General features: G+C 38.4%; 1 protein-coding gene and 1 long non-coding RNA gene across 2 annotated transcripts; one reads left to right on the plus strand and one right to left on the minus strand.

Annotated features, from left to right (window-relative positions):
• Positions 1–19015: 19015 nt before the first annotated feature.
• Positions 19016–25823, plus strand: LOC110915593 (3-hydroxy-3-methylglutaryl coenzyme A reductase 2-B). The gene is made up of 4 exons (XM_022160319.2): positions 19016–20127; positions 21029–21210; positions 21297–21643; positions 25233–25823. Exons 1-4 carry the CDS (start codon positions 19118–19120, stop codon positions 25479–25481), a joined length of 1788 nt encoding a protein of 595 aa, XP_022016011.1. The 5' UTR covers positions 19016–19117; the 3' UTR covers positions 25482–25823.
• A 1730-nt stretch (positions 25824–27553) lies between these two features.
• On the minus strand, positions 27554–41175 carry LOC110918280. Its single transcript, XR_002581200.2, has 3 exons — positions 41023–41175; positions 29089–29175; positions 27554–27708 (listed from the first exon to the last, which is right to left on the minus strand). It is a non-coding gene; the product is annotated as an uncharacterized LOC110918280 (long non-coding RNA).
• Positions 41176–72089: the final 30914 nt, after the last annotated feature.

Below are 72089 nucleotides of genomic sequence, written 5' to 3' on the forward strand. Positions count from 1 at the left end.
TCCCCATATACCCAAAACCGAACGATCCAAACTTGATCCATGTACCGAAAAATGTGTCTTTGTTGGTTATGCGGTGAATCAGAAAGGATACCGATGTTATAACCCATCACGACGTTGTGTGATTACCACTGTCCATTGCGACTTTCTTGAAACAGAATATTACTATCAGTCCCATCTCAGTGGTCAGGGGGAGATAGAGCATGAAGACTCACTGAGCTGGTTGAAGTGGATACCATCTGCAAGCGAAGATGAGTCATCTCATACATCCACACATACTAAGCCTGTCGAAAGTCTCACCCAAGAATCATCTAGACTGGTGTTCGAGGTAAGTGACTCTCAAAACCTTGGAAATGTGCCTGAATCTGATCCAGATACCACTAACAACCAGGAAAGTCCCGAGACAATGGAACGGATGGAAATTGCTGAGCAAAACAACGTAGTCCAAGGAGAAGTCGAATCTAATGAACAACATGATGGAGGCTCTGGAACAACACCGGGAGCATACGTTTTACCTCCTAGAGCCAATAGAGGGGTTCCTCGAAAACGGTACTCCCCAGAAAGGGAAACCAGAAATTCAAGGTATCCTACAGCCAATATGGTTGACGGGAATTTATCTAACAGTGCGAAAGCATTTGTTACCTCATTATAGTCCGAACAAATACCGAGTTCTGTAAAGGAAGCCCATGGTAAGAAGAACCAGAAGCAAGCAATGGAAACGAAGATGTGTGCTCTTATTAAAAATAACACGTGGGAGAAGTGCGTTCTTGTCACACCCTAATCGATGGCGGAAACATCGGGATGAGTTGAGCAAATTGCTCAAAGCTTCATAACACTATGTGACAATATAAATTAAATCCCAATTTCATTTCAATACTAAATCGTCATACAAGATTCAAATAAAAAGACAATAATTGTTTCAAAACAAACATAACATCAAAATGATAGATTAAACTAGGTGTGTATCTAAGTCCACCTAAATTGCATTTCTTCTCAACATCATCTCATCAATCAACTTGCAACATGTATTAAAATATATCAACAAAAAGTTGGCGAGTATACAAGTTTTGTTACATAGCATAATATAGAATAAAATCGTTTAAAGTCTCAGATCCAACATGAATCATACTATGCAAGTTTACTAGCATGCTGAAACGGTGTACAATATGTTCAATCCCAAGAATCCAATGCGTTAATATAGCCTATCCCAAAGAATAACAGGAGGTTAACATGTTTAACTTAACAATACCCCAAGTTTCGTGGGCGGTGCGTTAATCCTATAGCGCTATAATTGTTAAGGTAGGCTTGTACAAAGTTAATGAGTATATCGACACGAATAGTTTACATAGCATACGAGATTAACAAGCATCATATAGTTTCATGTTCAAACGAGGATAGAGTGTGATTAAAATAGTTTCAAGTGTTTGTGTGTCTTACATAGAATACATGTTGCACCCAAAAGTGTTTAAAAGTAAAATGGGTTCGAGTATACTCACAGTTTTGCAAGCTTCCTACTTGATATCCCGCAAGTGTTTGGTTGATTAGTTTGGAGCACCTTGTCCTTCTACACGAAGAAACATAGGTGTGTGAGTATGGAGAGTTTAACGGAAGATTTAAGTTTCGGAGTTTAAAACACATGAAAGTATATATATGGAAAATAATCATCTAGCATACATGACACTTGTTCTTGACACTATGAAACTCGAAAGAGTTTAAATGTTTTCATGGGACAATAGCCCATTAGAATCGTGACAAGTATTATGGTTCTTAGATGATGCAACCTAATATCTTGACAAAGGATCATTAGTTCATCATCAAGAGTTTGGTTATTTGAATATATTATATAAGTTATATAGATATTAATATGTCATATAAGTCAAGCATGAGGTAGAGGTATGAATCCCCCATTTAGGAACCTCTTGTGTAATTCATACAAATCATGCACGAGGTAGGAAGAACAAGTCTTCCATTTAGGTACCTCTTGGGTGTTCACCACTACACTTGATGTTATAAACAATCAAGGAGGGTCATGAACATATAAATAAAGGATGAATAAGTACAACTATTCTAAGGAAATTATCAAGTAATGTGTGGATTTTCAAGTAGCATAGCCCAAGCTAGTCCTATAATCACAAAACATCAAGCTTGAAGCTTGTTCATTACTTATGGGTCAAACCCTAACCAAAACAGAAAGTTTATGAGGTTTTAACCTTTGATTTTAAGTGTCACAACATTGTTTTTAAGCCCAACTAACCATTCAATTGATTATAAGCATAAGGACATAGGAATGTGTATGAGATAACTCAAGTTTAAGTAAGATTGACAAAGTTTGAATCAAAACAGAAAGTTTTAGTCCACTTTGGAGCCTTTTTGGTGATGTTCCAGACCTTCGTTTTCCATGGAAAACCTGTTGAATAATCCCTTAGGTTGTTCTAAGTGATTGAGAAAAAGAATCAATGAAAAAGAATAAGAAATGAGCGAGTTATGCTCACATAAGTGTCTTGATATGATTCTGATTAACAGCAGATTTGAGGGAGATTTGAGAGTGTTTTGTGAGTGTTGTAAAGTGAAAAATGTGGGGAAGAGGCTTGGGTTTTATAGGGAAGTGTTTGTGTAGGGTTTGGTGAGCATTAAAGACACTAAACACAAGTTCAAACTCAAAATAAACATCAAAAGTCCGCCAAAAACACGTCTGATCAAGTCTGTCTCGGCCAGACGGCCTCGCGGCCCGCGAAGACCCTCTCTGGGCGGATCGCGGCCTGTGAGAGCCCCGGGTTCGGCAAAAGTTTGATATTTGTCCAATTTAGTCCCTAGACTTGCATAACTTGTTGTTTTAAGTTGTATTTTGGATGTTTTAAGCACAAAAAAACATAATCAAAAGTATGTTATGTAACCTAATCATAAAGCACATATAAAACAAGTATAAACATGAATATTTGTCAAGATTTAAGTGTCGAAATAGTGTAAATTGAGCATATAAATCACAAGTTTGCAAGTTTGACGCATTTTGCACAATTTGTGAACAAAGTATCATATTTTGAATGCATGAACATGTATGAAGTGTATATAACATAAATGTAACGAAAACATGAATTTCATTATGATTCAAGTCTCGGATTTCACATCGATTACAACGAAAGAATGATTACAAGAATACAAGACTTCCAAAAATAGAATTAGAAGCAACGGTTCTACATATGGAAAGTATAAAAAACGCAGGGCGTTACAGTTCTTCCTAAAGGAAAGAAAACTGTTGGATGTCGGTGGGTGTATTCAATCAAATATAAACCAGATGGTTCCATTGGAAGATACAAAGCTCGGCTCGTAGCCAAGGGTTACACTCAGAAGTATGGGATCGATTACTCTGAGACATTCTCTCCAGTTGCAAAAATGGACACCGTCAGAGTCCTCTTCTCTGTGGCAGCCAATAAGGAGTGGCCACTCCACCAGTTTGATGTTAAAAATGCATTTCTCCATGGAGACCTAACGGAAGAGGTCTACATGGAAGCACCTCCAGGTTTTTCAGGGAGTTTTAAAGAAAGGGAAGTATGTCGGTTGAAAAAGTCATTATAAGGGCTAAAACAATCTCCTCGGGCATGGTTTGGAAAGTTCACTTTGGCCATGAAAGAATACGGGTATCCCCAAAGTAATGCTGATCATACTCTGTTCCTCAAGAGAAGAAATGACCTTGTAACTTGCTTGATCATATATGTAGACGACATGATTATTACCGGAAATGTGATCGGATTGTCGCGCTCCGGTCAAAGATAAGATTTATAAGCCCTATTTACCCTTAACAAATAGCTAGTGGTAGCAAGGGGTCGAACCACGAAGAGTATGTGGTTTGTGTGTGGATTCGATTGAATTATCAAAAGTGTCACAATATATGAAGCTTGCTAGAATAATTTTTGTGTTTTCGTTTAATTGAGAGATATGATTAACAATTACTAATTAATGATTGCAAGAAAAATGGTTACTAGAACAATAATAATAAAAAGGAATCACGCCCGGTTTCGGTAATTGTTAACCTAGGATTTCTACAAGTTTTAGTTTCAACTCAAATGCATTCGATTAACGGATTTAGTGTGCCGTGACTTAGGTGCTACTAGCTATCAATGTCCCGAAGAACGGACAAAAAGACACTTTGTAATCAACACAAGTAAATCCTAACAACGACAATGTACAATTACATATCACCATTTCGCAAAGTCATAACTTTTAACATCGTTCGACAATTCACGAATTCGTAACAAATGTAATACTATTGTCAAAAGTTTCAAAAACCAAACACAAATTGTCACTAAGTTGAAACAAGAACAATTCGAAACCTTAGAATTAACAACTACCTACGCCGGGGTGAAACCGAGATGATTAGCCGCTCATGGTTGATGAAGCTTGATCACCGAAAGTTTGGAACATGATTGATGTCATCTTTAAGCTTGTAGGATAAAGGAATGGTGGATGATTAGGGTTTATGGAATGATTGATGATGGTGAAGTGGTGAATGGATGGAGAATTAGGGTTGTAGAGGAATTGGGGATTGTGAAGAAATTGATGGTGATGATCTTGAATAGGATGATGTGTTGATGAAAAAGATCGAATGGTAGGTGAAAGATATCTCAATTAGGCTCCAAGATGAAGTTTTCAAACTCGAAATATTGTGTAACTCACGAAATCAATGACCAAGGGCCAATAAAATTCGAACTTAGCCTTCAAGTTAACAAAATTCGCGCATCAGGATTTGACAAGCCGTCGCCGACGGCCCTCAACCCGTCGGCGACGGGCTTTGGTTTTGTTGACTCCGTCCGACGCGTTATTTAACTGGATACGGGTTTTTGGTGCCGACGATTGTTTTTGGAAGGTGTCGCCGACGGCCTGGGCCCCGTTGGCGACGGGCTCTCATTTGCGAGATTTCTGTTTTTCGCTCCCAGCACTCTCGGTTGACCCGTAACGCGTCCCGATGCTCCGGTTTTCGACCCGGTGACTCGTAAAGCTCCCGAATTGCTCCTTAAACTTCATTAAACCTGCAAAAACACAAATCTAATTAAAATTAGGCTATTCAAGATTAAAACTTATGTAAAAACATAAAGTTACACAATAATGAACATCAGTTTTCAACCACGTATCACATCCCCACACTTGTCTTTTGCTTGCCCTCAAGCAAATCTGTTTTTCACTTTCACGTGGGTCGAACAACGAACACACATCCCATTCCCGAGACAAAGGTTAAGGTCTATTGTCATACAAAAGTTCCCATTCTTTACAATTTCTGCATATTTACCGGTAAAGTGAATAATCACATATAATAATAGTTATCCAAGATTAACCCGCCGTAAAACTAACAAGTCATGCATATCCCTCACAATGTTCTCTCCACTCGGTTTATAAATCGGCTAATGTATATAATGTATTAGCACTTCAATCAATTAATCGCTCAAAACCGGTTAGAACACGTACCCGCATATGCTTGCAACTCAATCATTCTCCACCACCGAACACGAATACTAAGCACAAGTCAAAAGGTCTTTGAAAGGGTTGTAATAGGGCTAGGCGAAGGGTAGGAAATAGGATATTTAAAGTGGCTATGGTGATGAAAATTCAATTTTTATTACAAACGACTATGCTAAATAAACTAAACATAAACATCAATCAAATAGGCAACGCTTTTCGCCTTTTATTTACTAACTAGAAACACATATTTTTGGATTTTTCTCAATGGGTTTTCATTCTTTTTCGCAACATTTTCACAATATTTTTTTTATATGTAATTCACAACTATACAACTAAAACTCCTATAATCGAATTTTCATCACACGGGTTTAAAAAGAAAAGGCTTATGGTTATGGGCTAGATGGGTTGTCAAACGAAAGGTTTAGGCTCAAAGTTGGCTACTAGGGGATAATTTTTTGGTAAGGATATAAAAATGGTATAAAAGGAAAAGGTTTACCTAATGCCTTAATCATTCTCGTGCTTGTATTCGGTCTATGGTCTCGAACGTATCAAAAGTTGCAAGTTCTACAATACGCGACTAATGGTCCACTCAACAAAGAAACATGTAAATGCAATTCTATGATATAAAAGTGGCTCAAACCTCACGTATAAGGGTATGATATGTGATATGCATGATATACTAGTTTCTTAGGCGGATTATTCCCAAATAACCACCCGCTAAATACTCGTCATGCTGTTAATTTGAACTTGACCATGACAAAAGACCAAATGGGTTGTGCTATCCCTCGTTGACTTGGTTACTTGTGCTTTTAAGATCGCTTTTGAAACAAGAAATTTTTGAAAAATTTTTGAAAATTTTCCCCCATCCCCACACTTGAGGTAAACATTGTCCTCAATGTGTAGTGTTTAAATGAACGAGTCAAAATCGAAAATTTTTACTACTCCCCCATCCCCACACTTGAAGTACATATTGTCCTCAATGTGTAAGAACTAGAGTTTTAAAAATGCACAAGGGATGTGACACGACTACCTTCCCAACATTTCACCCCGGAAAATACAATACAAAATACAATCCACTTATTCCTAACTAAGAATTAAAGTAAAAGGAAACACATGCACCTGATTTTTGTCGCTTGATGCTCATATCTCCTTCGTCTCTTCATAAAAATGGTTGTCCCGCGAACATGCTGTACCTACAAATTCTAATCCTTGTGTAGAAGCATGCTTCTCACAACCATCAAAATTTGTTAGTTACCTAGTTCTACCCTTTTGATGAACACATTACCAAGCCATGCGTTATTTCACTTCGATTTTTGTGGAAAATATTTTACAACAACAACAAACCTAACTCACTTTCGTAAGAATCACGGTTGCATTTAGCTTATGCAACAAGCCCTTTTAAACCTCCCGATAGCTCGGGAGGACGAGAGGTCTCGTGAGGGTTATATAGGGAACACACCCACAACGTTCATTTAACTAGGCAGAAATTAAATAAAAACGACAAAGAAATAAAGAAACAAAATATACAACAACAACAACATAAAAATACCATACCTCTACCGCTGATATCGCTCGTTTGGATCCACTGGCGGGTTAGGCTGGTATTGATAACCAGTGAGGGCCTCGAACATCTCCCTATAGTTATCGAGGGGACTCTGCTCCCCTTGAGGCGGCAGTTGGTACGGAATCGGGATAAAACTAGACCCTACCGCTTCGGGCCAATGAGGAGTCGGGTCAGATGGGCCTTGTGGGTGGGGAAGGTCGGGGTAATTTGTCCATCCCGAGTGCTCGGCATATGGGAGGCCGGCTTGATAGTCTCTTTGGTGTCGCTCCTGATCGTGGAGCACCTTGTTATTATTAATAGCCATTTGTTGATAGACATACAAGGCACTCCAAAGGCGTCGGTTCAATTCTCTTTCTTCATTTCGACGCGTTGCCTCTGCTTCTTCCCACGCCCGTCTTCGGACTGCCTCATCCTCTTGCATCTTCGCCAACTGTTCCATGTGTGATCTCTGCATTGCTTGGAACAGTTGTTGCTCCTCCACAAACTTATTCATTCTCTCCCGATGGGCTTCTTGAGCTGCCCAATACTCCTGCATTGAGGGTCCTGTGACTACTCCCAAGCTTCCCTCCTTCGGTTATACTCCCGGCCTTCACCTATACACGCAGAGACATTGTCATATATCTCTTGCTGTCCCCGATCAAAATTTTTGTAGGAGGGTACCCGTCTCATGGTCACAAAACCCGCCACATCTGCATTAATTTCTCTATGCGGCCTCATGTATCTCTGTCTGGATCTTTGTGAACCAGAGGGTGCAGCTTCCTCCTCTTCATCACCCATTTCTTCATCTTCTTCCGATTCTGGTGGTGCCCCTGAAGTAAGAAACTCATACTTGTTACCCAAATTATCGGTCACAACATACTTGTTTCCCGAAAATTTAATCTCTATCTTCCAATTCTTCTTCATGGAAGCCTTGTTAATTTCCTCCAACGGTTTAGATACCCATAGTGATAGTGATTCTGGGGGTAAGCAATTTTGTTGCAAAATCATGGCGCTAATGAGGCGTGCGTACGGAATAAAACGCCTCTGGGACGACTCCCTGGTAGCCCACGTGTTCATCATCACTATGTGTCTCCATGACAATGTTGGGGTTCCATAAAGCAAAGAGTGCACCACCCTACAGTCACTCGCTCTAACACCTCCACGATCACCAAACCTCACCAAAATGTTCTCAACAGAAATCCCTTGGAGAATCTTTCCCTCGATCGTCATTTGCTTTCTTTTCGCTTCTCCTCCTTTGTTGTAACGTAGGATCACTTCTATCAGCTGCTCGGGATCATCAGTGTTCATATGATTATCCAAGAAATGCTCGATAGGTGGGTAATCATATGCTTGTACTCCCAAGGAGTCGAAACGCGCAATACAATTCATTGTCTCGAAGGACATTGTCATGTTCCATCGGCTAGTCTTCCCCACCAATTTCCACTGCGATGGAGGTTCATCCTTGTTCACGAGTTTCAAAGTGGATAACCGTTCACACACCTCCGCTAGATACACTCGAGAGGTGTTGTCTTCACACCAGTCAAGGACTTTTTCCCAACCTAGACGTTCGAACATCTGTACACTCCCAATCTGTCGAAATTCTTCCATGTTTACAACCCGTTCACATATCACCCTTACCGGAACTGAGGTGTTCACATTGTTTACCATCTTCCACTTCCATAACTTAGCCTCAAACTTCCTATCCTGATAACCCGATAATGGCTTGTTTTTCTCATCATCCCAAATTTGAGCGCTAGTGCTATTTTTAAATTTTGACCACTCCCAATCCTGCCTATACAATCTCGCATCATTCTCTTCTACGGAGCTTAGTTGCTCCCACTTCTTCGGTATTAAACCGGAAGAAGAACCGACCCCGGATGACGAAGCTTGCCCTGTAGTCCTTTGTCTTTTACTATCAGCCATAACTACAATCACAAACAAGCAAAACATCAATATAAACCCAAACCATTATTAAACTCTCAAACTTTGAACATAATATGTGATGTTGAAATGTTTATTAACAAGTGAATGTAAAATCGCATTTTTAAACTTCCAAAGTCGCTCACTTTATCATATACTTATCAATTTCTTGTTAATCTTACAATTTCTTATAATTTCAACAATATATTCAACATCACCTTCATGTTCAATCATGTTCATAACAAGTGTAATCACTTCACTATGGTTATAACATGCTCAAATTCCATCCAAAGCAACTAATCTTACTCAAAATCATGCTATAACAACATACATTGTCTAAACAACCTACTCTTAAACTAAAAAGTTTAAAATTTCGGAAGAAGAACACTACATATATGATAATCAAGCATAAAATTAAGGAGAATCCATACCTTTGTGTTGTTGGAACAAGAAGAACTGTGAAAAGATGTAAAGCAAAGAGATTGATAAACACCCCTTCAAAACCCCTAAGTAACACGCCCAGAAATTTTGCAAAATAGCAAGAATTGATAAAAACCATGTTGGGGTTTTTGTTTCTCTCGAAAAATTACCCAAGATGGACCTAAAAATCAGTTGATTTGGTGGAGAATTGAGAAAGTTATGAGAACTTGAAGGTTTAGGGTTCTTGAGAGTTTGAGGAAGAAGATGAGGTGATAGGTAGATTAGGTGAGAAAAAGATCAGTAAGTTTGTGAGGTTAAATGGAATGAGGGTTGGATATGTGGTGAAATTCGTGTTTGAGATAGGTTTTATGATGTTTGTAAAGGTTAAAAAGCGATTTTTTAACATTAATACGAACCTACGTCGGAACGAAAACAACAACCCGTCGCCGACGGGTCCCACCCCGTCGCCGACGGGTCCCACCCCGTCGCCGACGGGTCCCACCCCGTCGCCGACGGGAAAGGATAAAGAGGGGTGCTGGCGACGGCTTAGGTACGTGGATACGGGAAAATGAGGCCGACGGGTTTACCCCCGTCGCCGACGGGTTCTGTATCTTCAAAATTTTTTTTATTATTATGAAAATTAGAAAGAATTTTATTAACTTTTAATAAAGGGACTATGTACAATAAAAATTCCTAAAAATTATTAAAATTCTTTTTTGTGATTTTTTTATAAGTTAAATTTAGAGAACACAAAAACCGTTAACGGCCCTACCACCCCCCGAAGAGTCGTGTATTGTCCTCAATGCACTTACTAAAGCTTAAAAACATACCTTACGTCTTCAAAACTTGTTCGGAATATCCGGACTTCACATAATCAAACAGGGTTAGCATGAAACGGAAACGATTATATCAAGAACACTCAAACAATTAAATAATTGTACATAACTTTACACGAAATGTTACCGGTCCTTTTCATTCGACCTCATAAACCGGAATGCTTGCCACGAAGCTCACCGATTCTTTGTTTTCATCTATCCTCTCATTACCGTCGAGAAACGGTTTAAGCCGATGACCATTTACCGTTTGTCGTACCACATCCTTTGGGTCCTCGATGGTAACATCACCCAATTGTCCGACCCGGGTGATAACATAGGGTCCCATCCATTTGCTCCGGAGCTTCCCGGGAAAGAACTTAAGCTTCGAGTTGTAAAGCCACACCTTTTGGCCTACCTCGAACTCTTTCTTTCTCAGCTTGGCATCATGAGCTTTCTTCATCCCATCCTTGTACTTAGACGCACATTCATATGCCATTTCGCTTAGCTCCTCCAACTCGCATAGCTTGAGCTTCCTTTCCTTACCTGCATCATCATAATGACCATTAACTTCCTTAATAACCCATAATGATTTGTGGACAAGTTCAACCGGTAAATGACAATTTTTACCATAAACTAACCGGTAAGGTGTAGTGCCAATAGGTGTCTTATGTGCTGTACGGTAGGCCCATAAAGCATCGTTCAACTTAATTGACCAATCCTTATGGTCTGCCCGCATGGTCTTTTGCAAAATCTCTTTGATTTGCCTATTTGACACCTCAACTTGCCCGCTTGTTTGCGGTTGATAGGGGGTAGCAATCCTATGGTCAACACCAAACCGTTTTAGCAGTTTCCCAAACCGAAAATTTTTAAAATGAGATCCTCCATCACTTATGATGACACGAGGGATCCCAAACCTTGAAAAAATATTAGTTTGAAAAAATTACAAACCACGGAATGGTCGTTTGTCTTGGTGGCTATTGCTTCTACCCATTTTGACACATAGTCAACGGCCACCAAGATATACAAATTGCCATAGGAATTGGGGAATGGGCCCATGAAATCAATACCCCATCATCGAAAACATCGACTACAAGGATTGGTTGCATGGGCATTTCGTCCCTTTTTGAAATGCCCCCTAATTTTTGACACTCTATACAATTTTTGGCAAACTCGTTAGCATCTTTAAAAATAGTAGGCCAATAAAGGCCACTATTCAACACTTTGTGACCCGTTTTGTGACCACTAAAATGGCCACCACATGCAAACGAGTGTAGATGCTGCAACACGCTTGGAATCTCTTCATCGTCTATGCATCTTCGTATCACTTGATCCGCAAATTCCTTCCACAAGTGCGGTTCTTCCAACCGATAGTACTTGATTTGTGACATGAAGTGTTGCCTCTTCCGTCTAAATTCGATGCAATAATAACTGGGAGTGTATTGCCTTCACCAACATAAGCATACTTGAGATGTTTCGGCAATGCCTTCAACTCAACCTCCGGAGGCTCTACTAACGACGGCTTCAATTTAGTATCAATGCTCTCCGGTAGACTTTCAACTTGGTGCATCCATGTTGGTTTTCCCTCTCGAACCGCAAGCACCTCCAAACTCTTCACTTCCTCGTCTATGCTTCTCTCCACCTCCACCTGTGACCTGTCAAACATATAACAATCCTCCATTGTGTTTTCCCCATACAAGACTGTGTCGCAAAGAGGTATACACGTGTCAACAATGTCTGCCATATAGCATTCATCGTCAACTGGAGGGTTCATAAGTCCGGAAAAAACATGCAACCTCAACCTTCGGTTTCCAAATGTCATGTCAACCGTTCCTGTTCTGCAGTCAATTTGAGCATTTGCAGTTGCTAAGAACGGTCGACCCAAAATCACCGTAGGTTGTTTGGTTGGGTCCTTGGCCACGTAGTCAAGTACTAGAAAGTCCACCGGATAGTAAAAATCCTCAATTTTCACTATCACATCCGAAACAACTCCACGGGGTAGTTTGGGTGTCAAATCGGCTAACACCACCGTAGTGTTTTACGACTGAAGTGGACCAAACTCATATTGGTCATATAAACTACCCGGTAGAATGCTTACGCTAGCACCAAGATCTAGAAGCGCCCGGTTGATTTTAAAATCACCTACTTGAATTGAAATGATAGTCGCACCCGGATCTTGGAGCTTAGGTGGAAGTGCACCCGAAAGAATCGAACTCACGTTTTTAGTTAAATCTAATTTCTTTGGAAATTTTTGAGTTCGTTTCTGAGTGCACAAGTCTTTCAAGTACTTAGCATAAGACGGTACTTGTTTAATTGCATCCAAAAGAGGTAAATTTATTTTTACTTGTTTAAAAATTTCCAACAACTCTTCTTGTTGTGGACCTCTTTTGTTTACAATTTTCTTTACGCGTCCCTTCAATACTTCAGGATAAGGGGCGGTATTAGCCTCCACACCTTTTTCCTTAGCCTTGGGGACGGGAATGGTCACAACGGGAGGGTTATTTTTCTTTTTCGAATCATTTTTATTTTGACCCGTTTGACCATTCTCATGCCCATCTTCACTAGCATCTTCCACCACCCCTTCAACAAACTGGGGTGATGGTGGTTTGACACCATTATCTATGACTCGACCACTACGTAAAGAAATTTCATTTAAATGTACCTCACGTCTGTTTCTCGAGCTTGACCCTTGATGCTTAGGGTTTACCGTGGTGTCACTTGGAAGCTTCCCCATGCTTCCCCTTATCTGAGCCATTTCTTCCACGAGTTGGCCCACTTGCTTTGCCAATGCCTCATGTGCTTTATCCCGAATCTCATTTGTCTTCTTTATCTCTTTGATATCATTGTGAGATTCTTTTATGTTGCTTTGAGATTCTTTTTGCATATTCAGCAAGGCATCCATTTTGGCACTCAAGTCATCGCCACCGGTTTGATTGTTCGACCCGCTTCCGTTACCGCCTTGATTGTTATAATTCCTTTGGTACCCACCTTGGTATCCTTGGTTGTAATTTTGTTGATAACCTCCTTGGTTACCACCTTGACGGTTTTGATATGATGACCCGCTTTGACCTCCTTGATTACCCGATTGGAAATTCGGGTTCATTTGATTTGACGCATTACCATACCTAAAGTTAGGGTGATTTCTCAAACCCGGATGGTAAGTGTTGGAGTTCATGTCATATTGCTTCCTATCTCCATACACTTGGTTGACTTCTTCCGTGTACTCACTCGGCCCTGTTGGACATTGTTCCGCTCTATGTCCAATATCACCACAATCCTCACAAACCTCGAATTGAACCGCATTAACTTCCTTCTTCTTCATTCGAGCCGTTTCCCTCTCTAAGGTAGAAATTCGATCTTTAGAGTCAAGATCGGGAAGTGACCGGGAAATAGGATGTTTCTTGGCTCGATCGGCCGATTCTTTTTCTTTTGACCGTTTGCTCATTCGTTCCAAAAACTCCCAATCATCATCTTCATGGTTGCTCAGAAGAGTCTCGTTACTTGTCGACTCGAGACGATTCCATGTGGCATCATCCAACCCACGTACAAAACACTTCACCAATTCCCACTTCTCGATTTGATGATGTTGGCATCTCCGCATCATTTCTTTAAATCTTGTAAAGGCTTCATGCAACAATTCGCCCGATAATTGGCGAAAGGACCTAATTTCATCACGAGCGTCATCGGTCTTTGCCATAGAATAATATTCATCTAAAAATGCTTGTTGCATTTCTCCCCATGTGTGGATGCTATTGGCCGGGAGTGTAAGGAACCATTTCTTCGCTTTGTCTTTCAATGAGAATTGGAACAAGCGAAGTTTAACCTCCTCTAATGCAAAATTGTGCCCCCCGATAGTGTTGCAAACCGAAGAAAATTCCTCCAGATGTGTATACGGCTCATCGTTGGACCTCCCATTGAAATGAGGAAGTATGTTGATGTAATGTGGTTTACAATCAAACATCCTTCGCTCACAAACGATGGGTGAATCATTTTCGGTGACAATCGGCCTGAAACGGTCATTCACTCCCCGTGGAGGTTGTTGACGACGATAAGGGCCGTTAACTTCTTGATCATCCATTCTCCGGTTATCCCTTCTATCATCTCTTCTCTCATTCCTCCTTTCATCTCGTCTCTCATCCCTTCTCTCACCCCTTCCAGCATCTCTTCTATCATCTCTCCGATTTCCACCTCGGTTACCCCCTTGATGACCACCTCCCACGAAACGAGGAATCCGGTTAGGGTTAGCATTGTTGTTGTTGTAAAACCCATCATTCCGGTTCCGTTGGTAGTTGTTTCGTGGTTGGCGGTTATTTTCGTAACCACCATTCCTTCTATTCCCATAACCATAATCGTCCTCCCCAACGTAGTTGGCATTTTGATAGCCAAACTCTTCATCTTCGTACCCTCTTGCATGGTAGCCATTACCCTGATTGATGTATCCCCAATCTTCATCATCGTCCAATCGATCATCATAATAACCCCCATCATCCGAATTTTCTGTATGAATGCTTACATGTTCCGGCGATTGATAACCGGGAACACTATAAGGTTCATCATCGGGGATTGCATTTCTCAAGTCGTCGATATTGAAAAATGGGTCTTCATCCGCGGGATTGCCGCGATCTCGATTACCTCTACGATCGGAGTTGACATTCCGATCATCAAGGTTGATGGGTAAAGATGCTTGTCGATGGAGGGTTTGTTGTTGAGGTGTTCGTTGGGTGTTATTAGGATTTTGGTTTCTAAAAGGTGGTGTGGGTGGTCTAGCGTTGCCGTTACCACCCGGTTGCTCTTGAGGTGTAGGTTGGGTGTTTTGGGCGGGATGAAAGTTCCCTCGGGATTGAAATTGATTTGGATTGAGATTTTGGTTGGAATTGAAGTTTTGATTGGAGTTGTGGTTCGCCATTGAATCAGTTTCAATGGTCGGTGTGAGTGGTGGTGTTTGGTTGGTTTGATTAGAAGCAAGAGTTGCTTCTAACCGGCTTGCTAGGTTTCTTCTTGCGACTCTTTCGATTTCCGGTTCGTAGACTAAAGGTGAAGTCCTCCCGGAGTTCCGCGTATGCATGCACTACCTGTAACCTGCACAAGTAACACACCCCGCGTAACAAGGAAAAAGACAAGTACAAAAAGAAAGCTAAACAAATTAAACAGTTAATCACAAAAAATTCAAACAATATCCAAACACAAAGCGCACGCACTCCCCGGCAGCGGCGCCAAAATTTGATTGGATTCTCGCGCTCCGGTCAAAGATAAGATTTATAAGCCCTATTTACCCTTAACAAATAGCTAGTGGTAGCAAGGGGTCGAACCACGAAGAGTATGTGGTTTGTGTGTGGATTCGATTGAATTATCAAAAGTGTCACAATATATGGGGGGGTTATTGCACGGACCTCCCGGCCGCTGGAGTGATCCCACTCCACAAGCTAGCAACGTCCCAATGTTGCCTGGCGGTGAATACCCCATCCCGAGCTGAGTCCGTTTCCCTCTGGGAAGAAGGTGGCAGAATACCCCCTGCCTGGACTCGAACCCGGGTCTCTATGAAGAGTAGAGGTGGGACTGGCCAACTGGGACACCCTAGTTGGTTAAAGTGTCACAATATATGAAGCTTGCTAGAATAATTTTTGTGTTTTCGTTTAACTGAGAGATATGATTAATAATTACTAATTAACGATTGCAAGAAAAATGGTTACTAGAACAATAATAATAAAAAGGAATCACGTCCGGTTTCGGTAATTGTTAACCTAGGATTTCTACAAGTTTTAGTTTCAACTCAAATGCATTCGATTAACGGATTTAGTGTACCGTGACTTAGGTGTTACTAGCTATCAACGTCCCGAAGAACGGACAAAAAGACACTTTGTAATCAACACAAGTAAATCCTAACAACGACAATGTACAATTACATATCACCATTTCGCAAAGTCATAACTTTTAACATCGTTCGACAATTCACGAATTCGTAACAAATGTAATACTATTGTCAAAAGTTTCAAAAACCAAACACAAATTGTCACTAAGTTGAAACAAGAACAATTCGAAACCTTAGAATTAACAACTACCTACGCCGGGGTGAAACCGAGATGATTAGCCGCTCTTGGTTGATGAAGCTTGATCACCGGAAGTTTGGAACATGATTGATGTCATCTTGAAGCTTGTAGGATGAAGGAATGGTGGATGATTAGGGTTTATGGAATGATTGATGATGGTGAAGTGGTGAATGGATGGAGAATTAGGGTTATAGAGGAATTGGGGATTGTGAAGAAATTGATGGTGATGATCTTGATTAGGATGATGTGTTGATGAAAAAGATCGAATGGTAGGTGAAAGATATCTCAATTAGGCTCCAAGATGAAGTTTTCAAACTCGAAATATTGTGTAACTCACGAAATCAACGACCAAGGGCCAATAAAATTCGAACTTAGCCTTCAAGTTAACAAAATTCGCGCATCAGGATTTGACAAGCCGTCGCCGACGGCCCTCAACCCGTCGGTGACGGGCTTTGGTTTTGTTGACTCCGTCCGACGCGTTATTTAACTGGATACGGGTTTTTGGTGCCGACGGTTGTTTTTGGAAGGCGTCGCCGACGGCCTGGGCCCCGTCGGCAACGGGCTCTCGTTTGCGAGATTTCTGTTTTTCGCTCCCAGCACTCCCGGTTGACCCGTAACGCGTCCCGATGCTCCGGTTTTCGACCCGGTGACTCGTAAAGCTCCCGAATTGCTCCTTAAACTTCATTAAACCAGCAAAAACACAAATCTAATTAAAAGTAGGCTATTCAAGATTAAAACTTATGTAAAAACATAAAGTTACACAATAACGAACACCGGTTTTCAACCACGTATCAAAATGATGTAGAAGAAATTGCACAGCTGAAGAGAATCTGTTTTCAAAATTTGAAATGAAAGATCTAGGGAATCTCAAGTATTTCCTCAGGATTGAAGTTCTCAGGTCTAAACGAGGATCTTCATTTGTCAAAGAAAGTATGTCCTTGATCTTCTGGCAGAAACCAGGTTGATTGATTGTAAACCCGCAGATACTCCAATGGTGGTGAACCACAACCTTCACATGGAACTTAATGGGGAGCTTTCGGACAAAGAAAGGTATCAATGTGCAGTTGGAGTAGTAAGTCAGTTAATGCACCAACCACAAGTTGCCCACATGGAAGCTGCTTAGAGAATTTTAAGATATCTCAAGGGGACCGTAGGCCATGGAGTGTTGTTCAAAACAAATGGACATCTGAATGTTGAGCTCTATACTGATGCAGACTAGGCAGGAGATAAGGGAAATCGAAGGTCAACATCAGGGTACTTCTCCTTCGTCGGTGGAAACCTTGTTATCTGAAAGTAAGAAACAGAAGGTGGTTGCTCTGTCAAGTGCAGAAGCAGAATTTAGAGGTATAGCTCTAGGGTTAAGCGAAGTTCTTTGAATCAGGAAGCTACTAGAAGACATTGGTTTTTTCCAAAAAGAACCCAGTAAAGTTATGTGTGACAATACGGCTGTAATACAAATCTTAGAAAACCCAGTACAACATGATCGAACAAAACACGTGGAGGTAGACCGACATTTCATCAAAGAGAAACTGGAGGAAAGAATCATAGAGCTCCCATATGTATCGTCTAAAGATCAACTCGCATATATTCTTACAAAGGCCGTCAACGGAAACGCTTTTAGTAGCTGCTTGAGCAAGTTAAGTATTGGTGACCCCACTACTCAACTTGAGGGGGAGTGTCGGAAAGAGGAGAATAAGTGAAGAATATTAGGAGGATTTCCAGCCCAATCACAGCTGTTTTACAGCCAAGACTCCAGCTCAGCCATTTATTGTCTTTCCTTTTATTCTTGATGTCAGTTTATTATAAATTGGGCATATGTATGTGTATTCAAGCATGAACTCAGTAATCAAAAACATCATTTTATCTCCGTACCTTATGTTAAATATTACATTTGAGAGACACCCATTTACACAATTCAAAGTTAGGAAGATGACTTGACCCCCTATCTTCAATTAAAGCCTTTTTGACTGCCTTTAACGAGATTCATCCTGATCTCCATCAATCCAAAATCACGAATCCTTATCATTGGAAAGCATCATCATGTTAAGAACCTCTTGACATTCCTGTCATTCCTTAAGCTCAACATCAGTGTCAAGCTGCCTAGATCAATTCCAAACATATCCACCATTTACTTGGTTCTCGTCCATTCTATCTGCAACCCTGCATATTTTATACACTTCCAAACCGAACAAATGAGGCCATCTTTCCATGAAAGGAATGTCGCCCACCCAAGTGTCTAACCAGAAACGAATCTCATCCCCGTTCCAAATCTTACCCAAAATTAGACGGTTTAAACCCTTCCTGTTTAATTTTAAATTAGAAATAAACTTAACAATATTTTTCCAACACCCCGCAATGTTACCGTTAAAAGGGAGGAAACTCCTTTGATTGATTTTATCATGGCAAGCTTCCACCATCTTCATCCAAAGATTTTGATTTTCAACCCTGTACTTCCAACCACTTAAAAAGAAGGGCCTCATTAACCTCTTTGAGTATGTTAATACCTAACCCCCTTTTATCTTGGGCCAAGTTACCCAATCCCAAGCCACCCAATTTATTTTATTATTAACACTAGTCTCTGCCTAAAGAAATTTTCTCGAATCTTAACTATGCCAACTAATACCTTATGTAACGAGAAGTAATATATACATGGAGACTCTCCAAACACTGAATTAATCAAGTTAAACATCCCTCGTATCGAAATAGTGAAGCGCTCTAGTTGATACAGGCACACAGAAAATGGGTATTTTGATATGAAAAAAAGTTACAAAATCAAATTTAATTCGAGAAAAAGGTGGAGTTGTCTGGAGGCACACGTGGTACATGGGTTTCATGTTTTTTGTCTTTAACTCTCTATAAATCCCTCCCAATACATTCATTCTCCTCCCACACCTTTCTCCGTTCTAACATCTCACCGCCGATCAAATATGGACGTTCGCCGGCGACCGGTCAAGAACCAATCCCATCAGCGGCCGGTAAAACAACCAACCGCCGGCGAACTTCTAAAAGCCTACAACCAACCAAAACCCTCCGACGCCCTCCCTCTCCCACTTTACCTAACCAACGGCCTCTTCTTCACCATCTTCTTCTCCGTCATGTACTTCCTCCTCCATCGATGGCGCGAGAAGATCCGCAACTCCGTCCCTCTCCACGTCCTCACCTTCTCGGAGCTCGCCGCCGTAGCGTCCCTCATCGCCTCCGTCGTCTATCTCGTCGGCTTCTTTGGCATCGAATTTGTCCAATCTATCTTCAGACCATCTCCCGACTCATGGGAGATAGAAGATGATAGTTTGGATCAAATCATGTTGGCCGAAGATAAGCCAACTAAACAATGCGGGGAATTATTAATTCCCCGCATTGTGGCTGCCACTACTGAGGTGGCGGAGATGACAAAAGAAAATAATAAAGAAAAAATAAAACCACCACCGGTTACTGATCACTCATCCTCCTGGTCAGTGGAGGATGAGGAGATTGTAAAACTGGTGGTGGATGGGTCCCTCCCGTCGTACTCTCTCGAGTCAAAACTCGGAGACTGCAAACGCGCAGCAAAGATACGACGGGAGGCGCTGCAGCGGATAACTGGGAAGTCGTTGTCTGGGCTTCCGCTAGAAGGGTTTGATTACGAGTCGATATTGGGACAGTGTTGTGAGATGCCGGTTGGGTATGTGCAGATTCCGGTGGGGATTGCGGGGCCGTTGTTGTTGAATGGGGCGGAGTTTTCGGTCCCGATGGCGACGACGGAAGGTTGTTTGGTGGCGAGCACCAATAGAGGGTGTAAGGCTATATACGTCTCCGGTGGTGCCACGTGTATATTGATGAAAGACGGCATGACGAGGGCTCCGGTGGTTAGGTTCAGCAGCGTAAAGAGAGCGGCGGAGTTGAAGCAGTTCTTGGAAGATCCGATGAATTTCGAAACTCTTGCCCTTGTGTTTAACAAGTCAGTATTTTTATTTTATTATTATATATCTTTTAATAATATTTCTGGTTTAATGATCTGTATTATGTTGTTAACATTTTGGAAAACATATTTTCAGAAAGTCACGATTTTTGCCTGACAAACAATTAAAATATTACCTTGTATATGTATTTGAGCGAACATACATGATACATATATTTTGTACATAACTTATATGTGTATGTATCTATGTGTATTTTTATGCTGTGAATAGTTAAGTATATGAAAAAGTAAAGGTGGTGGTCATTAATACCATGAAGAAGGATAGAAAGAGGATGTTAAATTTTACCCAACCAACTTAACTTCACAAAAAGTATCCTCTAACTTTACCCGATTTGTTTATATAAAACTTAATTATTTTATTTGTGTAATATTATTCAATGAGTAATGAGCACCAAAATTTAGACTTCATTTTTCTAATAGGTAAAGTAGCATTAATTAAACTATTAGTTAAAAATATTGTCTGATATAATTGTAGGAAAATATATTAATTTTATTATTTAAAAAATTCATCGTTTAATATAATAAAATAATAGAAGTATAAAAAAACTATATATGTTATTAAAATATTAAAAGTACTATTTATTAGGTTCTTTTATTAATAATAGTGTAATGTAATAGTGTAATGTAATGTAATGTAATGTAATGTAATAGTGTAATGTAATTTAATGTAATATAATACGGAGTATAATATAATGTAATGTAATGTAATAATAGTGTAATGTAATGTAACATAAAGTTTAATGTAATTAGTAAGATTTTAAAAGAGATTCTTTAATTTCTAATACTATTAAAAATATATTGTTTAATTTATTTAATTACATTTACAAAAATTATAGGGACGTTTGATCCAGAAACACTTACATTTATGTTGTATTTACAGATCAAGCAGATTTGGAAGGCTACAAAGTGTTAAATGTGCCATTGCTGGCAAGAATCTATACATAAGGTTTTGTTGCGCAACCGGAGATGCGATGGGGATGAACATGGTCTCGAAAGGTGTCCAAAACGTCCTTGATTTCCTTCATGACGATTTCCCAGATATGGATGTCATGGGCATTTCTGGTATTAACTGTATATCATATAAGTTACATTCATAGATTATGTGTCAAATACTTCTATATTAATTTTTCTATCAATTATTGTTATAGGAAACTATTGTTCAGATAAGAAACCTGCAGCGGTAAACTGGATAGAAGGGCGTGGAAAGTCCGTGGTATGCGAGGCGGTGATCAAAGAAGAAGTGGTTCATAAGGTGCTGAAAACAACTGTCCCAGCTCTAGTTGAGCTTAACATGCTCAAGAATCTAACAGGATCTGCGATGGCTGGTGCACTCGGAGGCTTTAATGCACATGCTAGCAATATAGTCTCCGCAGTGTACCTAGCGACCGGGCAAGATCCTGCTCAGAATGTTGAGAGCTCTCATTGCATTACTATGATGGAAGCCGTAAATGACGGCAAAGATCTTCATATATCGGTCAGCATGCCTTCCATAGAGGTACATACACAATCTTCAAATTAATTTACATAACTATCAATAACCTTATAATAAATCAGTTGATAATCATGATTTTTGAAACACATTTCGTAAATCAAATCAAAATTTAATATTCTTCTAAAATAGAAAATACTTAATCTACACACCATATAGTTACGTGGCCTTGCCTTTCCTAATAATTTTTCATCTGGAACCAACTATTCTTTTCAGTAAGCTCAAAAGATAAAGAAGATTACGAACAGATTTAAAAATAATATTTAGGCCCTTTCTTGTTGGTTATTTTTAGACCTGGCAAACGGGTTGGGTCGGGTTGGGTCGGGTCATGGGTCAAAACGGGTTCGGGTCGAAACGGGTTCGGGTTAAAACGGGTCAATTAAAAAATGGGTTGTTTTGGTTCGGGTCGAAACGGGTTCGGGTCAAAACGGTTTAGGGTCAAAACGGGTTCGGGTCGGAACGGGTTCGGGTCGGAACGGGTTTCGGGTCGGGTTGGCTAATTTTTTTTTAAAAGTGATTGTACATCAACTTTTCCTAACATAATTTAATTAAATAAGCTTCAGATCCGAATTCCATCAAAATGAATTCCATCAACTTTTCATAACTGGTGCCCAGTTCCGTATCCCTGCTGCACATGTGATTGTTTAACTAACATTAGGTGTTGTTTTTGTTTCCATATTCAATGAATAATTTAACGGTTCGAATCGAAACGGTGCGGGCCGAAACGGTTCGCGTCGAAGCGGTGCGGGCCGAAACGGTTCGCGTCGAAGCGGTGCGCGTCGAAGCGGTGCGCGTCGAAGCGGTGCGCGTCGAAGCGGTGCGCGTCGAAGCGGTGCGCGTCGAAGCGGTGCGCGTCGAAGCGGTGCGCGTCGAAGCGGTGCGCGTCGAAACGGTACGCGTCGAAACGGTTCGCGTCTACGCGTCGAAACGGTTCGCGTCTACGCGTCGCGTGGAAGCGGTGGGCGTCGAAACGGTGCGCGTCGAAACGGTGCGCGTCGAAACGGTACGCGTCGAAACGGTTCGCGTCTACGCGTTGAAACGGTTCGCGTCTACGCGTCGAAACGGTGCGCGTCGAAACTGTGCGCGTCGAAACGGTGCGCGTCGAAACTGTGCGCGTCGAAACGGTACGAAACTCGTCCCGGTCCGAAACTCGTCTCGTGCGGTAACTCGTGCCGGCCAGAAACCCGACCCGAACCGACCCGTTCCGATCCAAAACTTGCGTCGTGCCGAAACCCGACTCGGCCCGAAACTCAATTTGAACTGAACCCGTTCCGATCCAAAACCCGTTTCGTGTCGTAACCCGTCTCGTGCGGATACTTGTGCCGGCTCGAAACCCATTCCGATCCGAAACCTGCCCCATTTCTTTAAGACACGAACCCACATCGACCCATTTCTTTAATGTTGTCGACCCGTTTTGACCCGAAAATAACAAGATGGAATTTCAAGTGACCCATTATGACCCATTTAGTTAAAATATCTTACCCAAACCAACCCATATAATTTTAAAAGCAACCCAAATTGACCCACTTGGAAGGCTTTGGGTCAAGATTGCCCCCTCTAGTTATTTTGGTATAATATATAAATGATAGAGACAAATTGTGTTAACTTTTATATATAGTACTAGTTGGATGTTGGTTATTTTGGTATAATATATAAATGATAGAGACAAATTGTATTAACTTTTATATAGTACTAGTTGGATAATTATTTTATTTTCCTGTCAAAGTTGGAGTAAACTATAAAAAAAGCTATGTTAGCAACCAAAAAGATTAATTGGATTATTGTGTAGTGCATAATTTTGAATTCAAGATTTCTTGTAATCAAGAAAGCAATCCTTTATTGACTAATAACTATAGTAGTGAATAAATTTTTTAGCCACCTTACGTAGGAGCTGAATTAAATTATTCACTTACGACCGTGTAAATTAAGGCTAAAATCCATTTGCACCTCCACTCATCATACAAACCTCACTCGGCCTAAAAAAAAAATAAAAAAAATAAAAAAAAGGCCTCTGTATACATAGTTATATTACTAAAAAAAGGTCTCTATATACATAGTTATATTACTACTAAACAAATATTTTTACGGAAAAACTTTGTCACGAATTTATTATGTACGTATTAGCTACGAACATATGAACATATTTTGCTAAGCAAGATTTTCATGTGACTGCACCTGACGAAAATGCATGTTTCCGGTGTTATTAATCTTACATTATGATATTATATGCTTCGAACACCATAAATGCAATGACAACCAATTACTGTGATATATATAAACTTTTTTATAATCAATTTTCCGTTTGTAGCGTAGAAATAAGGGAGAATCACCAGAAAACGTTGAGCAAAAATGTATCAAAATGAATACATTGAATTTTAGTTCCTATCAAAAAAAAAAAAAAAAAAAAAAAAAAAGGTTAGCTAAACCACTAAATTTGTGAGTGATAAGTGATGATCACCCCCTCCCCCTTATTATTGGCTTTTAAAGAAAAAGCGATCGGCTAAGGCTATCGATAGTCTGTATTTTCTTATATGGCGGCTAAAAGGGTAGGTTAAAATTTGGCCACCGACCACGATTTACGCGTATATTATTTTGAAGGGTCATGTTATTGGTACACCCCCAAAATCTTGAGACATCCTTTCTCACCCTATTTTGATATCAACACCCTATTTTGATTGCTTTTTTCGTAAACCTTATTGTACTTCTCAAGATTTTTCAAGATTTTGGTGATAACTAAAAGTTAGCCCACACTTTACCGTCTTAGAGCATTTTCATCCAAATCACCAAAATCTGTGTGAGGGTTTTTAAAATATAAGAAGTATAAAAAGTGGTTGTGAGTGAAGGAGAGAAAAAATATTACTGTTCATCTGTATATTTGGGGGACACTGTTCACCCCCTATACTTTTTTAATATATATTAAAAGTGGTTGTGAGTGGAGGAGAGAGAAAATATAATATATATTGAAAAGGAGAGAGAAAAAGTATTTGTTTTTAGTGGAAATATATTGATATAGGAGTTGTTTTTTTAGTGGAATGTATGTATATTTTTAGTGGATTGGATGTGAATGCTCTTAGATGGTATTGTTTCTTTTTCCTATCCTAAATTTTTTTATGGATGATGTTAATTTTGATAATTTTTCGGTCAAGTGACTTTCCCTTAGAGCATCTCCAATAAGGGGCATTTTTTCCCATTCTTTAGGGTGTCTAGTTGGCACATGCCCAACCAATCATATTCTTTCTCTCACTTGCCCCTCTCACAAACACATTTTTTCTCTCTCTCCTCTCTTCTCTCTCCTCTCTCCTCACTACACTCACATAACTCACACTCATCCATTTTTTCTCATTTTTCCTCACAAACATCTTCACATCCTCTCTCCTCCACCTCACACCCTCTCTCCTCCACATCACTTTCTCTCTCCCTAAAAACACCTAAATAGTGCCTTATTGGAGATGCTCTTATAAACATAGTTACCAAGTCACATGTTTGTCATAGATTCATGCACGCAGGTTTATATGTCCGCCATTGAATAGGTCAAAAAACCCTACTTTTTTTATTGAACAAGAAAGCTTATTTTATTATGTAAATTCTGTTTCAGGTTGGAACAGTTGGAGGTGGTACACAGCTTGCTTCACAGTCAGCATGTTTAAACCTATTAGGTGTCAAAGGTGCAAGCAAAGATGAGCCAGGGTCAAACGCTAGGGTGTTAGCCACAATAGTAGCTGGTTCAGTCCTTGCTGGTGAGCTCTCTCTGATGTCAGCAATATCAGCTGGTCAGCTTGTCAAGAGCCACATGAAATACAATAGATCCACCAGAGATATGTCCAAGTTAACCTCCTCTAATTAGGGTTTCATACACCCTATTTAAAACAGGTTTATAAATGTAGGAACATATATAAATATTTGAAATGGAATAAAAGGGTAGATCATGGGTGGATTAAGGGGGGATCAAAGTGTTGTGTGTTTTTTGAAGATGCCCATGTGAGTTTGGATCTGTTTCCCAAGTGTATAAAGGTGTTGTATGTGTAATAGTGGTGGTGAGGTGGTGGTGGAGTGAGGGAATCAAATTAAGGAAACAGAGATCTAGGGGTGTACAATGGTGTTTGTTTTTTCTTGTCTTTCGGTTTTTTAATGTAGTTGGTGGTAGTCATTTGGTTTGGCATGTGCAAATGCTTCTATTTTATTCGTATGATCTTGTCTCTATCTCTGATTATTATTTTGTTTATCTTTTTGATTTGTTTATTGCTATGAACTCCTGAATGAATCACCGGAAACAAATTGTGTGCTTGTAAAAACGTTTATTTATGGACGTATGTATCGATTAATCTCTCTCTCTCTCTGTCTCTCTCTCTCTCTCTCTATATATATATATATATATATGTGTGTGTGGCATCATGAAATATAGTTTTGGTAAAAAGGCTAAGAAGCAATAATAGAGTGACATATGCCAAAAACGAAAAAACATATAGAGAGCCATTTTAATACATCACAAATAAATCTTATGTAATCCTAGATCTAAACAAAACCCAGTACTATTCCACCACCACCACCACCTAGATCGGAATCAAAGATCCTAAAGATTCAATACCCTGAAACTCCGGTGACGACCTCATTGTCACCGTATGGATTGTCGATGCCGATTGGTTTAACAAACACATATCAATCTCATGATCTTTTAAATCCGATGAAACAGTGTTCTTCGCTTCAACCGAAGATAACAGCGCTTGAAACCTAAAACCCATTGAAACAATACCTTTTTTCCAAAAGGTTTTAGTGAAACCCCCTTCATGATGGGTACCATCTAGACCCACTCTTACAACATTCACGATGTTGGGAAGATCTAGTAAAATGGTTTAGAGAAGGCTTCGACGGTGATTGCTTCTTCTTCTTGCCCACGAAGGCGGCGACTAAAAAACAAATGAACACGATTCTTTACCCGGTTAGACAATTAGCAAAATAGGATTGAGGGTGGAAGGATACGTGTGCGTTATGTGTATGCCGGTGTGTGTGAATTATGTTTTTCACCTTATTGTTTTTTTATTGTTAAAACGATGAACAGTTGTATTTTTGAAAAAAAAAACACAATAAAAGAGGTAGTAAAAACCTCTGAAGATAAGCATAAAGTTGAGTCAGTGGTAAAAGAGGTTAAAAGTGAGAAAACAGAAACACAATTTCAATGCACGAAATGCATAGAACCGTGCAAATCATGCATCGAAAAAGATGAGAAATTTTAAGAATTAAAAAAGCACACAGATAATCTGTCGAGTTACTTAAAAAATACGAAAGAAGCTTATGATAAACTCAACAAATCAATCAACCAGTTTCGAGTCGCAAACAATGAAAATGATGCAACGATTTCTATGCTCAAACACACTGTTATGGATAAACAAAGAGCAATTAATAATCATATCGACACAATTGCAAGTTAAAACAAGAGCTAGAAACCGCTAGGATAGAAACTGAGAGGGTTAATAAAAATTGATCAGTTTCGAAAAAGATGAGAACTTTAAAGAATTGAAAAAGCACACAGATAATCTGTTGAGTGACTTAAAGAATACGAAAGAAGCTTATGATAAACTTAACAAATCAATCAACCAGTTTCGAGTCGTAAACAATGAAAATGATGCAACGATTTCTATGCTCAAACACACTGCAGCATCCTAGGTATTGGATCTAATACTTCCCAAACCGACATGAAAAGACGAATCAGGAGAAGATGTGTATGGTTATCTTAATCAAAGTGTGGGTTATCACCGATTTCCACCCCCAATGTGGAATAGCTATTCGAAAAAGAAACCAGATGGGGTGGAAAAGGCGCTAAATTTATGTAACACCCGTTCTTATAAATTAAGGTTTTACGTATCATTTACGAAAACAATCATGTAATTAAGATTATATATGCATTGGAAATTAGGGGTTTGTTAAAAACTTTTTACAATTTAAATGTATACAACATATCACGTGTACGTTCGTCGTTTAACATAATAACGATACATAGCGCGGAAGCTTATTTCGTATTCGTGTTCGGTTCTTGCTCGACGCTTGATCTCCATCCGTGCACTCTCGACATTCACCTATGATCAAAACCAACTTAGAAGTCAGTTTTGATAGTTAAATAACAAGTACAACAAGTTAATCGGGTCAAATATTCGAAATAAACAAGAAAAATCAATATTTTCAGAAATTAGGTCGTCGCCACGCGCGACCATGGCCGTGGCGCTACGCCACGGTCTCTTTTTGACAGATTGTTGCAGCTGGTTGCTGCATATTCTCAGCACGACCGGATTTTACGGAAACGGCCATAACTTCTTCGTTATAGATCCGTTTTACGCGATTCTTTTTCCTACGCGTCCGTAATTTAATTCTCCATCTAATAGAGTTAAAATTCAACATCCGACATAATAAAATTTTCAGACTTTTAACTCTTCGGTTTATTACCCCTTTTTGCCAATTTTGACCCGTTTGTGATTTCACCATCAAACGTGTTTATTTGACCGTTATATCATATATACTTCTTCAACTTAATGTTACCTATCATATTAGATTCTAATCGCCGGTTTATTACTCAAATTAAACCCATTTTTTACTTGGATGCTTATTTTGACCCGTTAAGGTTAATTAAGCACTTTCGAGCCTAAAAACGATTTTGATTGCTTCTAACATTCCATCACCACATTTCTTATCCTAAAATCTCCCACCACAACTGTATTTAAGGTGAGTTTAATGTGGTGATCAATATAAACCAAATTTTTACCTCTTGGTTCATTAATTTACGGCAAAAACTAAAATAGTGCCTTTTGACTAACATATTACATCTTTCAACTTCTATACTTATTCTAAGTATTTATCTAATCATGAAATTCGCTTCCAAACAACCTTTATGGGTTGTTTGTTCAACTTAGCCTACAAGGGCGTTTTGGTCGATTTTGGTCCTTTTACGACGAAGGACTCTCTCTCAAATTATTCGACCAAAATAGCATTCTTAACTACAACATAATTATGCGTACCTGGCCCGGATCAATAAGTAGACCCGATTTATACCTCGTTTTCATTATCACACCATCAATGGTGACGTAATTATCCAATTTGCTAATTGGTCCTGTTAACATAAGACTTGACAACCACATTAGTCGATATTGTCAAATGGTGTTATCACCACCATTCGACCCGTTTGGAGTATATGCCCACATTATCTATTTAATCAAAAACATCGTTTTTGATCTCCAGTTCATACATCCATCCCATCCCGGATTTTATTACCATACCCCTTTTTTTCTTTTACACTCTTTTCTTACAAATTCAACCCATTTCGGCTTACGCCATGGGTATCCTTTTAACCTTGATTTACATTAGTCGATATTTGACAAATTTCCATATTTCCAATATTATTGTTATCACGTTTACATTGTATCGAATAAACGGGTATTCTACATAAGTGTGTAAATTACACTTACCTTGCATCCGAGCTACGCTTTTCTTCTATGCTTGACTCGTTTGACCCGCTTTCACTCCAAGCTTCACCTGGCTTGTTTAAGCGCCAACTATTATCCATCATTTACAAGGCGGTTAAATTAGTCAATAACAATCACGACTATTCCACCTCACTTATTTTCTATGTCTAATTATCATTCATCACATCATAGGTCAGTTTGACTTTTTTTCTAAAAGTCAAATGCCCGTTTGTATACTAATTGCATAATCGAGTTCATCAACTAGTTTTAGCGTTCTTTAATTACCCGGTAGGCGTTATCTTTAGACCACCGTTTTAACCAAAGTTCTAACCACGTTTATCACATTTAGAACTCTTTTTAATCACATTTTGCATAATAGCCAAAACATCACAATTAGGTGTTTTAACTACAAAAATTCTAGTTTCGAGCCTTCTTTGAGGCATTTCAACAAACACTTTAAGGGCAGAATTTCACATGTTTATTTATCAAGTCTCTAGCTTATCTCTTAGCCCTAATTTCACATAAACCAACCATCTTACAAAGTTGTTAACTTCTATAATTCTGAAGTCACTTCACAATTGTCAAATTACACTAGAATATCACCCAATTTCCTAGTGTTTATTAAAATCTACATAACCCACTAATCACCTACAATGGTGATCATGGATTTTACTAAAATCTCACATGATTTCAACTTGTATTTGTCTAGGGTTTGTCCCTAGACACTATAGTTGTGTTGGTGCACTTGTGTCTGTACTTTGTCTGTAATCGGTCACGATGTAAACGATGTCCTTGTGGGTCTGTAAGTTGACCAAGTCAACCATCCTCCGGATTGACTTGGTCAAACAGTTAGTCATTGGTTGAATTGTCTGTGTCGAAGGATAGCACATCGAAGGATATTGTTGATCCTTCTAGGTGCTCGAAAGATGAACCTTCGATGGAGATCGATAGATCATCCTTCGAGGTGTATGCTGATCCTTCGAAAGCATTGTGATCGATAGATGATCCTTCGACCATCTATCGGATCCTTCGGACCAGACATCAGATGCTGGGTATATAACTATATATAGACCCATGCAGTGTATGTGTGAGTCTAAGACTTGAGAGACAGATGCACACTGAGAGAAAGACACTTTCGAGAGAGTTTGAGAGCATTCTGTCCAGAAACACACACACACACTAGAGGGTTTGCAAAACTGATTTGTGAACATTGAGCTTGTAACCGAAACCTTTCATACGTATTAATACAAGTGGTGTTAATCGGTGAACCTTGTGTGTTTGTGTTTGTGCTTGTTTCATCCCGGTTTGCTTGCTAGCTTGGATTCCGCACTTGCTAGTGAGTTAGTATAACAAGGTTTAGGTTCGTCATCCTCCGAGAGGGACCTACAAGTGGTATCAGAGCTTGGCTCTTTACCTTGTTTAAAACCGGGTTTTTTCAAGTTCTTGGTGTGTTTGGACACTTGGTTTAGCACCCGTTTTGGTGGTTTTTCTTGCATTTTTAAACTGAAAAACGTGTTCTAAACTAACCGGGAGTGTTCATAAGCGGGTTGGGTAACTTAAAAACTTGTTTTTAAGCTTTTGGTGATTTCCGGCCATATCTCCGGTCATTATTCCGGTGACTGGTTCTGGATACGAGGTGTCTATTTTGGGTAACATTTTCAAAGTTGGTGGGAAAGTACAACCTGCACATCCCTTTTGCCGAAAGTTGACTTACCTACCCATCACCTTTTCACTAACCTGTCACATCAGTGTCAGTGTGTCAGAGTCGCTCGAAAGATATCTTTCGACATCGAAAGACCATCTTTCGATCAAGGAAGGCTCGATAGATCATTATCTTTCGACCCATCCTTCGAAGTCCGAAACATATCTTTCGATCAAGGAATCTATTCGAAAGACTGCTATACGAAAGATAAGGATATATACTCGAAAGATAGGGATCTTTCAAATAGTGAATCCTTCGAGTTTGTGAATCTTTCGAAATCATTGTTCGAGATTCAACAGTGATCTTTCGAGCACTGTTGATCCTTCGAACAAGATTTGATCTTTCGATTGTGGTCTGCTTATTGTTAACAAGTTTCTGTGATTTCAGATCTTTCGAACAGGATCCTTCGGTTGTGTGTGATCTTTCGGAATATTAACTTAGCATTTATTTTGCTTATCAATCATGAATCCGAATTGGTGGAATCCGGCCCCAGACAGTGGTAAATATACAAGTTCAGGTTCCACTCCCTCATGGTGGGGTACACCGGCGCCAGACAGTGGAAAATACACGTCTACAAGTCTATCGCCTTCATGGGCCGAGTCTCCGGTATCGACATCTTCTCAGGGAAATCAATGGGCATTGGTATCGAATCAAACTCCGAGTATCCAAAGTATCTTACTGAGCGAAAGCGAAACAGGAAGTTTGAATCGACCTCCAAAGCTGATGCATTTAAACGAGTATCCTGGTTGGGCTGATAGATTCCGTACATATGTTCTGGGTCAAAATACAGAGCTGTGGATACGTTTCACCACAGATTTTGATCAAGCTATCGAAGTCGCCGCTTCATCAACTGCTAGTTTTGCCGACCTTCCAGAGGATCAAAAGAAAATATATGATCTGGAAAAGAAAGCCTACGCCATTCTCACTCAGGCGTTAAGCAAAGACATCTATCATCAGTTTGTCAGCTTCAAGACTACAAAGAAGTTGTGGGACGGTTTGAAAACCAGAGGAGTAGGGAATGAGGCAACACGCCAATTGCGTCATGATCTTCTCAAGAAGGAATTTGACAGTTTCACGTGCTTAGATAAGGAGTCTTTGGGAGACATGACAAGTCGGTTTTATCATTTGCTTACTGAGTTGAATAATTTTGGTGTATCGACAACTCAAGCAGAAGTGGTGAAAAAGTTTGCTGATGCTTTGCCTCCCCAATGGAGTAGTTTCTTGGAAATCCTGAAGTATAACGGAGTGTTGAAAACTACAAATATCAACGACTTCGTGCAGCTTTTGGAAAACAAGGATCAGGAGGAAACATTAAAGGCGAAGAGAGTTCCATTGCCACAAAATCCAGAAATGTATTTTGGAACTTCCAATACTTCGTCTGCAAGAACAGGTCCACATGCTCCTTTGCAAACGGCGTTTGTCACAAGCACGGATATGTATGGTAATCCGGTGCAAGTTCCTGTTAAGCCACCTCCCACCACAGACATGTATGGAAATCCAATACAACCACCTCCTCCTCCTCCTGCTCAACAACAACGTGCATGTTATGGAGGAACGTCATCTGCTGGTCAGCAATCAAAGCCAAGTACAGTACAGCTCGACACTTCAAGCTTCTCTAAAGTCAGTGTAGAAGTAGCTAAGGAACACATGGAGCTGCTTAACACTGTAGTGAGTGCGTACTGCGGGTTGATAGAAGGTCAGATTGGCAACATTAATCTGACACAAGAAGATTATCGGCAGATTGATAAGGAAGAGATGGACTTGATGGATATCAAGTGGGCCTTTGCTAGTGCTGTGAGAAGGGCAAAGGATTGGATGGAAAGTACTGGCAGAACCAGCTTGGAAAGTAAGAGAGACACCAAGTATGGGTTCGATAAACAGGCAGTGAAGTGCTTTAACTGTGGTGAACGGGGTCATTTTAAAAGGGAGTGCACAAAGCCAGCCCAGCACGGGAATCAAAACCCCTTCAGAAACCAAGGCAACCAGCAGAACAGAAACAATGAGCGTACATTGGTGCCTGTCAACAACCAAACTAACCGGGCACTTGCAGTTCAGGTGGATGAAGGTTGTGACTGGTCAATCCAGTTGGGTGGTGATGCTCCCGATGGAACAGCATGTTTTGCTCAGGTTGTGAAGGAGATAGTTCACACCAGTGGTGGAGAATCTTCTGCCAATGGTGGTGAATCTTCTGAGGATGAAGACTCTTCGGGTTATAGCAGGAGTGCTGATGAAGAATCATCCAATTCTGGTGATGATCATATGGGTGAGACATCAAATGCAGCAATCGATGCAGATATTGATGAGCTTTTGGAGGAAGCTGAAGCAGAAACTCAAAGAAGATCTATTCTGGTGGATCAAGCTGCTTATACTTCGTCTTCTCTCCATTCAGCCTTTATGGCTAATGTCGACGGTTCATCAAGTCAGGTATGTGTCGATGAACCCACTGCTATTACTTGTGATGAATGTGATAGATTGCGTGCAAGATGTGCTGATGTGGAGAAAAGTATGTCTGAGTTGCAAGACAAACATGATGCTTTACAAGCTAGTTTGTTTGACTTGCAAGACAAACATACTACATTGAATGAGAATTTGAGTGACTTGCAAAGTAAGCACGAAGCTTTGCAAGAAAAATATGATGTGACATTCATCCACAATCAGAAGTTGACTGTGGATCTCTCAAAATGCACAGAAGCCAACATGTTTTATGAAAACCATGAAAAAGAATTTAAGTCAGTAATTGAGACCTTAAAGAAAGATAAAACTGAACTGACAAAAATGGTTTCAAGAAAACAAACTGATATCAATTTGTATATATCTCGCCTGGAGATTATGCAAAAAGAGATGGCTTGTGTGAAAACAGAAAGCGATGCGATCCAGCTTAAGCTAGACAGTTATTTGAGCTCTAGTTATGTGTTGGATCACATCATTGATGTTCAGAAGGAAAAGAGGGATGTCACATGCATTGGCTATAAGAATTGTCCACCACCAGTGAGACATAATTATGATGCCATGCCGGATGAGGAGGACAGGGTGTTCTTTGAACCATCTGTGCCTCTAGATGTGAAAGAGTTTGCTGCAGGACTCGGATACCAAAAGGAAGTATCTTCAGATTCAGATGTGTCAGCAGATACATTTGTAAGTGCTGAACAGAATCAAGATCCTCCAGTTGTGATTGAGGATGCTGATTCTTCTGATGATGAATCTGATGATGCTGTCCCAGCAAAGTCTGATGCAGTAGCCAAAAATGAGGACATACCTCTCGAGAATCACATTTTATGTGATCCCCCTGTAAAACCTGCTAAGACTGTTGCAACTGAGTCCTCATCTGCAGAAGAGCCGGAGAGTGTGAGTTTGCTGTACACTCTTGTTGGTGATGATAAAATTTACTCAGACAAAGATTTTCCCATTAAGAATGTTAATCAATCCTTAATCTGTAAAGTCTTTGAAAATTCGACAAGTAAGTTTTTGGGAAAGACAGGACCACGTGTTACAGTTACACAGTGTCCTCCTATTCCAAAGGCTGAAATTCGAAAACAATTTGGCAACAAGAAATTACCAACAGTGCCAAAACAGCAAAATCACACCAAGCCCAAAGGAAAATCACCGGCTCAAGCCCAAAAGAAGCCGAATCAAAAGAAGAAGAAAAACGTTAACTTTGTGAAATCGATGGGAACGGATAAAATTGAGACTTTTGAAAACAAATCTAACTTAGAATTTGTCAAGAAAGCTATTATACAGAAAAGGAATGAACCAAGCAGTTCAAAACCTAGTACCTCGGGTTCACAAAGTTCAACATCATCGGCCAAGCGATCACATGATACTTCGGGGTTTGTTGAACGAAGATCATGTTTTGAATGTGGAACAATTGGACATATTATTCGAAATTGTCCATATCTTCATAAGCAAAAAGAAAAGGTTGATGATCCCCGTGACCACAATGACCGTAAGCGATCTGTTTCTGTAAAACAAGATCCCCGCCTTGCAAAAGAAAGGGAAAAGAAACAGAAACGCCAACAGGTCAGGAAGATTGAAAAAGCAATTAAAACCGATGTGGTTCAAAAACAATCTGTTGCTGTAAAACCAGACAATTCTAAAACTTCAAACAATCAGGAAGTTAAGATTTTAAAGAAAGACACTGGTAAAACAAAACAGACCTGGAAACCAAAATCGATTACTGAATCAGGGGGACCATCACAATTCACCAACCATCAAAGACAAGAAGTTATTGTCATTGATGAAAATGGAAGACCCAAGACCACAATGGCTTGGGTCCCCATCTCCAACTAATTCATTTGAGTTCATGTGCAGGGTGTTCCAGGAGGAACTATCAGTAGTCACTGGATTGTTGATAGTGGGGCATCCAGGCACATGACAGGCGACATGAAGCTTCTCTACGACGTCAAATCTATTAGAGGAGGTTATGTTGCTTTTGCTGGAGATAAAGGTGGATATATTACGGGTGAAGGAATGATATCCAACGGGATTGTCAGCTTTGACAAGATCAACTTTGTGCAACAACTTGATCACAATCTTCTTAGTGTTTCTCAAATTTGTGACAAGCAATTTTCAGTACACTTTGATGCTAATGGATGTTATGTGCTGAAACCCGGCTTCAAAATTCCAAAAGAATGGATTCTCTTGTCAGCTCCAAGGATAAATGATTTGTACGTCCTTGATATGAGCCAAGCTATTACTACGTCTGCACAAGCAACTTGTTTCGTTTCAAAAGCCACAGAAAAAGACACTATCTCTTGGCACAGACGAATGGGTCACATTCACTTACGCAAAATGAATCATTTGGTTTCAAATGAATTGGTGAATGGTGTTCCCCTCAAAAATTTCCATCTTCAAGACGTCTGTGTTTCGTGCCAGAAGGGAAAGCAAACGAAGAAGAAGCACCCTACTAAGAAGATCAACACGGTGGCAGTTCCTCTTGAACGTTTGCACATGGATTTGTTCGGTCCTGTCAAACACAAGAGTATTCGGGGTGATCAATACTGCCTCGTGATTACTGATGATTATTCAAGATTTTCTTGGGTAGCGTTCATGGCACACAAGAGTGAAACCTTTGGCATCATCAAAAACTTGATCATTCAGATTGAGAATTTGTATAAGTTGAAGGTTAGGCGGATACGTAGCGACAATGGTACTGAATTTAAAAATCATTCCATGACGGAGTTTTGCACTTCAAAGGGTATTCTTCATGAGTTTAGTGCAGCTTATACTCCTCAACAGAATGGCGTCGCTGAACGTAAGAACCGCACATTGATCGAGACTGCTAGGACAATGTTGGTAGAGTCGCAGCTACCCATTCCATTCTGGACTGAAGCTGTGGCCTCTGCATGTTACACATTGAACCGAGTCCTTACAGTCAAAAGGCACAACAAGACCTGCTTTGAGCTTCTTCAAAAACGGAAACCAGATTTGTCTTATCTTGAACCGTTTGGAGCTCCATGCACAATCATCGATCCTAATGGAAAGTTTGGGGCAAAAGCAATTGATGGATACTTTCTTGGGTATGCCACCCCTAACTTACGAGTCTGGAATCTAGAGACTAAAAGGGTCGAGGAATGGTCTGAGGTCAGAGTACAAAGGCACACCTTGCCAGTCAAATGTCCGGGTCAACCTTGGATGTTTGAGTACGATGACTTCTTCAATTCGATCAATGTTGAAGCTGTTGAAGAAAGTGCTGCGGCTAAGATGTTTTTCGAGAGTGACAATGCAACAGTTTCACCGGTGGTTCGTCCAATTCTTGTTAATCAAGAACCATCTTCTTCGGTGAACAATAATACTCTCAACAATGAGGATTTTCATGATGCAAACGAATTGAACGAATCTTCAGAGGATGATGAATTTCTAGATGCAGATCAAGAAGCCCCAACAACAGCAGTTCATGGTACTTCAGAGGGTACTCCCCCAGTGGATGCCCATAGAACAGCTGAGGCTACTGCATCATCCTCTTCGTCAATTCCGGGCCTTGATTTGGTTGTTGATCTTAATCTTAACAACCTGGGTATAAATATTCCAGTTCCAGATAATCCAGAAACAAGGATTCATAATACCCATCCTCAACAAAACATCATTGGAAATGTGCAAAGTGGCGTTCAAACAAGAAACATGTTGCGAAACAACAATAATGCAGGCTTGTATGCAGCTATTAGAGAATCCGGGCAACAAAACGATTGGTCCTTCGCGTGTTATGTCTCACAGGAAGAACCAAGAACGTGGAAAGAAGCCTTGAAAGATAACGCTTGGGTTGAAGCAATGCAGGAAGAGCTGCAACAATTCCAGAAGCTGGGTGTCTGGAAACTCGTAGAGAAACCTGCTGGATATAAGAAGATTGGTACCCGTTGGGTGTTCAAATGCAAAAAGGATGACCGCGGAGTTGTTGTCCGAAACAAAGCACGTTTAGTCGTTCAAGGTTTTCGTCAGATTGAAGGGATCGACTACAACGAAGTGTATGCACCTGTTGCACGTCTCGAAGCAATTCGAATCTTTCTAGCCTATGCGTCCTTTAAAGGATTCAAGGTTTATTAGATGGACGTGAAAAGTGCATTCTTACATGGTGTGGTTGAAGAAGAGGTATATGTCGAACAGCCTCCAGGTTTTGAAGATCCTATCCATCCCGATCGGGTTTGGTTGCTCAACAAAGCTCTATATGGTCTTCATCAAGCACCGCGAGCTTGGTATGCAACCTTATCTCACTATCTGCTGGAGAACGGTTTTCGTAGAGGTCTTATCGACTGTACTCTTTTCATCAAAGAACAAGATGGAGATCTTCTTCTGGTACAGGTATATGTTGATGATATTATTTTTGGTTCTACTAATGATGTCTTGTGTAGGAATTTCGAGCGCATTATGCAGGATAAATTCGAGATGAGTGCTATGGGGGAAATGACTTTCTTTTTGGGCCTACGAGTGCAACAAACTGAGTCTGGGATATTCATCCATCAGACTAAATATGTTGGCGACATCTTGAGCCGGTTCCAGATGTCTGATGCAACGCCCATTGGTACCCCATTGCCAACAAATCACGGAATTACTCCTGACTTGAAGGGTGAAGCTGTTAGCTCCTCAAACTATCGCGCAATGATCGGATCTCTTATGTACCTCACAGCATCAAGGCCAGACATAATGTACCCAACGTGCCTGCTTGCCAGATATCAAGTTAATCCGAAGGCCTCACATCTTGCAGCTGTTAAAAGGATTTTTCGTTATTTGAAGGCGTACCCTGACACCGGTCTGTGGTACCCTAGGGATAATAACTTTGAATTGGTTGCATTCAGTGATTCTGATTTTGGCGGATGCAAAATCGACGGCAAATCCACAACGGCTGGATGTCAGTTTTTAGGAAATCGCCTAGTCACATGGTAGTGCAAGAAGCAGACATGCGTCGCTACATCAACATGCGAAGCTGAATACATTGCTGCCTCAAGTTGTTGCTCCCAAGTTCTTTGGATCCAACAACAAATGCGGGACTACGGTTTTGAATTCCTAACTACTCCTATTTACGTTGATAATTCTGCTGCTTTAGATATCACTAGAAATCATGTGCAGCACTCAAAGACCAAACACATCGAAATCAAATATCACTTCATACGTGATTGCTTTGAGAAAAGGCTAATCGATGTTGTTAAGGTCCACACCAATGACCAACGTGCCGACTTATTTACCAAAGCATTTGACAAATCAAGATTTGACTTTTTATTATTGGTAAACGGCATTAAGGTCAAGCAAGAGTAAAACCAACATCGGAAAATCATTTTTGTAAATATCTTTGTGTTGTTAAATTTCTCTTAGTTTATTGATTTTAGGGGGAGTAAATCCAATAAAAAAAAATCTGAAAATCCAAAAACATCGAAAAATTTCAAAAACACAAAAACAATAGAAAAACAAAAATGAGTTTTCTGGCGAGCAAAAGAGAAAATGATAGTACATCAGTGGTCTATCCAAACCTCTTTAAACCTTAAAATGAAAAACGATAAGCAGCTCTATATAAGATGTATCGGTAGGCTCACAATCATTTTAAAGTGTGCAGGGTGATATAAATCTTAAATCGACTGAAGATCAGGTGGGAACCATTCATTGGCATATGGTCTTAGTACCGAAATTTCGTTTGATAGATTGCCGAGGTTCTGAGATATTCGGTCTTTATGCTGCTTATCATCTGGGTATCATGGTTGTATCTTTTACCGAAAAATAACGGGGACGCAAGTCTAGATCTTCCATGATACTATACATACGTGTACATATTACATACTGCATACTGCATTCGACCTCAATAAGTGATAAACAATCACATGTCCAAATCAAATAAGTGATAAAATATCACATTTATCCGGGTGTCAAGTTCGTCTCTCTGCTGTACGGAAGTACTGACCTGTTCACGGACTTGCTCCTGTGCCCTCATGCATACGAAAATCAAGTTCCTCATCAATAAGTGATTATATCACATAGGGCTTGTTTTCAAATCAAAATAAGTGAGAATCTCACATCATATACGGTCAAACAGATGATAATCGGTATACTCACCGGTAAGATGAATTCTCGTGCATACCTTGATACGGGAATGTGTCGTGATGTGGATGAACACCGGTCAGTAAGTATAAATCATACCTTAATGTATCTTCTAAACATGATTACATCTGATAAGTTGAGCTTAAGTGGACAACAATACCGATAATTGTTATAGGATGCTTATCTTAATGTTATCTAACTGAACAACAGGAGCGTTTGGCATGACCGTACACTGATATGATTCTCTTACCCTCGAAACTCGCAAAAAGAATGTCTGTATATATTTATTTACTGCTTTCAGTCTTTACATTTGAAAAATTCAAAAATACCAAAAAGATTTTATTTCTACCTTATCTTCGATCGTACGATGTTGGAGCTCGAATCTTCGTTACCTGAAACCTGACTGAAAACCGAACTGACTAAATCTTCATAAACGGTCGAAATTTGCAAGTTTTGAAAGTTAAACTAAAATTGATAAATTTATTAAACTTTCAAACTGTCGGACGGTGTTTGATTGAAACATGGTCATACGTGTGTCACTTGTTTATGTTAACTAATTCCAAGCAGTTGTTCTCATTACGCGTTTAGATTTCTTGCATGTGCAGATTCTAAAGGCTAGGAGAACATGGTCGATGACAAAGCTTTGGAATGAAGACATGACCTGAAGGCACTCAAATGATGAAGATGTTCGAGTTGCCGCTGACCATCATCAGCACCACAAGGATCTCACTTCATAAAGATCAAGTTTTTTAACGAGCATAACTCAAGGGGGAGCTTATGTTAAGGGGGAGTTTGTCAACACACTTCCTACACGATACGGGTAGTTTGCTGATACACTCTCTGCTTTCAAGACGTGAAGACTTTGAAGATCCTCCGACATTGAAGACTTGAAAGGACATCAGAGTTTTGAAGACTCGAAGATCGAAGACCATCGAAGTTCGAGACAAAGCTACAGCCAAGGGGGAGTTTGTTGGTGCACTTGTGTCTGTAGTTTGTCTGTAATCGGTCACGATGTAAACGATGTCCTTGTGGGTCTATAAGTTGACCAAGTCAACCATCCTCCGGATTGACTTGGTCAAACAGTTAGTCATTGGTTGAATTGTCTGTGTCGAAGGATAGCACATCGAAGGATATTGTTGATCCTTCTAGGTGCTCGAAAGATGAACCTTCGATGGATGATCGATAGATCATCCTTCGAGGTGTATGCTGATCCTTCGAAAGCATTGTGATCGATAGATGATCCTTCGACCATCTATCGGATCCTTCGGACCAGACATCAGATGCTGGGTATATATAGACCCATGCAGTGTATGTGTGAGTCTAAGACTTGAGAGACAGATGCACACTGAGAGAAAGACACTTTCGAGAGAGTTTGAGAGCATTCTGTCCAGAAACACACACACACACTAGAGGGTTTGCAAAACTGATTTGTGAACATTGAGCTTGTAACCGAAACCTTTCATACGTATTAATACAAGTGGTGTTAATCGGTGAACCTTGTGTGTTTGTGTTTGTGCTTGTTTCATCCCGGTTTGCTTGCTAGCTTGGATTCCGCACTTGCTAGTGAGTTAGTATAACAAGGTTTAGGTTCGTCATCCTCCGAGAGGGACCTACAAGTTGTTCCTAAATCATCATAAGACATACATGCAATTATAGTTTCAGATTTTCCCAATTACATGAGAAATTCAAGTTGAAGGTTTTCATGAAATTTTACATACCTTGTAATCCTCTTGTGATGAGGATCAATAATCTACACTTTAATTTCGATTTTGACTTGGATTGAGCCTTCAATTTGCAAGTTTAGTGAGTTTTTAGGGTTTGAGAGTGGGGAGTCGCCCCTGCTCTTCTTCTGTACGACCAACACCTTCAAAATGGTGCTTTGGTTTTAATTTTTATTAAAATTAATATTATAGTTTCAATTCTTACAACTTAGGCCCTTCCATTTTGTACAACTTATAATCTAGTTGCCTTTTAACCCTATTCATGCTTTAACACAAGACAACCAACTAACTAGGTTATTTATTTCCTAGTCAGTTTAGTGGGTTCGGGAAATCATAACCCGTTCTACTTTAAGTCCCGTTAAATTGGGTCTTTTATCTATCCTATTTTTCTTGAAAACTCTGATTCACTTTAAATAAATATTAGGATTATTTAAATAAATTCCTAATACTTACCAGTTTATTTTTACCACTAACGGTACTTTCCCCGTCTTTAGTATTAACGGGATTTAATCACCAAACCCGTTTTCGGGGTGTTACAAGTCTACCCCCCTTAAAGAGGTTTCGTCCTCGAAACCTTTTCTTACATAATTCATTGAGTTTAAACTCAATGTATTCTATCCGAGAAATTACTTATACTTTTTAACCAATCGTTAGTATTACCCGAAAAGTATGGTAACATCTTTTTGGTTACTAATTGTCTACATATTTCACACGACATAGTGTAACTTCGAAATAACGTAATCTTCGTTATTTCCACTAGTTTAGTTAACTTAGTGATATCCATCGCTTTCATATACTATCGAATTCCTTATGAATCCGTTACTTTGACCCGCTTTAAGGTCTTTAGTGAAATCTTTCACTTTTCGTAACAATTTCTTTTGTTTTAAAATTCATTATTCGGTTCAGTTATACCGAATCCACCGCTTACAAGCAACCAATTTACTTAAATGACCTCAACCGGTCTCACAACTAGACTTATTAGTCCAGTTACTTTTTACCCTTATTATTTGCTATGGTTTACCTTATAAGGTAACCATTTAAAAACTTGTTATCTTTTAGTTAATAGTTTTCATGTATACTGACGCGTACGTCTTTCATGTGTAAGGCCTCGCGGGCCGTTACTTACTGCTTATAACCCTTAATCTTTATTGACTGAGTTGTAACTTGACCACTCAGTCTCGTTAGTCTTTTAACAGGTTTATCACGCGCTTGTCTTATATTAACAAGCGTTTTGTATTCGTCATGACATTTTCTTAACTTTGAATAGTTTTGCGGCTAGCCTAGTTTGACACCGTCACTTCATACCCCGTCACACGGGTATACTAATTTGCCATCTCCGGCCTTATGTGTGTCTAAGATTTTCTAAACCATCTCATACTACTTATGTTTGTTAAAACATTGCTTTTGACTAAAAACTAAATTTTTAGTTTACATTTCTCCTTGTCTTATATCTTTTTCTCATGTCTAGGAATTTCCGTTTTAAGTTTTATTCCTGACCGTTATTATTTTACACGGAGAATTGTAACCAGTTTCCCTTGCTTTACAATATTGACCCATAGGTTTCTTCACTTAGCCTCATTGGCTATTTCTTTATAAGTTTCACCTTTTAAGGTGAGACCCAACAGTTCGTCTCTTCCTATTTATGACCCAACGGTCTCCTTGGTCTCGTAGACCTTATCACTACATTTTATCCCGTAGGTTATGATGATCCCATAGATCGTCTTTTATTCACGTCTACATTCATATGTCTATTATACATATATATCTTTAAAGCATCCTTTGTTATGTTTGGAATCATTTAATTTTGCTTTTGAACTTTGGTTGACCTTGACCGTAGTCTAAGGTTTCATTTGTTTACTTTCGGGCTATCTTTCCGACTTTACGACTTCTAACGTCATTTACACGTCGGTTTGTCTTGCGTTTACCGTTACCCGGTTTATACTTATACTCCATTACAACCCATTACCCGGGTCCTTCTATCTTATTGTTTTCAGCCTTCCGATTTCACCGGTTTGCGTTTTCCTATTATATTAAGCGTTATTCCTCAATTGACTCGTTTGACTCATTTTGGGTGAATTTTCATCACTTATGAATGTCAAACTTCATTTTTCTATTTGACCTGTCCAACTTTGAAATGGTTGAACGTAATTACCAAAATTTATGTTTGCGAAAATTCTTGTCATCCTTTAGTCATGACTCGTATTCCAAGTCTTTTGACTTTCTATTTTGCGCTCCCGTCTCTCGGTTTGCGCATTCACCCACAATCCTACCCGTTCATCGGGTATTTTTACCGTAATCATTATCAAGTAACCATTCTTATATGGTTTTAGACATCATTTCAATTTATTTGGTCGTCTTAGCGAAATCCATCGCTTTTATTTAATTAAGTCCTTCATTCATTATTCAATTCGTTTGACTTGTCCACGTGAATTTCATCACTTATGTCGATAAAAAAATTTTATCCCCATGCCTTAGCATTCTCATTAGTTAGTTTGTATTTTCATTTTCTCCGATCTTTGTCCCTTCTCTCGGGCTCGTCATTTTAACGTAATACGCTTCCGTCGTCCGACTTGCGTTTACGTTTACTATCAAACATCTTATTTATTTGATTCATTTGGGTACTATTTAAGTTAGTCCCATTCACCCCGCCCTTACTACGTCAGACGTAAATGTGTCCGCTACAAGAAGTTCATGGTACCATATGCCACTACTTACTTGGCCAGAGTAAGCGATTAACACATGACATGCATGACCTTTTTATAGTTTTCATATCACGCCCTATGTAAGTAACGCCTCTATTTAGTTTTCTTGGAAGTAATATCCTGGATAGGTATTCTATTCAGGTTTTCCAAGTTTCTAGCTTACATATGCAACAATCAGTTTCTACATGTTTGTTGCATATTGTCATTTGTGCGATTATATTTAAAAGCACGCACCTGGTAATGCTTGCCCCGACGGGCGTTTCTTGCCTTTAAATTTGTTCGTGGTCGTTACGCGATTTAGTCCTTGGTGAGCATGCTCCTCTTGTCATACTTCGGACCGTTCTTCTATCCGTAATTTGTTAAGCTCTCGCTATCCTCGTATGCGAGTGTCCTTCAACTAAAACATATACAACAGTTAATAATTTCAACATTAAAGGATGCCCGTATTATAATACAAGGCTTTTCTACTATACGCATCAACGCGTGTAATTTCGTTGACTATATCTACTCTATATCGATTTTATTGGTGTAACGTGTATTACACGATGACCATATGTGTTGTTCTCAACACTTTAATCATATTAAACCATTGGTATACATGTACTTACCGGATTTGCGATCAAGCCTCGAACCGAACACCAATCTTTATCAAGAGCGTAAGGTTTAAGTCCAAGCATAGCTTTCCCGCCATACTTGAATCTCTTAAACCAAGGCTCTGATACCAACTTGTAACACCCATTCTTATAAATTAAGGTTTTACGTATCATTTACGAAAACAATCATGTAATTAAGATTATATATGCATTGGAAATTACGGGTTTGTTAAAAACTTTTTACAATTTAAATGTATACAACATATCACGTGTACGTTCGTCGTTTAACATAATAACGATACATAACGCAGAAGCTTATTTCGTATTCGTGTTCGGTTCTTGCTCGACGCTTGATCTCCATCCGTGCACTCTCGACATTCACCTATGATCAAAACCAACTTAGAAGTCAGTTTTGATAGTTAAATAACAAGTACAACAAGTTAATCGGGTCAAATATTCGAAATAAACAAGAAAAATCAATATTTTCAGAAATTAGGTCGTCGCCACGCGCGACCATGGCCGTGGCGCTACGCCGCGGTCTCTTTTTGACAGATTGTTGCAGCTGGTTGCTGCATATTCTCAGCACGACCGGATTTTACGGAAACAGCCATAACTTCTTCGTTATAGATCCGTTTTATGCGATTCTTTTTCCTACGCATCCGTAATCTAATTCTCCATCTAATGGAGTTAAAATTCAACATCCGACATAATAAAATTTTCAGACTTTTAACTCTTCAGTTTATTACCCCTTTTTGCCAATTTTGACCCGTTTGTGATTTCACCATCAAACGTGTTTATTTGACCCTTATATCAGATATACTTCTTCAACTTAATGTTACCTATCATATTAGATTCTAATCGCCGGTTTATTACTCAAATTAAACCTATTTTTTACTTGGATGCTTATTTTGACCCGTTAAGGTTAATTAAGCACTTTCGAGCCTAAAAACGCTTTCGATTGCTTCTAACATTCCATCACCACATTTCTTATCCTAAAATCTCCCACCACAACTGTATTTAAGGTGAGTTTAATGTGGTGATCAATATAAACCAAATTTTTTACCTCTTGGTTCATTAATTTACGGCAAAAATAAAATAGTGCCTTTTGACTAACATATTACATCTTTCAACTTCTATACTTATTCTAAGTATTTATCTAATCATGAAATTCGCTTCCAAACAACCTTTAAGGGTTGTTTGTTCAACTTAGCCTACAAGGGCGTTTTGGTCGATTTTGGTCCTTTTACGACGAAGGACTCTCTCTCAAATTATTCGACCAAAATAGCATTCTTAACTACAACATAATTATGCGTACCTGGCCCGGATCAATAAGTAGACCCGATTTATACCTCGTTTTCATTATCACACCATCAATGGTGACGTAATTATCCAATTTGCTAATTGGTCCTGTTAACATAAGACTTGACAACCACATTAGTCGATATTGTCAAATGGTGTTATCACCACCATTCGACCCGTTGGGAGTATATGTGATGTCTGTCGTTATAGACATGCAAAAACCGAAATAAACTAGTAGCTAGAGTAAGTCGGATATCGAACCAGAGGAGGATTGTGGAAAGTGTCGTAATGAAAAGTTTTAATTAACTACTAAAGAATTGGAAAATCAGTTTGTTTAATTGTGAGAATTATCTAAATTAACGAATAAAAAACTAAGGTTTAAATCAACAGGGAAGAAAATGGTTCCTCCAGATTTCAGGTTCTGCAGTTAACTTCAATTATGTGTTTAATCGTACCTACATAGACATAGGTGTTAAACTCGATTAATTAATTGTGACAACCAACGACTAAGTACTCCGGTCAAAACATAACGGGAGGTTATCGAATGATTATCAATTACAATTACAAACCCTAACCCCATGTCAAATATATCCCAATTACTAGAACTCTCGGGAACTGAATGCTTAGAAATTAAGGTTTAAATAAATGCAATTGGTTACAATCAAGAAATCAAATCAATGGTGAAAAGCATCGAATGCTTAGATCACCGAGTTATACGATTGTCACAAACACATAAAATTATCCAACTTACAAAAACCCTCCATCCGGAGGAAACCATAAAAGACTAGCCGCTCATCTCAGTCATATGATCTTCGTATGCGTGAACCCTGGTTGAAAACTCTGCCGTCGAGATGATGTGTTCTTTTCTTGAAACCCCCCAAAAAGTTTACATGTGCCTCACGAAACCCCAAAAAGTCTGCCTGTCTCCTATTCGGCCCATGAAGTGTAATTGGATGATGTTCTCATAAAGTCCAATAATGTGATGATGTTAAATGATGTGATCATTAAAATAAAAATATGGTGACATACACGTGCCTTGTTGCCTCTTTTTCCTAAATTTACTTGGTTGAATATTATGTTTAATCATAATAGAAATCAAGTTCACCCCTTGTAAACGTAGATGTGATGATTATTAAGTTGTGGACTTTGTCTAGCCTTGTTGCTTCTTCCAAAAATCTGCCATCAAGTCCCTTTCACGTTTTTTTCTTTTGAACAGCAACAAAACTTAATATGCTCCAAAAAGTGATTGATGATGTTTTTAATATTATTTTTTTTTCTTTTGATGTTGCAGCTTTTCATCAACCGTAAGCTACGGACAAAACCATAAGCTACGGTTTCTACGTTCTGTTTCTTTGTTTCTCTATCTACCGTAGATTACGCCCGGAATCCGTAAGTTACATTTTGACTTCGCTGGACATTTTTGGCCGGTGTATAAGAGAGACATATTTGCTTTCATGCAACTTTCGTATAATGACCCAGAAGTTCCCAGAATTCAATGTTTTACGTTTCTCGCACATTCAAACTATCTTCTCGAACCGAATGACATGATAAATCTCGGTTATCACCCACGATCGTTCCATTTCATTACTAAACCCTCCAACTTTACCGGTTTACGCTGATTAACCTGTAACACCACAACAACTCGTAGATATCACATTCGCAACGTATAACCGCTTAAAACACAATAAAACACATATTATAACACACTTAACACTCGTGTTTCACACTCTCCATCACATCCCCACACTTAACTTTGATTGTCCTCAAGCAACCATTACAACCATTAATCACCTTATTAACAAATCACCATTGAATCCCTTACCGAATTAACAATTTAAGATCCCAAGTCATACCTGTCCCATAGACTGACACAATCGAGGTTGACAGTCTGACAGATAAATGATACGCATTTAAAACAACTTAAGACTTGCCTAACTAGAACTAACATGCTTATGATACTACACACATGCCACACGCCCCTCACAATGATCACTCCTCTCGGCTCAATCAAGACTAGCGTGTAATGTGCTAGTATATAATTCGCTCAAAACCAAATATGATACCTTGCAATCATAAGCTTGTATTGCAATCATACCTCCACTGTATCAAATAACGTAGCACATATCAAAAGGACTTACGGGTTTTGGGTTAAGGGTAAAGGTAGGGATATATTTTTTGTTTTTTATATTTATTTGGCGAACACAAACGAACATACCAAACCATGACAACTTTATTCACAATAACTACCAACACTTTGGGATATTTTCGACCCATTTATATAACACAAACATAATAATACTTTTATTTTTTTTCTTTATTTTTCTCGTTTTTTTTTTCATTTCATTTTTTTTCTTTTTTTTTTATTTTTTTTATTTCAACAAACATCTAACATTTACTTGTCATTCATGGTTGGTAAGCAAACGAGTCACACAAGGTGTATCAAACGAAGGGTAAAAGGCTCAACATGGTTAACTAAGGTGGGTGGATAAACAATCAATATATAACACAATGGAAGGGATCCTAATGCCTTTATCATCTATGCATACGTTAAATCACAGTCTCGGTACGTATCAAACCACACAACTTCTAACACAAAGCAACATATGGCCTACACTCAACAATTGAACATTTATTGCAATTCAACTAACAATCTAGTAGGCTCAAATATCTCACCGAATAGAAAGAATATGGGTTGCCGACACGTAGCATGTGTAATTCCTAAAGCATGTTACCCCTAGTTAGGCATCTCTTCTCAATTATTCTCTAAAAACTGTCAGAAATACTCTCATGAAACTTAAAGGGACAACCATGACTAAGGATCTAATTTAGTTTAATATCAGCAAGGAACCCATTAGCGATTGAAAATATTGGTTTTCATGTAGTTCAAGCATACTTGAGACACAAAAATTTTCAAATTTTTTTCAATTTAGCGCAATTTCAACCCTTTTCGCATTTAAGATCAACAATCCTACCAACCCTCTCTCGAGTTACCGCATCCCCACACTTGGGATACATTGTCCCTAATGTATGGTGCAATTTATAATCTAAACTCGAGAGATACCACCCGCAAACCATGAACGGCTAATACCTAGACGACTCAACACAAAGAAACCACTCCCAACACAAAAATTCACACCACCAAGTACACAAAAAAATAAATAAATAAAACACAGGATAGAGAAACACATGCACCTGATCAGAAAACAAGTGAGTGTCTGTGGCGGTGTAGCTACTGCGATCGAACCGGAACATACGCGCCTCATAGATTCTTTTAGATCTCATCGGGAATGTTGCCAAACATCCCCACACTTGATTCATTGCATCCGTGAAGATGGAACGTAGAAACCTGTCAAAACACAAACACACCAAAACGAAACCAAACCAAAATACAATACTCTACATCCTCGGGCTGCCTCCCGAGAGCGCTAAGTTTAAAGGTCTTCAGCCAGACCGTACCTGATTTCCGCTACGGTGGTCTTAGTGCACACTTACCCAAAACATTTCCAACAAATGCCCGGAAATTTACATGCCATCTCCATAAGCTCGTCAGTATAATTGGCATGTTTAGAAAGCATATGCGGGTTGCACTGATCCACTTTACGAGATATACATCGATGTCTTGTAGCTTCACCCTTTTCATCTTCTTCCTCGAACCCTTTTCCCCACACTTGTTAATTGGAATGATTGATATGGGAAGAGGTTCGGTACACACATTCATCTCATCAAACTGCTCTGCCTCATCATCCTCACACACCATCTGATCCACTAGTGACTCTTCATCAGATAAAGGATTCATCGGTGTGGTATTATCCTCCACAACCTCCTCCTCCATGTGAGAATAATCTCTAATATCAACAGGTAATGGTGAGAGACGCTCTTCTATTTCTATCTTCATTTTTAACTTCTGACACTTGGAAATTAGGCAGCTGATTCGATCTTCATCGGAAAGGTTGGGTGCTGATAAATATTGCTCGAGTTTGGACAAACTCGCTTCCAACATAGCAAGCTTTTTCTCCTCCTCGGTCTGATAAGCATACACACCCTCGGGCTTAGAATAATCGTCGGGATGATACTGTCGGTATCCCTGATACGGTTTTGAGATGTATGCATCAATCATTTTTTTATTCCAATACTCTGGATTTTCCAAATACACCGCGCACACATCCTCATCATAAGAAGTATGATAACGACTGCAACAGAAACATCGTCCATCCGTCCTTGGCTCATAATAAGCATCCTCGTCCCGATCATATCCATCCGAGTAATAATCATCCTCCACCGTTGTATCAGAGTCATGGAAATATGGTGGAGGGAAAGGATTATCATAGCAAGACATCGGTGGTTCTGCCAATTTTGCTCTTTCCCGTCTAAATCGGGCCTCGTGGCAACCGATACACGGGTGAAGTGGTTCCCTACACAAAATGCATCTAGAAGAGCCGCATAATATTGTAAGATCTTTCATCCTGCACAAACACAAAAACACAAACACCACGCATAAATCTGAACAAAACAAAACAAAACTGACACTATTTTTGGATTTTTGTTTTTTTATTTTTTTTTATTTTTATTTTTTTTTTAACTAAAACTTAACACTAAACACTTTGCGCACGCCTCCCCGGCAACGGCGCCATTTTGATGTCTGTCGTTATAGACATGCAAAAACCGAAATAAACTAGTAGCTAGAGTAAGTCGGATATCGAACCAGAGGAGGATTGTGGAAAGTGTCATAATGAAAAGTTTTAATTAACTACTAAAGAATTGGAAAATCAGTTTGTTTAATTATGAGAATTATCTAAATTAACGAATAAAAAACTAAGGTTTAAATCAACAGGGAAGAAAATGGTTCCTCCAGATTTCAGGTTCTGCAGTTAACTTCAATTATGTGTTTAATCGTATCTACATAGACATAGGTGTTAAACTCGATTAATTAATTGTGACAACCAACGACTAAGTACTCCGGTCAAAACATAACGGGAGGTTATCGAATGATTATCAATTACAATTACAAACCCTAACCCCATGTCAAATATATCCCAATTACTAGAACTCTCGGGAACTGAATGCTTAGAAATTAAGGTTTAAATAAATGCAATTGGTTACAATCAAGAAATCAAATCAATGGTGAAAAGCATCGAATGCTTAGATCACCGAGTTATACGATTGTCACAAACACATAAAATTATCCAACATACAAAAACCCTCCATCCGGAGGAAACCATAAAAGACTAGCCGCTCATCTCAGTCGTATGATCTTCGTATGCGTGAACCCTGGTTGAAAACTCTGCCGTCGAGATGATGTGTTCTTTTCTTGAAACCCCCCAAAAAGTTTACATGTGCCTCACGAAACCCCAAAAAGTCTGCCTGTCTCCTATTCGGCCCATGAAGTGTAATTGGATGATGTTCTCATAAAGTCCAATAATGTGATGATGTTAAATGATGTGATCAATAAAATAAAAATATGGTGACATACACGTGCCTTGTTGCCTCTTTTTCCTAAATTTACTTGATTGAATATTATGTTTAATCATAATAGAAATCAAGTTCACCCCTTGTAAACGTAGATGTGATGATTATTAAGTTGTGGACTTTGTCTAGCCTTGTTGCTTCTTCCAAAAATCTGCCATCAAGTCCCTTTCACGTTTTTTTCTTTTGAACAGCAACAAAACTTAATATGCTCCAAAAAGTGATTGATGATGTTTTTAATATTGTTTTTTTTTCTTTTGATGTTGCAGCTTTTCATCAACCGTAAGCTACGGACAAAACCGTAAGCTACGGTTCCTACGTTCTGTTTCTTTGTTTCTCTATCTACCGTAGATTACGCCCGGAATCCGTAAGTTACATTTTGACTTCGCTGGACATTTTTGGCCGGTGTATAAGAGAGACATATTTGCTTTCATGCAACTTTCGTATAATGACCCACAAGTTCCCAGAATTCAATGTTTTACGTTTCTTGCACATTCAAACTATCTTCTCGAACCGAATGACGTGATAAATCTCGGTTATCACCCACGATCGTTCCATTTCATTACTAAACCCTCCAACTTTACCGGTTTACGCTGATTAACCTGTAACACCACAACAACTCGTAGATATCACATTCGCAACGTATAACCGCTTAAAACACAATAAAACACATATTATAACACACTTAACACTCGTGTTTCACACTCTCCATCAATATGCCCACTGTATCTATTTATTCAAAAACATCGTTTTTGATCTCCAATTCATACATCCATCCCATCCCGGATTTTATTACCATACCCCTTTTTTTCTTTTACACTCTTTTCTTACAAATTCAACCCATTTCGGCTTACGCCATGGGTATCCTTTTAACCTTGATTTACATTAGTCGATATTTGACAAATTTCCATATTTCCAATATTATTGTTATCACGTTTACATTATATCGAATAAACGGGTATTTTACATAAGTGTGTAAATTACACTTACCTTGCATCCGAGCTACGCTTTTCTTCTATGCTTGACTCGTTTGACCCGCTTTCACTCCAAGCTTCACCTGGCTTGTTTAAGCGCCAACTATTATCCATCATTTACAAGGCGGTTAAATTAGTCAATAACAATCACGACTATTCCACCTCACTTATTTTCTATGTCTAATTATCATTCATCACATCATAGGTCAGTTTGACTTTTTTTCTAAAAGTCAAATGCCCGTTTGTATACTAATTGCATAATCGAGTTCATCAACTAGTTTTAGCGTTCTTTAATTACCCGGTAGGCGTTATCTTTAGACCACCGTTTTAACCAAAGTTCTAACCACGTTTATCACATTTACAACTCTTTTTAATCACATTTTGCATAATAGCCAAAACATCACAATTAGGTGTTTTAACTACAAAAATTCTAGTTTCGAGCCTTCTTTGAGGCATTTCAACAAACACTTTAAGGGCAGAATTTCACATGTTTATTTATCAAGTCTCTAGCTTATCTCTTAGCCCTAATTTCACATAAACCAACCATCTTACAAAGTTGTTAACTTCTATAATTCTGAAGTCACTTCACAATTGTCAAATTACACTAGAATATCACCCAATTTCCTAGTGTTTATTAAAATCTACATAACCCACTAATCACCTACAATGGTGATCATGGATTTTACTAAAATCTCACATGATTTCAACTTGTATTTGTCTAGGGTTTGTCCCTAGACACTATAGTTGTTCCTAAATCATCATAAGACACACATGCAATTATAGTTTCAGATTTTCCCAATTACATGAGAAATTCAAGTTGAAGGTTTTCATGAAATTTTACATACCTTGTAATCCTCTTGTGATGAGGATCAATAATCTACACTTTAATTTCGATTTTGACTTGGATTGAGCCTTCAATTTGCAAGTTTAGTGAGTTTTTAGGGTTTGACAGTGGGGAGTCGCCCCTGCTCTTCTTCTGTACGACCAACACCTTCAAAATGGTGCTTTGGTTTTAATGTTTATTAAAATTAATATTATAGTTTCAATTCCTACAACTTAGGCCCTTCCATTTTGTACAACTTATAATCTAGTTGCATTTTAACCCTATTCATGCTTTAACACAAGACAACCAACTAACTAGGTTATTTATTTCCTAGTCAGTTTAGTGGGTTCGGGAAATCATAACCCGTTCTACTTTAAGTCCCGTTAAATTGGGCCTTTTATCTATCCTATTTTTCTTGAAAACTCTAATTCACTTTAAATAAATATTAGGATTATTTAAATAAATTCCTAATACTTACCAGTTTACTTTTACCACTAACGGTACTTTCCCCGTCTTTAGTATTAACGGGATTTAATCACCAAACCCGTTTTCGGGGTGTTACAATTTAAAACTGAAAACTGAACAGAAAGACCATCTGGCTGATAATCCTGATGTGACTTATACCAAATCCGAACCAGAGTATGAATCAGAAGTGGTAAAGGATGTTGTTTAGAAAGTTTTAGAAAGTGATAGCGATAAAACTGAATTTGAAAACATAAAAACGAATTTTGGCAAAAAGAGTTTGAGTTCACAATCTGAAAGTGACGAAAGTTTTCATAAAAAAATACATTACTAAATCAGGATATAGTTCGAGTGATGATCCAAAATGTTATCATGTATAAAATGTGTGGATCTGACAAACTATATTCTGATTCAGAATTTCCGATTCACAACATGAATATGAATAAAGTCGAAATGGTTTTCTAATTGGTTAAGTTCGAGATGTCTGAAGTTGATAATTTGTCATGTAATCATAGATTTTCGAACTTTCAAAAGGAAAAATCTTACTATTCTAAATCAAGAAATTCCTACTCTAACTATCAACAGAAAAATTATTACCACAGGAGGAACGGTTCGGGATATGGTAAGAAAAATTATAACGAGTTTTGAAAATCAAAGTTTGCAAAGAAAATGACTTTCGTGTCCGAAACTAGCTCAGAAAGTGAGAAGGAAAGTCAATTTAGCAAACAGTCCAATGAAGAGTTCTTTGAATAGAAGAGACAACGAGAACAAGTTGAAGGATCTACTGTTGTAACAGATAGTAGAACGTGCTTTAGGTGCAACCAAGTTGGACATATTGCTAATCATTGTCTATAAAAGCCTAAACCTGTTCATGGTGTTAAAAAGACTTCAGAAGATTTAAAACAAAAATCACCAATGTTTGCTCTAACAAAAATTTTGAAAAGAAACAAATAATCTGCATAAGAGGTGAAACCAGTAAACATTAACGTTTCAAGTGTCAAAACTGGTGAAACTTCAACTTCAAATGACCAAAAAGATTCTAAATTTTATGCTTGGAAAACAATATTGAAAAACCAAACATGGGTGATCAAGAAAAAGGAATCTTCTGAAGAGATTAAAAAGTCTAATTCAACAGTGAATGTCGAGAAAGTTAAACGGAAATGTGAAAGTGTGTGTGAAACCAAGATTGCAAACCCACCCAAAACCGGAAAGGCTTGGGTCTCACTCTTCAAGTAATTATTTGAGTGCATGTGCAGGGGCTTCCAAGATCCATCATATCAAAGTGGTTTATAGATAGCGGAGCATCCAAGCACATGACGGGGATGTTAGCACTCCTATACGATGTCAAATCCATAAGAGGAGGCTACGTCGGGTTTGCTGGCAATCTGGGAGGTCGAATAGTAGGTGAAGGAACTCTAACCAACGGGGTGGTGTCATTTGAAAAAGTTAACTATATTGCTGAGGTTGAGAACAATCTGCTTAGTATCTCTCAGATTTGTGACAAGAAGTTCACGATGCACTTCACAGATAAAGAAGGTTTGATTTTGAAGCTGGGGTTCAAAATTCCTGAAGAATGGATCCTAATGCGCGCTCCTCGCGAGAATGATCTTTATGTTCTGGACACATGAGCGTCGCTACTACAACAACAAAAATAGCACAGTGTTTTGTCTCAAAAGCTACGGAGAAAGAGTCAATCTAGTGGCATAGAAAGATGGGCAAATTTATCTTCGAAAAATGAACTTTTTGGTACCCAACCAGCTAGTGGATGGTGTCAACCTGAAGAACTTTCACTTGAATGATGACTGCATCAGTTGCAAGAAAGGAAAGCAATCAAAGAAGTCGTATCCAAGAAAGCTTCAGAATTCGATAAAGCTTCCAGTAGAAAGGCTTCATATGGATCTCTTCGGACCGGTAAACGTCAGAAGTATTTTGGGAGATTTATATTGCGTGGTTGTAACTGACATTTATTCGAGGTTCTCTTGGGTGATGTTCCTAGAGAGTAAAGATGAAACGTTTGACAGACTGGCGATTTTGTTCAAAAAGCTAGAGAATCTGTACCATTTTCCAATCAGACGTTTTCGAAGCGACAATGGAACAGAATTCAAGAATAACAAGATGTTAGAGTACTGCAATGAGAAAGAAATTTTGCATGAGTTTAGCGCACCGTACACTCCGCAGCAAAACGGTGTAGCAGAAAGAAAGAATAGAACATTGATAGAGACTGCACACACCATGCACGTTGATTCAAAATTACCTATAAAGATGAAACGTATGACAACCTAATGATTTGGTTCAAAAAGCTAGAGAATCTGTACCATTTTCCAATCAGACGTATTCGAAGCAACAATGGAACAGAATTCAAGAATAACAAGATGTTAGAGTACTGCAATGAGAAAGCAATTCTGCATGAGTTTAGCGCTCCATACACTCGGCAACAAAATGGTGTAGCCGAAAGAAAGAATAGAACATTGATAGAGACTGCACGCACCATGCACGTTGATTCAAAATTACCTGTAAGTTTCTGGATCGAAGTCGTGGCATCTGCGTGTTACACACTTAATAGAGTATTGACGGTCAAGGCGCATAAGAAGACATGTTTCGAGCTGCTGAACCAACAAAAACTGAGTCTGAAATGGTTAGAACCATTTGGGTCGCTCTGTACAGTAATTTACCCGGACGACAAATTTGGGGCTAAATCTTTAGAAGGGTTCTTTGTGGGGTATGCTAATCCATTAAAGCGAGTCTATCTTCCTCAACCGAGTAATTCAAGCTCAGCATGTGGATTGTCAAAAATACACATCTCCGACATAGAAACCGGAAGATCCTTGGTTGTTTGATTATGACGGTCTCTAGAATTTGTTCAACCTGCCAACCGAACCATTAATAGCCTTTTTCACAAGATCAAGTTCCAAGACCAATCATTGTGACACAGACACACGTTGGCACACATGATGCTGAAGCAGGTCCGAGTACTCAACATCCTGAATCACAGACAACTGGAACAAATGAACCCGAATTCGAACCTGCGATGAATAAACAAGCTACTAGTTTTGATTAATCTGGCGACTGTGAATCTGAAGTTGAACCGACATACAACGAAGATGGATCTACTTCTAATGATGGTGAAATTCCGTTTGATAGTCTACCCGACAATCAGAATGAAGGAACAAGTGCTCAGAATGAAACTTCTGCTGTTAACCAAGATGTCGAATAGAGTATTACAAACCTACAACAAGAAGTGAGCGTATCCAACGAATTAATGCCTAAAACGATGTCTTACCATTCATCGGAGTTCATTATTAGAGAATTACAAAGTGGTGTTAAAACCCGACATCAAGTCAATCAGGGTTTCAGTTGTTTCTATTCGAAAGTGGCACCTTTGCAAAATAGGTTCTCATTTAAATGTTTTGTTTCGTAGGTAGAACCAAAAACTTATAAGGTAGCACTAACGGAGGAGAGCTGGGTAAATGCCATGCAAGAGGAACTCTCTCAATTTGAAAAGTTAGGTGTGTGGAAGCTCGTCGATTTGCCTGAATATCACAAAAAGATAAACACGAAATGAGTCTTCAAGTGTAAAAAGGACGATAGAGGTGTTATAGTGCGCCACAAATCGCGGCATGTTGTTCAAGGTTTCTGTCAGCAAGAGAGAATAGATTTCCTTGCATTCGCATCTTGGAAAGGATTTAAAGTGTACCAATTAGATTTAAGTTTGTCTTCTTGTACGGAAAATTGAAGGAGGAGGTATACGTCAGCCAACCACTGAGGTTCGTCGATCCGATTCATAAAGAAAGTATACTTGCTTGATAAGGCGTTGTACGGTTTACATCAGGCCTCGAGAGCCTAGTATGAGACTGATGCGTGTGTAGCGTGATATATTTTTAGTTATATTTTAAGCCCTTTTTAACACTTTAGTCAAGTTTTAAATTTATAAAACACGATATTTTACTAACACTAAACACACATATGGGCAAGTGCACCCATCGTGAGCGTAGTATAGTGTTGGTAAGATACCGAGGTCGTCCAAGGACACAAGAGCTTTTTACCGGTTTATCCTCAACGTCTAATCAAATCAAAAATTTAGAAAAGGTTTTAAATATGAAAATTAAAAACTAAAAATGCTAAAAATAAAACAAAATAAAAACCGATAGACAAGATGAATCACTTGGATCCGACTCTCCTTTAGTGTAAACTTTGATGATTTCCGCACTCTTGCACTTTTTAAGAGATTATCTTAGTTATAGTAGTAGGCCCCTCTTTTGAAGGTGACGTTACCCCCAACCCAGTAGTTTGAGTCAGCAAGGATACAATCCTAAAGGGTCGGAATATTGAAAGATAATTAATTAAGTTATTAATGCGTAATGTGGTAGGCCCCTCTTTTGAAGGTGAAGTTACTCTCGGCTAAGTGGTTTGAGTCAGCAGGGATAAAATCCCAAGTAGTCGGGTTAATGTATTAATAGTAGTTTACATATGAGGGGATCAAGCCATTCGCACCCCCGCCATCCAATACCAGTGGGTATTGAATGAGGTCCTAGTAAGCTTGACCCAGGTCCTTGCAGGATCTATACACTGAACAAGGCAAGAACCTTACCAAACCATTCCCTTAACCCCCGACCAGGTAGCCAACATATCTCTGTATAGACCGTAGAGATATGAATGGTGTAAATCTTTTATTTTATATAGACAGTAAAATAACGCCAAGACACCACGGACAAATGATAAGGAAGTTTCACCTTCAACATAAATACTAGTTATTAAAGTCATTAATACAAAACCAAATAAAAAGTGCGAAAAGATTAAAAATCAAAAGTATTACACTAAATGCTTGTCTTCACCAAGTGATGTAAGAAACTTAGGCAAACATGGCCTTTGATTGCCAAGAACTCTTACTATCAATCTTGGATCCCGAGACTACTACACACACTCTATGATGGATGATGGATGATGGTGGTGGATGTGGTTTGTAGTGGTGGTGGATGTGGTTTGTAGTGGTGGTGGAGTGTGGGTGAAGTGGGAGAGAGGTGGTTTGCCAAGGGATGCCTTTGAAGTGAACCAAGCACCTCTATTTATAGCCTGCAAAGAAGCCCGGACGTGGCCCCGTGTCCATTGAGCACGGCCCCGTGTCCATCCTTATTCTCTTTCTTCATTAATTGCAATTTGTCTGCATTAGCTCCACACGCCCCCGTGTGCAGAAGCGTATCTGTACTATCAAGATTTGCTTGGATTTTGCGAATCTTAGCGTTGACCACGACCCGTGTTGAGCTGGGCACGTCCCTATGTCGGGAATAGAAGCTTCTATAGCTTTATCCTTTCTGCAGACACCTAGCTACGCCCCCGTGTCCGCTGGGCACGGGGCCGTGGTCAGCCTTCTGTTTTCTTGTTTTTGCTTGGGAAGATGTTGTCGAGGGGTTGGGCATGCCACATTTGTTCCTTTTCTTGTATTTATGTTAGATTTTGCTGCATATTTGTTCCTTTTGTTCATTTACGCTCATTTAGTCCTGAAAATACAAAAGGAAGACAAAAGCACACTTTTTCCAATATTAGTACTAAAAAGGGTTAGTTTTATGCCTCATTTGATGTAATTTATATGTTGCATTTTACACACATCAGAGACGCTCTCACAACATCTCCTTGACAACGGTTTTATCAGAGGCATAATATACAGCACTCTCTTCACGCGAGAAGTAGACGGTCATGTAACGCCCAACGTCCCTAAACCTTAGACATTTGGCAAGATCGGTCCCTGAACTTCTATTAATTGTCAATTTTGGTCCCTGTAGTTTATGGAGTTGATGTTTTGACACTTTTGTGTGAATCTTGTTGATAGTTTATGCTTGATACTATGATGCTTGATTCTTTAGTCTAGACGCTTGATTCTTGATACTTAAACTATGAGACTTGATACATAATCTAGATACTTGACTCTTGATGCTCAATCTAGACACTTGATTCTTGATGATTAAACTAGACACTTGATTCTTGATACTACGGAAGCTAGATTCTTTATGTTGACTCTTGATACTTGATACTTGGACTCCTGATTCTTGATACTTGAGAAACTATGATTCTTGACTCTTGAGACTTAAATTGGTGCTTGACTCCTTAGACTCGTGAAACTTGATTCTTGGTTGAAGAAAGACCGGAGCCTTGTCACTGGCAGAATCTATGAAACTTGGAAACTTTTGGGTTGTAATGTAATCTAGATACTTTACATAAACTATACGCAACGCAACGCCTAACCTAACGCGCAAAACGAATCAGAATCAAGAACGCGGCAAAGATGGATTGGCCAGAGTGGCCATCCGATCGGATGACCACCCGAACGGGTCACCACCCTATCCACCTTGCACCGCCCTAATGCACTCTCACCCTATAAATAGACCTGTCACATCACCATCATTCTCTACGCGCACTCTTCAATTCTTCACTTTTCTTGCTGATTTCGGTACGTTTTAAGCTAGATTCTTGTACTTTCTTGATCTACACATCATTCTCTACGTGATTCTCACTTGAAATCACACTTTTCACCATGAGAGTGATGTCATCATGAAGGTTGGTACAAACTGACATGTGATATCATTCTAAGCAAGATCTAGCTCAGTTCTAAGATGATTCATGCGTTTTTACACTAAATCTAACCTAAATCTAAGCTAAATCTAGAATTTTCCTATATAACTTGGGTATCTTCATCTTTTTCTCAAAACTTTTACTTTATTCAGAGGGAACCGGGTCTACACTAACTGTAGATCTGATGAATAGTCTAGAGTTGGTGTTGATCTAAGTCCTTACTGGAAAAGACGAGCAAAGCACGAATTCCGACATAAACCCGTCAGGGACATACGACTGACCGGACAGGGGTGGTTCCCACCGATCAGAACGGTTGTGAACTGATAGGTTTACCGTTGTCTCAATACGTTTCGTACCGTCACCGTTAAACTAGAAACTTAGAATTTTCACAAAGTTGGTAACCAAGGACAAGGGTCGCCCGATCGAGCGGCAACCCGATCGGACAGTCGTCCGATCGGAAAACCACCCTATCAGGTGACACTTGTTTTGAAATCCTTTAAACACTTGGTAACTTTTCAAAATTTAGAAGTCTTGATCGAAGGACAACCCGATCAGACAGCCGTCCGATCGAGCAAACCTCCGATTAAGGTGATCCAGGGTGCTAACCATTCGGATCGAATGGCAATCCGATCGGATTACCATCCGATCGGACAGCCACCCTACTCACTTATGCTTTCCACTTAAGTGGCAACCCGATCGGATGGCCATCCGATCGGGTAGTCATCTGTCTTCACAACACATCAAGGCCTCTCGACCGACTGGCATTCCGATCGGATAGCCATCCGATCGGACAGCCATCCGATCCAGTGACAGGGTTGACACTTTATCCAATCTCGTTACTTTGCCCGACTCTTATCCTATTATGATCTAATCAGGCTAATTCTAAAAGAGCTCCCTTTGATCCAATAGCAGTTTATACTGTTAAGCAATCACTATGAGTATACTCGATCCCCTTTTTACCTTAAACTTTTGGGGTGTAACATGTATTCTATGAAACTTAAACTTGAATCTTTGAAACTTATACTCTATCCTATGTGAAACTTGTGATTCTTGATTCTTGACTCCTTGTGCTATGTGACGTTTAATCCAGAGTGTGTAGTTCCGCCTTAACAATACTAGCGCTATAGGAGATGCACCTCTCCCATTATTCTCGGGGGGTATTGGTAGGAGGATTCTAGTTTACCTTGAGTCTTGGGTAAACATTAAAGCATCGGGATACTTGGGCTATCACTGCGTGGACTGCGACACTAGCGCGGCTGAAACTATTTTATTGTTTACACTATGGATATGAGTTGTTTTAATCTATTATTCTATTATCAAACTTGTATACTCGCCAATACTTTTGTATTGATATTTTAATACATGTTGCAGGCTGATAGGATGCTTGGAATGCATGGAAATCAAGCTAGGAGATGCTTAGAAACGTCGCCTAGTTAATTTAGTCTTTTGAACAACTTATACAATTTTATGATTTGGTTGTAATGTGATGCTTGTGACGATGATTGTTAGACATTTGCATGAAATCAATTAAACTTTATTGAAATAATAGTGTTATGGAATTCTCATGAACAATCTGAACGCTTAGTGCTCTCACCCCGATGTTTCCGCCATCGGTTGGGGTGTGACAGGTCACATCCTAGTTGTACAAATCTACGTGGATGATATCATATTCGGTTCGACAAATGATGCGTTGTGCAAAGAGTTTGAAAGAGTCATGAAGAAAAAGTTTGAGATGAGTTCTATGGGGGAGATGAAGTTCTTTCTTAGACTTCAAGTAGACCAATTACCTGATGGGATCTTCATACATCAGACAAAGTATGTGAACGATGTTTTGGAGAAATTCAAGATGTTTGATGCATCCCTGATGTCTACCCCATTAGCTCAGAATCATGGCATAAGACCAGATCCTACCAGAGAGAAGATCAACGAAACTCTCTACTGTTCGATGATTGTCTCTTTGATGTATTTAACAGCATCGCGACCGGATATAATGTATCCAACATACCTTTATGCACGCTATCAGTCGAGTCGTAGAGTATCTTACTTAATGATCGTCAAGGGGATCCTTCGATACCTCAATGGTTGTCCAAGCACCAGCTTATGGTACCTACGCGATGACGATTTCAAGCTACAAGGCTTCTCAGACTCAGACATTGGGTGTTGCAAAATCAATGCTACTACAACTGTTGGTTGCCAGTTCTTTGGCACACGTTTGGTCAGGTGGCAGTGCAAGAAACAAACTAGGGTCTCTCTCTCGACCTGTGAGGTAGAATACGTTTCTGCTTCCAGCTGTTGTTCATAAATCCTTTGGATTCAACAACAGATGAGTGACTATGGATTGGAATTTCTTGACACGCCAATATATGTAGATAACGAGGCTGCTATTCTGATAACAAAAAATCCGATTTATCACTCTAAAACAAAACATATCGAGATACGTCATCACTTTATCCATGACTGCTACAGATAGGAAGATCATATTGTTTCTCAACCATGACAATAAAATTTTTAATGATCTCAACAGTTTCATCTTTGGAATGTAAGATATAAGTCCGAGTGAATCTTGAATAGTCATAAAAAATGGCTAGACAATATCTTTTCTTGGCTAGACTCGTTATCTTAACAGGCCCAAACAAATCAAGATGGAGCAATTGAAGACATCTAGTAGTTTTGGATTCTTCACTGGACTTATAAAAGCCCTTATGTTGTTTTCCTTTTAGAAAAGAAACACAGTGTTGATCACACATGAATTATTTCTTAGGAAGCCCTCTCACAAGTCCTTGTTTGAAAACATCATTTATTGTTTGTAAGTTAATAAAACCTAACCTCCTACGCCATAATTCAGTTTCTTTTAGTCATGCCTGAGAGATTGACATACACCTTGTGGCATGGTGTTATTTTTTAACATATCAACAATATATACATTTCCACTCATATTAGCCACAAATTGAGCATCATCAACAACTAAACACTCAATTCTCTTTGCAAGTTCTGGCCCAACAATTTTGCAGGATTTTTTTTTCGTGAAAAATGTGTCGTACACTTTGTCACACATTTGCTACACACTTAGAAGGTTAAACTTTAAGTTGTCAACAATATAAACATTTTCAAATTTCTATATACCAACATTTACTTCCCCTAACCCAAGAATTTTTCCCTTTGAATCATTTCCAAAAGATATGTATCCCCCGTGAGCCCTAAAGTTAAACAAGAGGTTCTTACACCCTATCATATGCCTTGACCCACCATTGTCAACATACCACAAACTGTCAAAGTGTGGAAGACCATTTTTTATGAGCTCATTTTTTGAAACAAATGCCAGGTTGATAGTAGTTGTTTCTTGAGACTTGACAACAGTTTTTTTAGGGACATCATAGATAAGTTTTTCTTTGAAAGTATTTTCAAAATCATTGTGATCAACTAAAGGTGCTTGTTCTTTGATATCAACTGTGAACATTATCATTTGTGATCTCATCAGGCATACTACTCCAGTCAACAAAGTTATGTGTGAAAAAGCTTTGACGATTTAGATCTACTATAGGAAAACCAGTATTTGAGAAACTACTGGTGAAGTAGCATGTGAGTGTGAAGGTAACTGAGCTTGTGATTGAGGTGCGTGAACTTGAACAAGTTGATGTTGAGGTGACCCACTATCATACTGATATGTCATTTGGACAGTCCATGTGCTAAGTGTTTGGGTTTATCCCTAGTTTTTGGGCTTGTCCCTAGTTTTGGGCTTGTCACCAGTTTAAGGTATCTACTACCTTCTACGAATCAGGTTCTTACACCTTCGCCAGTTGCGCGAGATTATCCTAGTGCATTTAAAGGAAATGAGACCAGTACCCGCTTTAGGGGCTGACAATTTCATTGTACTGGTTGTATTTAAGATCCTATGTCTACGCCTTCCTGTTCTATTACGTGCTCAAGTGTGTATAAAACCCTCCACACCATCGGCATGGCTTGGATATAGCACAGGCTAGTAAGTGTGAAGAAGCTTTGTGTAACAACAGGGAAGGGATATGTGAACCCTATCTGGAAGGGAGCAGCAGGAAAGGTGATCCATGTATCTGATATGAAATCACTTTTGGTAGAAGAATCAAAAGGCCTGAAGATAGTGCCATCAAGGAAGCATGATCGGAACTGATCAACTTTAGGATCAGTGAATCGACAGAGCTCCATTGAAGGGATTTTGGTGATACCCTGACTCTTCAATGGGCTATTGTGATCAGGATTTTTGGCAGGTGAGGAACGAAGGTTCATCTTCGCCATGAATATTTGGAAAACAGAGGATCAGGGAAGAGAAGATCAAAGAAAAGAGAGAAGAGAATACCTGCTTGGATCTTCGGATGAGGATTTAAAGGAGAGAAGTCTTGAATTTAAATGCAATTTTCATCCCTATCTCTAATCCTATTTGTAATGATTGTTTGTTGCAGGGATGACTATCGCTGACATCAGCATCGCAACGGCTATATCTCTTAGCAACAGCTAGTCCGAAAATCATTCAAACGTGACTATCTAATTGCATATTAACTAGTCATGTTTGGGGGAAATTGTTAGGGATAGAATTTCACAGCTTATGGATCACGGATCCTCAAGTAAAGCCTGGATCGCGGATCCTCAGTTCAGTTTTAATTAAGGATCCTCAAGAGACGCTGCGGGAATAAGGATCCAGGATCCTCGTTATTATTCTAAACTAACAATTGTTTCCATCACCTTTTGGCTTGTTTTGCAGGTATGTTTCAAAGAGGACTTATTCCATCCGAGATTCCAGGGGAATATGCTCTTTATTTTCAACATGTGCACAGGCTGATGACCGTTGGTGGTGATCGTGGGTGAATGGCTTATTTTTCGGATAGTTAGTTAGGATATTTTTAGCTAAGATAAGAGGGGTATTGAGCTTATTTTTAGAAACCACTTGCACTCCGGTGAACACACATCGTTTCTGTTACTATCTCTCGAACACACACACTAGAATTTATTGTATCAAGCTCAATACTTCCGAAGTTGTAAACTTGTTTATTCAATATACTTGATAGTGATAGTTTTCACTATCCGAGGTTTTTTATGCCGGAGATCATTCATTGATCAAGGGCTTTTTCCTCGTATAAATCCTTGTGTTCATCACTCATTTTACATATTTATTGCTCATACATTTGTCCAATTAACCAAGCATCATACCTCACAAAATCAGATTTTGTTACATTATCCTTGTGTGATTTTTGACCAAAACAGTAATAGTTAGGATTAGTAATATCCATTATTCCAAAATTAAATTGCATTAAAACTATGATGTTAATTTTAAATTAAAATGAAAAGTTAATGCATCTTCATTGTTAATTTGATGCAACTAGGGTTGTTCACGAGCTGAACCAAACCGATCAGACCTTTATTCATGCTCGGTTCTTTTACAAACCGAACTGAACCAAACCGAGCATTTTTTTTCAACCGAGCCAAAGTCGAGCGAGCGTCTTTCGATCCGAGCATTTTTTCAACGAATATCAAGCGAGTATTGAGTGTCATAGAATAAAAAAGGAAAGTGACGATGGGGGTGCTAGTTATCAGAATAAAGTGAGGTTTCGTCTAATTCGAACACAAGTTAAAAAAAATTAACAAATAACAAGGAATTTATAACACTCAACTAGTTCTATCGAGATTAACTAAGCGAGAAGATAAATTGTCGACCGACTGAATCATACCCTTGTTCTGTCGGAAGTTTGAAATTGAATGAACTGATTGAAGCAAAACCCTAGCTAGTTTGCGTCTTGGCGAGTGGCAATGGAGAAATCGAACAATGATGGCCAATGGGGCGGGGGTTTGAGTAGGATCTTATACTTATGAATCCAATGGCAGATTGAGACTTGAATATTGATCGATGCTTGACATCTTAGTATTTGAAATTTTGACTAAATTACTCAAATGGATATTTAAGTATTGGATAATGGACTATTGGTATTAGACTTTAATTCTAATTACATAAATGATTTTTATTTAGATCTTAGACCAAACATTGTTAACGTTTGACTCTAGTCATTTCATTAACAGTGATATATATATATATATATGTATATATTAAAAAATAAATCGAAGCCAACCTAGCCGAATTGAACTGAGCGAACCTTTGCTCGTGCTCGGTTCATTTACAACCCGAACCGATCTGAACCGAGCATTTTTTCAATGGAGCATAATCGAATGAGTAAATTTCAAGGGAGCATTGAGCGCCAAGCAATTTGAATAACTAGATGCAACCAATGGCCAAAAAGGTTTTATACATTTTTTTTCAAAAATACCTTTTTATAACAATCTTCACTTATACACACGTATATCATATATAGAATGATAATAATTACATAATACTAAGTTGTTTTCTGTAAAAAAAACATAAATCATTTATATTTTATTAATATTTCATACCTTTTGAAATTAAAAAAAAAAAAGAGAGTTTATGCTTCTTATATATGTATATATGTAAGTTGTGTATATAAAAAGGCATCAAACAATCTTTTTCATATACGTTTTAGTTTTATATGGTTTATCAACATGCTAAATCATCATGTACAATTCATATTAATACAAAGTGTATGAGAATGTTTTGGACTTAATTAAGCAATCTAATTATTGAGATCAAGTGATCCTCAAATGTAGAATTCTCATGACACAAAGCAAGGAAAAAATGCAAAACAGAAAGATCCAATATTAGTAATATTAGTGACTTATAAATCTACTATATCAGAATTTTAAACGGTTATAACTTTTTATACGATAGTATTAAAAAAATTACACCGCATTAACGAGCGTTTCATTTTCTTTATTTTGATTATGTTATTGTTATAGTTTTCTTAATAAATTTTTAATTTTATAAACTATAATGTTACGTAATTATGTAATTATGTTCCAGTACTTAATTACGTAATATGCATTTTATTCTTTAAGCAAAGTGTAACGTTGCGTGATTATGTATCAGTACGTAATTACGTAACAATAGTTGACTATATATTATTACATTTTTTAATGGCAAAGCTTGCTTCTACTCTATTACATCAATAATCCTTAATTATTCTCCACCAGCCCACATTTGAACCTAGCCTCACATTGGTATGTATTATTACGTGATTAGATAATTTTCTCATAATATTTATGTGAAAATCCACCAAGTGATTACGTAATTACGTACTACCATAACTGTAATAATAAACAAAACATATGATACATAATAGTTCATGGGATGTCTAATATTTTAGGTCTAATCACGTATTAAGTGTAAATGTAATGTAATGGAAAACATTAACCAGTCAACCTATAATAATCACGTAGTATTCGTATATTACAGATTTAGTCATGTAATAATGCGTAAAAAATTAAGTTCTCATCATTGAAAGCGTAATCATGTAATAAGCATAACCGTAGTAACCTCAATTATAACAAATCATAATGAATGTATAGTCACGTAATTGTTTATACAGAATGGGTAATCACCTAATCATGTATCCCGTAAAAAAAATTAAGAAAATTATAGCAATAGCCTACTCAAATTGAAAAGAATGAAGTGCCCGTTAATATGGCGTATTTTTTTTAAATAAAAAGAATATTATCACATCAAAAAGGTATAGCCGTTTGAAAATCGTGATGAAAATAAGTTTATGAGTCAATAATATTGGATTTTTTCTAAATATATACCATTGTCTATCTCTTCTACACTTCGTATACATTGAGTCTCTTATACAATAACCATTCCATGTAGACTCTATTACCAACACATACGTATTTGTATTACATCAACATGTGTATATGATATACTTAATCGAATAATCAAATTAATTTGTCAGTTTATTTTTTTTTTTTTTTTTTGGAAAAGATGAATTAGAAAGAACCATTATACAATTTTCTTTTATTTTAAATATATTTAAGATTGAAAACATAAGCAGACTAATTACTTTTCTTATGCGGACTATACACGCTCATTGGATCAAATACAAGTAAATTTTAGCGTGCAAACAGCTGTATGGAGCGAATGAAATATTCATGCGGTAACACTCATTATTACTCTAAATAAAGTAATTATGTTTTAACAAAATTGTAATAAGAATAACAATAATTACGCTATCTATTATAACTAGCATATTTTTTTTTTACCATGGTACAATTTTGTTGTAGAGTAATCATTATTGCACTACAACAAAATGAAGTAGAGTAGTAAAGTTTCACTACTTATAAACGGTAGCGTAATTATATTACTTTACGTCATATTGTTGTAGTGTAACAATAATTACTTTACAACCAAATTGTACTAAGGCTAAAGGGTGTGATTTAAAGCCCTAGGGGCTTTATTACGCCACGTAAGCGACACATAAGCAGGAGGCTTTATCGCTAATTTACACGGTGTAGAATAACGCCCCTTATAAAACCTCTTTTAACTATATTAAAAAATAAATAAATAAATAATTTAATGGGTTGATAAAGGTGGGGCCCCTTGATATCTTTCTCTCGCACACGCTATTTCTTTGGCGCTATTACAAGTACCGTAATTTTATTACTCTAGTACATTTTTGTTGTATAGTAATTAATTATTGAATAGTATAACTATAATAACTACGAAAATAACATTGCGTCTTTTTTTTTCTTTACTTATAATAAATGTTATTTGTACCGTATCTCACCCTTTTTTCTGAACAAGTCTAATCACGTATACTAATCTATATTTTTAATTTTTAATACATGATAACGCATTTTCATGCTTGCACACATGGTCCGGCCACGAATTTCTAGAATAATAGTGGTAGGTCACGAGAATATATTTGATCTGCAATTTGTGGAAATCAGGTGATCACTACTTTTTGTAGCAACCTAAAGTTCTGTAGCATAAAGATTTAGCGGTGGAGAAAATGTTATTACACCAGAAACATTTATGAAGGTTGTGATTTATAGATGTTATATGTTGACCATATGCTCTTAAAGTTGCGAGTATTAACCGAACTTTACAAACTAGTCTATAAAAATTAAATCCTCCTATGTAAAGTTCCTAATAATCCTACACCTTAAATCTTAGGGTAAATTACTTTTGAGTTCCTGTGTTTTAGTGGTTTTAACCACTAGAGTACAAAAGCAAAAAGTTTAACGACCTGAGTCCCTATAGGCATTTTCTTTAACCATTTGAGTCCAAATTTCTAACACTGTTAGAATTATTTTGTTAAAATTTGTTAAATGACCAAATTACCCCTATAATTAAAAAATAAATAAAAAAACTAATTTATATTTCTCTTTCTCCCTCTTCTCTCTCATTTATTTACCATAGATCTGAATTCCAGTCATCACCACAAGTATACACACCAGAGAGTTTTCACCGGTGAACTAGGGTTTCAACTTTCACCACCTCCATAACCGCCACCGTGATAGCCGGAGTTGAAGTGAAGCAAGAATAATCGAAGCAAGAGATCTAGGGTTTTAGCGGTATCAACAACAATTACACTAAACGAACAGATGATTCGGAGATTGCGGTGATCGATCTCGATAGTTCAGATGACGACGATTCAGGTGACAGAATTCGTAATGGCAAGAGATCTAGGGTTTCGAGTGGTGGAGATGATTTTAGCGGTGATTGTTCAGCCCCAAATGGGGGTTTATCTGACGCCGCCCAACCTGGTGGTGGATGTAGTTTTCTCAAATCTTGGGTCATATGAGGGTGTGCGGGTTTTCACTAAAGCGATTAAAGATCAGGGGGTCATCATTCAGCGTCAAAAAGTTCATGTGCATAAATTTCGACCCTTGAATTCGCTACTCATGTGGCCATTACAAAGACCGGTGATGGTTCTTGATGGTTCGAATAACTTAACGGGTTGAATAACTTGAGTGAACCTGTTGGAATTTTCTGCTGCAAACAATTATGTTATAGGGTAATCTGATTCCAAACGGCTCGGTGGTTCTATTCCGGCCGCAAACAATTTGTTCTGGTTTGGTCAGGTTGTGGTGTGAAATGTTAGTGTTTTTGCTCAGGTTGTGTGTGTAAAGAGAGAAGGAAAAGATTTTACATCACTGATTCATTGGTCTTTGTTGATAGATTCATGAGATCTAAATGAACCGGCTATGATGAAAGGGATGGGGAGGGGGTGTTTGGATTTGAATGAACTGAAAGCTGGATTCAGATATGGTGCAGTGTGGTGGTGGAGGTGGTGCAGTGCGGTGGTAATCTGATTAGAGAGGTGGGTGTTGATGGAGAGAGAGGGATGAGAGAGAGAGAGAGAGTTAAAGAGAAATTGCATTTGGTGTATAAATACATATAAATATAAAAAGATCAAATAATATCTTGTGCATAAAGAGTTGTACCTTATGTGTAATTGACTAAAATGCCCTCATAGTTAACAGACTTGATGGATGGTGTTAGAAATTTGGACTCAAATTGTTAAAGAAAATGCTTATAGGGACTCAGGTCGTTAAACTTTTTGCTTTTGGACTCAAGTGGTTAAAACCACTAAAACACAGGGACTCAAAAAGTAATTTACCCTAAATCTTAGTTTCACACTCTGTATACACGCGTTCGTATAGAATAATTTGACATGACAAATATTGGGCTGTAAAATGTTATGTGGCTCATATAATGTTATACGGCTCGTATACATAGAGGAAATATTAGGCTGTATAACATTATATACGGATCGTATAACATCATACGGGTCGTGTAACATTATATGAGGTTTGGGTCGTACAACATTATAAGGGTCGTATAACATTTTGTACGGGTCGTATAATGTTATACAGCCTGTATACATAGACAAAAAAACATTCTCTTACATTTTTTTCCTGCAACAATCAGTTATACGGCACGTATAACTTTATACGGACCGTATACATATAGGGATGTGAAAATAAGATTTTAGGGATGTGGGAATAGTGGGAGCATATGTAAAACAACATAATGATCAAACTCATTGAGTGGCCGACTCTAATGATCAAACTCTTTTAGCTCCATCACCATTCTTACCAACGTAGCCTCGATAGAGACTTTCTCCTTGTTTGATTTTCTACATGGTTTGTGTTGGAATCAACTCCACTTTCATCTCTAAGCATTATACAAGATTTTTCAAGCAAGAATCAAGAAAATTTGGAAACAAGGGTGGAACACCGTCTTCTGCCTTACGAGGCATGACCCCGTGTTTGTATGATCTGTTTCGAAACTTTTGACCCAAATCGTGTTTTGAAGTTTAAAAACATTAAATTTGAACACTGAAAGGGTTTTAAACTTTGAAACAAAAATGAAAACACGTTCTAGTGCATATTTGGGTCAAGATTCATCCATAAAAGAGCATCATTAACTAGGTTTTTAGAAACATTTATTAATTTTGATGACCCCAAACATCCATTCAACCACCCCTCTAACATACACCCACCCACCATATTCTCCATTCACACTCCATATTTCCATCCAAGTTTTTATCATTTGGGTTTGTATTGAGTCCAAGATTGTAAGAACAAATTTTAACGATTCAATCTTGTTTGTTAATTGTTTAATAACTAAGAGAATTCCCGTGCGTTGCGACGAGGCATTCAGTTGATATCGTTTTGGATTGTTACAGTACCCATAAAATATCGTCACTCGGTACAGCAACTGCAACCGAGAGACATATAACCAAGTAGATATCGACACGTGTTTTGTAATATTCAAAAACCATAGGAAAGAATACCAGCACTGATTCAGATAATAATATAATACCGATACTGGTACTGATGTCATTCAGTCGGATTTGGTTCCGTTCGTCACAATCTCGGACGGTATTTTCTCGGTTCATCAAGGTAAGAAATTTTTTAACATTTATCGAAACATAATATTCTAAATTTAATAAAGCATTATATTAATTTATTAAATTAACAAAAAAAGGTTAATGAAATATACGTTTGTGCTATGATCATTCTAGATTATATAAAATATCTTGATGACACACTCCAAGTTATATAAAATATTGTATTTTAAAAACTATAAGAATAAAGTAAAAAGTAGTTATAATATAAAATAAAAAAAATACATATTGATAAAGAATAAAAAAATAATTTAATTTTACTTTGTTTAATTTTGGCTATGTAAGTTTGTATATGTATATGTAAGATTATAAGAACTTAGTTAAATATAGATATATTGGTTTTGTCTTTTTCAAATAAAAAATTTTACATGAAAAAGGTAATGATAAGTAAGTGAATT

The sequence above is a fragment of the Helianthus annuus genome, chromosome 16 (assembly GCF_002127325.2).
Source record: "Helianthus annuus cultivar XRQ/B chromosome 16, HanXRQr2.0-SUNRISE, whole genome shotgun sequence".
NCBI classification, from domain to species: Eukaryota; Viridiplantae; Streptophyta; class Magnoliopsida; order Asterales; family Asteraceae; genus Helianthus; species Helianthus annuus.

What these genes read in the sequence shown, in the direction of transcription:
- LOC110915593 (XM_022160319.2), top strand. Translation starts at nt 19,118, where the DNA reads ATGGACGTTCGCCGGCGACCGGTCAAGAACCAATCCCATCAGCGGCCG. An exon ending in CTTGCCCTTGTGTTTAACAA is followed by an intron (nt 20,128 to 21,028) that starts GTCAGTATTTTT and finishes TTGTATTTACAG; the next exon opens with ATCAAGCAGATTTGGAAGGC. An exon ending in TCAGCATGCCTTCCATAGAG is followed by an intron (nt 21,644 to 25,232) that starts GTACATACACAA and finishes ATTCTGTTTCAG; the next exon opens with GTTGGAACAGTTGGAGGTGG.